This window comes from Erpetoichthys calabaricus, chromosome 8, assembly GCF_900747795.2.
Source record: "Erpetoichthys calabaricus chromosome 8, fErpCal1.3, whole genome shotgun sequence".
In the NCBI taxonomy this organism is placed as follows: Eukaryota; Metazoa; Chordata; class Cladistia; order Polypteriformes; family Polypteridae; genus Erpetoichthys; species Erpetoichthys calabaricus.
Window position 1 is genome coordinate 179698574 of NC_041401.2, and position 72089 is coordinate 179770662.

The 72089-nt window shown below is 39.2% G+C and overlaps 2 protein-coding genes across 2 annotated transcripts in view; both read left to right on the top strand.

Annotated features, from left to right (window-relative positions):
* The first annotated feature begins 12101 nt into the window (after positions 1-12101).
* sdhb (succinate dehydrogenase complex, subunit B, iron sulfur (Ip)) lies at positions 12102-34249 on the top strand. Its single transcript, XM_028807930.1, has 8 exons — positions 12102-12228; positions 18825-18967; positions 24988-25073; positions 25219-25355; positions 29296-29412; positions 29697-29798; positions 32295-32417; positions 34038-34249. Exons 1-8 carry the CDS (start codon positions 12160-12162, stop codon positions 34116-34118), a joined length of 858 nt encoding a protein of 285 aa, XP_028663763.1. The 5' UTR covers positions 12102-12159; the 3' UTR covers positions 34119-34249.
* Positions 34250-51444: 17195 nt separating this feature from the next.
* Positions 51445-72089, top strand: part of atp13a2 (ATPase cation transporting 13A2) — a 171000-nt gene continuing 150355 nt past the window's right edge. The window contains exon 1 of the mRNA XM_051931273.1: positions 51445-51548. Within this exon, the coding sequence (XP_051787233.1) occupies positions 51539-51548 (10 nt within the window). The 5' untranslated portion in view covers positions 51445-51538. The remainder of the gene's footprint in view (positions 51549-72089) is intronic.

A 72089-nucleotide genomic window follows, 5' to 3' on the forward strand; every position in this document is an offset into this window, starting at 1 on the left:
GACAATGCGTCAGACGCCAGATAAAAGTCCAAATAATTTTTTATTATAATAACAAATGTGCACAAAGCACACTCCGCTCCACAATACTCAATAATAATCCAATAAATTAATACAACAATCAATCCTCCACTCCCAGCAGCTCAGTCACCCTTCCTCCCAACTCGGCTCCATGCTGGGATCTCCCAGAGTCCTTTTATATATCTTAACCCGGAACTGCTTCTGATTCCCCAGTACATGTGATTCCCCAGCACTTCCAGGTCAGGTGAAACTCCTCTTTTTCTTCAGCCCGGAAGTACGTCATTTCCTCTGTCCCTGTGACTAGGATGTACTTCCGGGTTATAGTGCAAATATAAATCCTTATGCCTCCCTGCAGCGTCCTCTGGCAGCCCCCATGGTATCCAGCAGGGCTGCGAAGGAAAACTCCAAGGTCCATGATGCCCTGCTGGAATTCGGGGCCCCTCCATGTTGCAGGGAGGGCTCAATCTGGCAGCTTGGGGGTATTGGCTGGGATAAGCTGCCAGCCATATTCCACACTTGAAAATGCTAACAAATTATGAAGTAAAACTAAGTACATAATACATAAAGGGGCAGCACAGTAGCATGTTGGTAGCACTGCACCCTCACAATAATAAGGAAATCAGGGTAATCGTTCCCTGCCATGTCCATGTGAGTTTTGTCCTACAGTCCATAGACATGCAGGTTAGGTGAACTGGTATTGCTAAATCGGCCCTGGTGTGTGCATGTGAGAGTATTTGTGTTTGTGTTCACCCTGTGATTGGTAAGAGCCTGCAAGTGGTTGCTTTTGCCTACGTCTGTTGTTTGCTGTGATCGACTCCAGCTGCCTCATGACTCTACCCTAGGTAAGTGAGTTTAGAAAATGGATGGATGATAACCTAAAACACCTTTACATATGTTTTTGTATAGCTAACTTTGAAACTGCTAATTATTAAGTACATGGTAATTATAAATACTTTTTAATGTGAAGGAAAAGCTAATTCACCTTACTAATTCACATACGTTGAACCTACTTAATTTTAACAGAAGTTAACATAACTCAAAAAGCTAGTTGCAAACTGTTGTGTTAGGTTTTTGTTTTTTTACCTAAAGCATTTGTTTTCAGAGTGTACATGTCCTGCACTGTGTAATTACATACATACAGTGAAATATTAGGTTGGTGGGAAAATTCATGATGGAGAGATGTCTGAAGCTCTTTTGTTACCTTAATAAAGACGAGGAAGGGAGATCAGTCCACTCATTCCTTCTGGCTATCTAGAATAAAAAAGTCCGTGAGAATGCTTTGGATGTACCTGTGGCAGTTCTTGATCTTCTCTCTTCTATATACAGTATAAGGGAATTCTTTGCAAAATGTTTTTTTCATTATTTCCACAAAATATTACAAAGTTGTGATTTTTGCCAAAAAGCGGAGGACAAACTTACAACTTTACCACATGCAACACTAATAAATGTCATTTTTAAACTGTGAAATTCAGTACATAGCTTAGAAGTGTAAAATGTGCAGAAACATTGATGTTAAAGTTTGTATCCCAGAGAGGTTATACTAACATTGTCTTTCTTATAAACTTCAGGAAGGATCTCGAAGGCCCAGACTTTTGAATACTACTGAATGTTTACAGTATAGATTGAAAATGTATGGTTTTACTCGGGTTCACTTCCTGGCTGCTCCCTGTGTGGAGTTTGCATGTTCTCCCCATGTGGGTACATGTGTGCTGGCTCTCCAATGGACTGGAATTGATCCTGCCTTGTGCCCTATGTTTGCTGGGCCAGGATCCAGCTTTCCTGCAACACTAACCTGGATAAGTGGATCAAAAACATGGATAGATGGACAGATGATCATTTTCTATAGTATCTTTTTTACGATTACTCATAGTATACTCATTTTTTTTTTTACATGTGTAGCAATCATGCTGGTGGCTTATGCTAATTACTTCCTGAAACACTAGAGTCTCAATAAATGCCATGGCTTTCTCCATTGTATTTCATTTTTGCAACAATACACTCATATTTTGTGTTAATTCAAGTCAGTTTTTTTTTTTTGGAAAAAGTTAAAATACAGTGGTTTTTGTTAATTTTTTCCTCCAAAATATGGTAAGCCCCTTTGTTTGGTGTGAACCCTTAAAAAGAATGCCAACTAGCTAAAGCTATTGACTAACAGACACATAATTTGTATATACTGTAACTTGAGCTTTAGTACTCTTCTCGGGAATCATGTTTCTTGTTGCAACAAGAGAGAGAAAGGAAAATAAACTAGTTTTTTTTAAAAAGGTAGATGAATCATAGGCTGTTTTCTGTTTAGTTTTTAAAATCTATTAATGTGAAAGTTGTTTATATGATGCTTGATCTCATTACTGGACTGGGACTTGCTAAATATGGGTGTGTCTCTGCACACATAACTGGATGAAGTCTTTTCTCTTTAATGGCGAATGGCGCTCCCCTACTGTGTATGACCTGCAGAATCCAACAGAGTTTTATGCTGTTCAGTATCTAGGTTGCACCCACTGTTTTGCCTTATCAACCATTGTAGCCTAATGTTCCTCTTACTCTAATGATATCCAGCTCCACAAACAAACTGGAAGCAAACAAGCTGCAGGTAACAGGTAAGAACTACATTTTGTGGAATGCATAGTACTAATCAAAAACCTTGACTCCTTGAGTTTAAAATATTGCACCCTCTCCCATCATCCACAATGATGGAGCCTTAGCGTTGTGCTTAGCAGTAACTCAAAGTGACATGTCTCAGCTGTTCTTAAGACATCTTTCTTCTTCTTGTTACATTGTATCACTAGAGTTAACCCCTAAATTTTAGTTTCTGGTGCAGAATTATTTTATTACACCTTCAACACCCTATCTTTTATGTGTCTGTGTAAATGAAATGTGTATTGTTTATAACATTTGTAAAAAGGAGAACCAAAAGAGAATGTATACGTTTGGAGACCAGCTAGGTACCCAGCATTATGAAGCCAAATATAAGAAAAAAGGTTCAATGAAAAATTGCAGATGTCTCATATCAATGGCAGTCTAGGCTTACCAGTACTAAGTGTCATCAGTAAATATTGTTGGTCTGTTCTTCAGAGCTCTGTACCCTCCAGAAATTGGTACAATTATTCAAATGTTCCGCTTTAGTGACAGCCACAGTCCTGGAATATTTTTGAGTACACAGTAAAAGTGAAAACGAGAAGAAGGGGAATGTATGGAATCATAACATTTGTTTGGTAAATGCTTTAAATAACATGTCAGTAAGTTGATAAAAAAGGCACCTAGCACAACTGCCACAATCCAGGAGTCCCAAAGCACTTAAGCACCAAAAACAACTTCCAAGTATGCCCACTAGAGGGGGAAGTCATGTTAAAAACTCCAGCTGGACCCAAAAAGGCCTTGTAAAATCTTTATAAAGTAAAAGATTTATTCTTCAGAAAACATCCTGTTCCATGCCAATGAAGTTCCGTAGAGCACAAAGACGCAAAATGAGGTTGCCTAAAAACAATAAGTCGATCCCATGTAAGCAAAGTCTCAAAACAAGCATCCAAAGAGTAGTTGAAAAATGGGACGAACAGGTCAAAAATACAATAGTTTACAATAAGCACAGTAGAAACTCAAAAAACTCACCAAAACTCCCAAGTGCATTTAAAATGAACTTCCAGGAATTGTAGGGTGGAGGGTAGTTCCTGGTTGTGATTGGCAGGTGACCCCACCTCTTAGGGGACCACCTACAAAACACATAAAACATAACACAGGCTTAGTTTCATATATATAAAACATAAAGAACACTGTAAACCATAAACAAAAGAAAGAGAAACACATACAAATAAATGAAACTTGTAAAACAAAGACACAAAACAAATATTTGAACCATAACAATGCCCTGCTGGTGCAGTCTTATTTGCCTTTATGGGTTTGACATCTGACTAATGTCTTGTTTGAAGTCATCAAGCCATTCAGCATTTTGACCTTCTCTCTGAAGCCTACCATCTATGCATAGGTGAATAGCAAACAGCCCTCTGTCACAGACAATTAACTTGTCTGTGTTACTGTTGTACCAGAGACTCTTGTTCTAATTAATAATCTTAATTATATGCTCTCTGCTTGCATGTTCCAAGTTAAATAAACTACATTAAAAGAAAAGCTAACTAATACTTGTCCTTAATATTCAAGTGTTTTGTCCTCCACTACTTGTTCTAAGATGTGTGTTTGTTTTTGAGCCGGAATTATACGATAAGATAAGAGAACCTATTTTTCAGGGAGCAGGTGACTACTGCAGAATACAGTGACAAAGCTTTAGTTTGAAGAAAAGAGTTCCAGAGAGTGGGAGCCAAAAAGTTAAATGAATGTTTACTGAGTGTTGCACAATGAGCCTTTGGCAAAGTGAAAAAGCAAGAAAAGAGAAAAGGCAGACTGTGGTTTAGGTATGGTAATAAAATGAAACCCTCACAGCGTCTCTTCACACCCAGAATGATAACAAGGAACCCAGACACATACAAATTATAGATTTGTTTCCCTAAACACTAAAGAAAAATAACAGAATGAAAAGGAATGATTATGCTATACATTTAGTCATCTTAAACAGAGAAACAGCTACCTCAGTTATCTCTAAAACATTTATTTTAATTTTATTAGGACTTAAATGTTTTAGAATGTATACCTCATTCTAATGGTGTTGAGAACTTTAATCCCTCTTGAAATAATTTTTGTTTATCTATCCATAAGTTTTCTATTCTCAATTTTCCAGTGCAGGGTGGTAAAGTTTCTAGAGTAGTTTTAATTGAAACTGCCTTAAGTGTATACCAGCCTTAGATGGCCTAATGACAATCAAACGCATAAGAAACAATGTCAGGGTCAGACCCTTATTCTCCTCTTCTCAACTGATATAGAAATACTCTGTGAAACCTTCATCACCTCAGTGGATTATTGCAGTTCTCTTTTTAATGACCTCCTGCTTAAAGCATCAACTGACTGCAACAACCTTAAAATATCTCTTCAAGAAATTTGGCACTGACCAACCAAAACAAGCATATCTTTTCTCATTGGACTAACCCAATCCACCACCCTCACACTGACTACTCTTGGATAATTTCCAAAACTCTCATGCTGATATACAAAGCTGTTAATTTCGAAATCCCAGATGACCTGTAACTGTTACTTGTATCTTAGCAACACAACAGAACAATAAGACCCTCTGACACTGGGATTTACAAAATTCCAAAAACTCGCTTTTCAGTTCTTATACAGCTCCTTCAATCTGGAATTTAATCCCAAAATTTGTTCATGATGCTGCAGTGGTGGTCTCTTTCCAACGCCACTTAAAGACTCATCTCTTTTGTCTTACGTTTCAGTCGTTTGACTGTAACTGTAAACCGTATTCCATTCATCTATGACAATTATACTAACCTTCATTCTACAGTGCTATCTCGAGGTTGTGTCTCTACAGTCGTTCCTTTCTTATACGCTATTTAAATTATAACGCAGCATGTCATTACCAGCTCTTGTATATATTATTATTTTGAAACGTAAGCTTGTTTGCTTTGTCATGTAACTTGTGATGATCAATTCTATGAACGGCGCTGTAAAAGCTATGATTGTTTTTTTGACTGGTTCCGAAATGTTTTTTACTCGGACTGACAGCGACCTCTAACGTCTAAAATACGCAGCTCCTTTCTCACAGTTTGACTACCACTGAGCTAAATCCTAACGACGTTTTCTTTTATTTTTTTTACTTAAATTGAATCTATATACATCTATACATTAGCAAAAGCCTTCCATTTATTTCATTATTTAGCTTCAGCGTTGGTATGCGTAATTAAAATTTAAACACACACACATATACTTTTTATATGTGTGCGGGGATTGGCTCCAGCACACCCCCGTGACCCTGTGTTCGAATTCAGCGGGTTGGAAAATGGATGGATGGATGGATGGATGGATATATATATATATATATATATATATATATATATATATATATATATATATATATATATATATATATATACAGTATTTAGGAGACTGCGTTCCTTTCACGTGGGTAGAAACATTCTTTACATGTTGTATATTTCAGCGATTGCAAGTGTGATTTTCTACACTGAGTTGTTCTTAGCCGGTGTTCTAACGAAACATTCTACCCATCGAAATGATCTACTTACTGATACTACGCATGCGCAGACCAAAATTACGCAACTTTTCTCGACGCTTACCAACTGCTTGTCGATTTGTCCTACCTAGTGTTGAAGTTTGAGGTAAGTGTTACTGTATTTCAGTAATATGTATGCTTTTCTTAGCCTTACTACATTAATGCATTCATTACAGTTTACTGCATAGGTATTTTTAACTGATGACATGGTATAACGTTATAAGTTTAATGCTACGACTTTACAATAAACAGATGGGTGTAACATATACGGTGTATATACCATTCATGCCAAGTAATATGTTGCTTTTGTTGACATAGTGTGTAATAAATAAACTGTTTGCGCCACACTTTTTTCAATGAGGTCCAAAATTCACACTACAGCAAAGGACTCCCCATTTCTACTTATGTATGGGAGAGAAGCAGTGTTCCCCTCAGAGGTTCCAGTTGACTTGCCGGTGAGTGTTTACTTACAGCTCTGTGTGTACATTTATATTATTATATATTATGAATAATGAATTATTTTGTTGGAAGCCGCAAATATTAGCATACTAGCAATAAAATAATTGAAAGGAAATTAAATATTGAGTGAAGATTATTTTCTTATTTTGAATAACAGCAGTATATTACACCTAACACTACTATTGCTTTTTCAAAATACTGAAAATTAATCAAATGACTGATGTTAAAGCTTGTATACTAATGAGAACAACTGTGATTATAGGCAATGCAGAAGATTATTGCTTGGTTTGTTCCAAGCTGGAAGATGATCCCAACAAAAGCACAGTTGAAATGGTAACAATATTTCAACATGTACCATCCACAATAATATAATAAACTACTATGCTCATTTTCACTCTTCATAATTTTGTTCTTGGGGTCTAGTAATATAACTTAACAAGTAACATATTAACTGCTTCTACACCTGCTTGGCCGCATCGGAAGAAATAGTTAATTGAATCAGTCACTATTATTACTGTTTCCATGTTCAGACTAATCGTTATGTTTTATTTTTCAGGTGCAGTGTGATATGTGCAGTCGCTGGGCACATTTTGAATGTGCAAAATACAATGAAGAAATTGAAATAGCATATGTTTGCAAAAAATGTATAGATAAATAAGTATTGTTCTTTGGTCTTTGTTGTTGGAGTGTTTTATTGTTCACAAATGTATGTAAATTAAAGCCTTTCTATTCTTCCTATGATGTGCTATTGTTTTATTTGAAATGCCCTCAAATAAGGTGCTTTATGGACCTTAAAAGTTTCACTTAATATATTCAATAGAAAATATTACACATACTTTATAATGTTGTATGTAATACAGTTGTTGTTTATTTTGTTATACTATACTGTATATAATGTGTCAGCTTTGCAGTATATTTCAGTCCTTGGAAATGTGTTACTGATGTACCCATATGCATTATGAAGGTAGGATGTTTAGTTAGTGTTATTTACCCCATCGAGATGATCTACCCATGTGTATAATAAAGGTAGGATGTTTAGTTAGTGTTATTTACCCCATCGAGATGATCTACCCATGTGTATAATAAAGGTAGGATGTTTAGTTAGTGTTATTTACCCCATCGAGATGATCTACCCATGTGTATAATAAAGGTAGGATGTTTAGTTAGTGTTATTTACCCCATCGAGATGATCTACCCATGTGCATTATAAAGGTAGGATGTTTAGTTAGTGTTATTTACCCCATCGAGATGATCTACCCATGTGCATTATAAAGGTAGGATGTTTAGTTAGTGTTATTTACCCCATCGAGATGATCTACCCATATGCATTATAAAGGTAGGATGTTTCGATAAGGTAGCACCAATCGATAGATACATCTGTCGAAATAAACTATGGTAGGATACTTCGACAAAGTAGGACAAATCGTCAGAACACTGGCAACATCACTTCAAGAGAGGCCCACTGAATCAACAAGCTGATTAAGAAGGCAGGCTCGGTTATCGGATGCACTCTACCCTCTGGAGGTAGTAGCGAATGAGAGAATGAAGATAAAACTGTGTGCCATTATGAACAATGCTGCACATCCTCTCTCTGACACACTAACACTGAGGACCTTCAGCCAACGGATTATTCAGTAGAAGTGTGTCAGGAAACGCTAAGGGCATTTTTATACTAACGGTAATACGGCTTTATAGTGCCTCATTGCAACTTTTATCAGACATTTTCTTTAATTTGAGAAATTCTTGAGTGCATTTGTTTGTTAAAATATTTATTTAGCTTCTGTAAAATGGCAAATAATCCTTCGTGGTACAAATACAGTTCTAATCTAATACTGTATATGCATTTGTGCATATAGTAAGTTGTTATTAAGTTCTCCATCTGTGCCCAGAGGGGACTGGGCGGTCTCGTGGCCTGGAACCCCTACAGATTTTATTTTTTTCTCCAGCCTTCTGGAGTTTTTTTTTGTTTTTTCTGTCCACCCTGGCCATCGGACCTTACTCCTTTCTATGTTAACTAATGTTGTCTTATTTTAATTTCTTATTTTGTCTTTTATTTTTCTTCTCTTCATTATGTAAAGCACTTTGAGCTACTTTTTGTATGAAAATGTGCTATATAAATAAATGTTGTTGTTGTTGATCAGGAATACCTGTAGTATTTTTTTAGCGTGTTGCGATGCCTTACTTCCAAATGTCTTGTAGTAATTGGTTTTAAGCTGCCATGGCCGTGATACCGTAGACTAGGGAGACCATATTTTGATTTCCAAAAAAGAGGACGATCGGCACGGCCTCCAGACGAATTCAGACAAGCTTCTTGGTGGTTGATGAACATTATTTATTATACTTCAATGGTGCAGAATTAATCTCTGTAATAAAATAAAATGAAATCTGTAAAAACTTATAACAAAATAACAGCTCTCTTAGACTCTTCAAATAAATAATTAAATATTGTTCTAAATATGAACTATTCTGTTCCAGCTTCAACAATATATCTCTTAAATGTAATAAAATAAATAACAGAAGAGTCTCACAAAGACAAAAAAAACTTCATCTTTAGTTTTCTTCTTCATCCTGCTTCTCTTCTTCATCCTCCTTGTCAGCCCATCCATATTTTGCTGTAGAGCTGATCTTTCCTAGCAGTTTTCGATAGCTTAACAAATAAGCATGAAAGTCTTTGCAAGACATGTCTTTGAAGTTGTACTGAACTAGTAGAATCCCCTTTAGTGACTCTACGGAGAGCTGGTTCCTCTCCTTGGTCCACTGGCTTTGCATTAGTGAAAAAACCCTCTCAACATTTGCATTGTGAGAGGGAAGTGCAAAGACAAACTGTGCAATTGTCAGTAGCTCTGAGTAACATGCAATGCTTTTTGCCTTTTCAAAATATTTGGTCCACTTCTGGTGTACCTGCAGGCCACTGAACTCCTCATCATGGTTGCACGTTTCTGTGAATTTCCTCAGATTGGTGACCTGGTCAAAACACTTAACATCATCAACTGCCACCCCCCTTCTCTCCAAGGTAATTGATGCATGCCTCCACATCATTCCAGTTTGGTGGCTCACTCAGATCCATCCACATGAATGTTGAGAACTCTTCCATGGGAGTCATCCACTTCTCCAGATACTCCAGACATGCACTGTACATGCCATGCACATCTGCACAGAACTGGTCACAGCCTTTGTCAAGTCCATCTTTGCGCTTCTGTGCTAGTAATCCCTTAAGTTTAAGGGACATGAAGTTGTTGCTCTTGCATTGAAGAAGAATGGTATGTATATTGTTTAATATCTTCTTCACTTCCATAATGGACATGTTCTCCTGTTCCATTTCTTGAATGTGGGTGTGGAACACAGACATGAGTGTGTGCATGTGCCAAAGGTAGATTTAAGCAAAATCATTTTCAAAAACTTTTTTGCAATGTCAGAGTCAGGAAATGCCTTTTTAAGCAAAGTACTGGTGCAATCCATGGACCTGTAACTGTTGTGATGTTTCACTGTATGAAAAGCCATTGCACCTTCTGCTGCATTTACATCATCCTCTGTTTTTCCTGGTCTGACAAAAAACTCTTGTCAACTTTGCAGATGAACTAGTCTCACCTCGCACAGCTTTTTTATGTTTCTCAGTGTCCATGTGGCCTTTCAGATCCCCAGCACCTTTATTGGATACCGAGACATATGTACCGGCTTTGCACACGGTGCACTCCGCCTCCCACTTGTCCCGACCGGGACGGTATGTGGGAAATTTTCTTTGCAGTTCATCGGTGAAGCTGCACTTACGCTTCGGCATTTTCCCTGCTATACTGCTCCGCTCTCTGCTCTGATCCCTGTCTGTGTCTGTGTGTTTGCGCGCGCGGCGTAGACCTGCCCACAAGGCAGCCTCCCGGTAATTACGTCGCGCAAAAAAGTAGTACCCTAGTATTGTGTGCAAAACGCCAGTCAATTTACGTACACGCGTAATGGTCCTATGAAAAACCGGACATTTTCGTGAATTTATAAAACCCGCCAGGACGCCCCGGACAGGACGTAAAAAGTGGACATGTCCGGGCAAAAGAGGACGCTTGGTCACCCTACCGTAGACATAAAAATCTTGTCACCTTATTTTTTACGGTGAAATTCTGGCAACCACATCTATCAGTTTATTTACCGTAAATGTAACATTTTTTTAACATGTAGTTCTGAGAACATAACACCCTCCAGTGGATAACATATCAGCACACCTTCAGTTAGCAAGAATGTAAATCCATACTGCAGAATCTCAGTTTGATGTTTGCGCTTTTTACTTTCTTTTCTGATAAGTGCTTACTCTTTGTTTTACGTTTATTATCTTCTTGAGAAAACCAGTCCAATCGATCTATTAGATTTGCCACTTAAAGATCATTTTTCACTTTTGTTTTTTTGTTTAACTTGAGCCACTTTTCCTCTAGAGAAATATTTTGAATGAAGTTAAATAAATAAATAAATGTGAGATGTGTCAATAAATAAAAAGAACATGAAATGTATACGTAAATACATTAATATGTCAACTATTATGTTTTTGTTGCTTATTTATTTATTTAATTTTGCCCATAATATGCCTCCAAACGCAACATGGAATACGGCTGGAATATAAAATTACACTTACGCTCGTTAAAGATGAGAGGGCGAGTTAGTGCCGAATAGCCTTTGTCATTACACTATGTACAAAAAATTAGTGGCAGCTCGGAGTATAACGTAATTTAAACATGACAACATATAAACATTTGATGTAGTTCTAAATTCATTGAATGTTAAGAATTCTATTGATGTTTCAAAATCAAACATATGCAATCCATCTTGACTATATGAATTAGTTTATATGATGCTCAAGTAATGACATTTTTTCCAAATAAAATCATTCATTTTCCTGTTGACTTGCCTACATCCGGCGCCGCCGAGAGTGGCAGCCTTTTCAGCAGCTCCGTGTATTTTTTGCTGCTGGAGTATGTGAATTTCCCCCTGGGATTAATAAAGTATCTATCTATCTATCTATCTATCTATCTATCTATCTATCTATCTATCTATCTATCTATCTATCTATCTAATACATATACAGATAATTTACTATTTAAACTGACATTGACGTCAGTGGTGCTTCACTAATTCACATTCCATACCCTGGAGGCTGGAATATATTTTTTTCATAGGGTACATATGCTGTTTTTTTTATTGTGAAGCAGCAATGTTTAACAGTGTATAGTATATAGATTGCTCCAATCAATAGAAAAAAGAGTTTTAAGAAAATTAACTAAGTCATTCAGATATACTGTACAATATTTGAAATAAAGCTTTCTTGATTTTCAGTTAGCTAAGTCGTTAAATGCATTGTCGATTTTTTAATTTAAATAGAGAGTTTTAGATTAGAAGACTTAAAGAATTACATTTGGTTCTACAGTTAAAATATATATTCTATGTAACTTTTTTCTTGAAATTCTGTTTGTCATAATCCTCATATGGACTACAGCGCGTCCGTCTCTTACGTCACGAGGGGCGGGTTTAGGGCTGTGGGCTGCATTGCATTGTGGGATCGCTGCAGAGCAACAACTTCCAAGATGTCGTCGATGATGCTCTCCTTGAGGACCTGCTCTAATGTCATAAAACGTCAGTCTAGCAGTATTCAGGTAGGTGAAAGTCACGCGTTTTTGCAGTATGTCAGCGAGTACATTCTCCTTGCCGTCGGAGGATGGGTGTGTAGCAGATGGCAGACAGTGGTCGAAGGAAATCACTTACACAACCTGTCTCCTTGAGAAGAGAACGGGAAACTGCATCAGCTATCGATGTGGCGTTTTCAGTATTAAAGAGTTTGTTGCCTACGCGTGACATTGTGGAGGCGTTTGCAATGTTTTAAAAGCATATTATCCACGTATGGTATTAACTTGTTATGTTTAACATCTCTGGAAACGAGAATATCTCCCCAAATTATCTAGGACCGGATACAGACCAAACCCTGACGGGACGCAGAAGCGTTTTAGAGTAGGCGCAGTTTAGGTGGCAGTACTAAATGTATTTGGGCCGTTTCCTCACAGCTTCAGGCATAGTTTGAACCCAGCTCGCCTACCGTTTGCAGTTTACATGTTCTTGTCGTGTGCCTCTATAAGTACGCACATTCTTACAAAGATGTGTTATAGGTTAATCAATATCTCTCAATCTCAAATGACCTGGCATGAGAATGTGGATGGGTTTCCTTTGAGGTGCGCACCTGTTCATAGTTCCTGCCTTAAGTTCAATGCCGTTTAGATGGTTACAGTACCACTTGTGACATTTTTATCAAGTGGATTTAGAAAATAGGTTTCTATTGATATATCTGACTTTTAAGTATGGCCAACTTAACAGGATCATAGGCCCCCAGGCAAAGTAGTGCGCTGGAGCCCCTGTTTTGACAACAGAAACATTGTAGGCCCCTATCCTGCTGGGGCCCCCAGCAAGTGCCCGTATGTTAAGACAGCCCTGCTTTTAAGATATTATGATTTGTCAGCATTGTATAAAAAGATACTTTTAAATGTTTTGCTTTATTTCTTGTCTTATCCCTCTTGCATTTAACTTATTTTGAAATTGTCGACAAAAAACATTTTTCCACATGTTATATGTCACTTCCATAGTCACAAGGTAAATAACCATTAAATAAATGGGTTATAAAGGTGTGTAATTTGTTAAATCCCCCAACGAATACCATAACTAAGATACACACATTGTCCTTGTGATTAGATGCTTGAAGTGCCAAAATGGCAATGATAAGACTGGGGTTGTGGGTGGACTGTTTACCTAAGCCCGATCAGTCACCTGGAGTACTTAAGCTATAAATGTAGATGAGTTATGTAACTGCATTTGCTAATAATTATCAGTGGATAATAACTGATTAGTATTGGTCTCTGTCATTGATACTTTTTTCCAAATATGCAACAATTATCAGTTGATAATAATTGATTGCTTTTGATCTTTGTCATTGATACATTTTTTCAAAATATGTAAACCCTTGTTACATTTTTTAGAACATTGATCTCTGCACTGTCTTTTTTTTTGGATTCCTGGTAATCTATGCACCAACAGACATTTTAACATGGCAGAAATTTTTTTCAAACAATCATGGAATTAATTGCGTGAAAGAAGTACATAATAATGTGTTTATAAATTGAAATGTTTGTTCAAGCTGGTAAGGAACAGTTTGTACTTTTCCTGCAGTTGCCTTTGCTTGCTAAATACAGGGTCATAGTACATGATGGTGTTTCTGAACTTTGTTATGTAAGGATCTAAAAAAAGAACCTCAGCATCTTTTTGTAAATGTGTGTATATGTAATGCTGTAGTCTAATAGGCCTTGACATGACAATGGTTTGTCATCAACAATCACTATTGGTTGAAGATGAAAACATAGAGAGGGTTTGTATTTCATAATACAAACAGGGTTAGATGCCTCAAATATTTATATCTAGATATAAAAATATAAATATAAAGAGTACTACATTTTTTGATTTTTTTATTCTTTTCAAGGTCATTGGAGATAAGACTTCTGGTAGCATTGGGCACAAGGCAGAAGTCAATACCAGACAGGACACCTGTCCATCACAGGACACAGTTACTTTTACTCCCACACTCATTCTAATGGTGGGAGGTTAGAATATAGCTTATAGGCATGGCTTTGGTATGTGAGAGTAGCTAAAGAAAAACTCTCTTATAGCTGTAGCATTGGTAAGGTGGATAGTCCTTCATAGGACACAGTTACACACACCCTCACACTTATTTACAGTATACTGTTCTAATTAAGAGTCACCAATCAACATTCTATATATTTGAATTGTGGAGGGAAAATCAGTTTACCTGGACTAAAGCCCAGGCAAACAATGCATAGTTAGCTGCTCAACCGTGATTCATCCACAAGACTGGAGTTGTGAGGCAGAAATGCTAAGCAGAATCAGTGGGAGTTCTGGGGAACACAAAATATTATAGGCCCCCAGCACTTATGTCATGATATGATGAAAAAGGTTTTTATGCTAATATTTTAAGTTTTTTTTTCTTTGATGCTGTAATACATTTACACTTTTATTTGACTATAGGTACATTTTAAATAATACCCTTATATACCCCAATCTAATGGTAGAAACTCTTTACACAATCCATTCCACTTTTCTACTATACATATAAAAAAATATTTCAAGTATTTTGGTGTTCTCCACAGAAGTATTGGATTGGTAATAAAATTTTGACTTGGGTAGTGATACCATCTCTCAGTCTTCAGTAGCAGTGCTGAAAAGGTACAGAAGCTGATAACTGCCGCCCTATCTCATCGCTGCTTCAAGCTCCCTGGTCAGCGCACACTGGTGCTGCCCAGCTTTGCCACCCTTCAAGGTCATAGGCAGCCTGACTGCCATGTTATCTCATGATTCTGCCATGGTCTGTCTGAGGCTCAAGAATGTCTTGGAATTTTGAGCATTCTGATATATTTATATAATTACAAGGGGCAAGGGCAGGAATTAGTGGCGGGGCCCTCTTGGAGTCTCGAGCGCTGTAATGAACAAACTTTGCTTCGAAGAGCAGTGGTGAGGTCTGTAAATTTGGTTGCCAGATTGTCCTGTAACTATCCGGAATTGTTGAAGCAAAAATATTGCAGCAAAAATAAGTGCAGCACAAGGATATGATGATTTGTTTGGTTTTGTGTTGTGTGAGTAAGTATGGTAGGGGTATATATAGTATTGTGACAGTGCTTTATGCGGCTAAGTGCAGCTTTAGTGGCCATAGACTACTGTTCTAAATCTCAGTCTATTAATGGAGGTGCAAAAAGGGTTTTGTATTAAGTTTAATTTGACTTGGCAAGCAAGAAAGCCTTCTCATAACACTATTTTAAAGTTGTCAGATACATTGTAATCTACTTGTAGTGAAGAGCATTATGAATATTGGACCATTATGAATTGCAAGAACAACAGATTTTATGAAAAGCATGAGACAAGGTGTAGAACAGAGATCTTCTGTATTCAGCACAAAATATCAGTTTAAATCTAGTAGACCCCCGCGGAGTCGTGGTTCAGAGTTCGCAGCCCCAGTCATTTGCGGATTTTTCCTTAGAACCTCTCTAATAATTGTTATCGGAAACCGCAAATATCCTCCACAATTTTTATGTTTTTTATCGTGGCAATACTGCACTGTAGAGAGAACAGGAAGCAACTGTAGAGGAAAACACAGCTTGGGATGGTGAAAGTAGCCAATAGAATTTGAAACTGCAACTCCCAGCAGTCCCTGCAGTGGCTCTGATTGGTCTTCTGCTGAGGGTGCTGGGGCTGTTGGGGTCAAAGGATGTCAGCGCGGCTTTTAAAAAGGGGGCCAGTGACCAAAAGCAAAAAGTTTTTGTAATTTGTGTTTCAAGTTCCTGTCTGTCTGCCTTCTGTTGGGTTACCTGTACTTATTCATTTTGTCCTGGATCGTTTCGAAGGGAGCGCTCCTGAACCCGTCCACCTGTCTTCACCATTTCAGGAACTAGCCGGAGGACTATCTTTACATTCCCATTCAACGTGCAGATCTCTGGACTATCTATTTTCATCATTACATTTCACCCGTTGCCGTTTTTCATGAACGTTTTTCATAATATACTGTTTGTGCTTTGTTGTATTTAATGTGTAATCACCGTAAGGGGAACAGGATTGGTATCGTTGTTTTCATTTATTTCATTTGTTTTCATTACATTCTTTATTTGCTGTTTGATTACCGGTTTGCTTTGTTTTTGTCTCTGTTTGTGAGTGCGTGCGGGTCGGGCCAAGGCTGGGTGCGTCCCTGGAATCTCCACCATAAAAATAAATAAATTGCCGTCTTCTAAACGGTGTGAATCTTAGCGGCACCGGACCGCTACAGCGTTATTCATTTCTCCTTGACTGTGATGCATCCCTAGCTGAGTGTTCTTGTGTTTTCCATTTTGTTCCTCTTAACCCTTAAACCACCACAACTGGCTATAGTCGTTTCCCAGTGCCATTTGCGAGCACGCAGGAGTTGATCAGTCAGTGCCGTAAATTCGTTGAGCAGCCAGCTCATGACCACTGCCAGCCCCTTGTGAGCAGGGGGCTGAATTCACCCCTAGAAGACACGGACGCTCCTCAAAAAAACCCCTCTTAAAAAACATTGATAGACTATTTTCACATTGCTTCCTTACTTGCGGCTGCTGTGTCGCGTGATATGCTTCTTGTGCGATGCTACGCATACTTAAAAGCCTGAACAGCACCTGTCCTTTTTGGCTGATTGCTTTGTTTCTCTGTCCTCCCCCAGACATCCTCTGCTCCTGTTGGGGGTCTCACTCCCGTTGTGCTCCCCTATGATGTTTGTCTATTCTTTAATCGAGAACTAATTGCATACTGAGCTTGTTTTTACTTCTGAAAGAGACATGTTTGTTTGAAGTGTTCATCAATCTCCAATCTCCTGTGTTTCTGTGCAATTCTGTGACCCAACCGTGACACCCTGCTGCACTGCAGCCTGATTGTTTCTGGGATTGCCGCTGCACTAGACTAGCCTGCAAGTCAGTTCAAGCGCAGTTGGCGTGATGATTTACTGAGTTTAATCCATGGCGTCAGTTGCACTTTGTACATATTGTTCCAGTAGTTTTTTAAGTAGTTTTTACAGTTCATTAGCAGTGTGTAAAATGATTATTGTTGGAGTAATTGTTATGCTCTTTGCATGAAAAAAATGTGTTTTAAATTTTCACTTTTTCTTTGTGAATTGTGACGTTTACTTAAAGTGCAGAAAAAAAGTATTTGGCGTCAGGGATGCATTAACCCCCCAAGTATGTGGCAGTTTAATGGTTAAAGCCCCAAGATGCCGCCAAAACGCCCTGCACCTTCTAAGGCTTCTGGCAATGAAAACGCGCTTGCATGAATTACAATACATATAGCGGTAACATCTGTATTTTACATTCTAGCACTATGGGAGACATATCAGTACAGTACTGTACAGTATGCAGGTTTACCTTTACATTCTTTTTAGGTAATGTATTAAACTTTGTTTGAAATTAAATTAAAGTGTTCTAGGGCATATTTAGGGTTTAAACTATAAAAATAGGCATTTTTTTTTTTAATCACATCCAAATTCACATTTTTTCACAATTCACAGGTGCTCTAGGAACGCAACCTCCGTGAATTTTAGGGGTGTACTGTATTTCAAACTGGACTGTTTGGTGACTTCTTCATTAAGATGTATTCTATCACTTTTATAAAATACAAATAGTGCATACATTTTTTAGGAATAATTTTGCAAAGTGACTCCAACTTTTTTAATCGGTTTAATGAATTTTTAAACTAAAAACCTGAATATGGGGAACAGTTAGCATACTCCTTTAAAAGATGTATTGTTAATGCAGGAGCTTATTTGAAGGTATTATTTTAAAAAATAATGTTATTTTATTTAAGAAAAGGTAAATAAAATAAATTATTACTTTTTTGACTACTGTTTTCTTTATCTGGTGCCATGAGTCAAGTGACTAAGTTAAGTTGTTCTTTCAAAAATCATCATATCCTTGTGCTGCACTTGTGAGAAGGAATAATTGATTTCTCTCAGCTTTACTAAATCTCTCACTAAGTATTCATCATGGCAGTGAAATACTTTGGGAATCTTTTTTCTGTTTAAATGAGAGCAGTTTTATTTACTGTGTTTGCTTTCCATTTTTCTCTAGTAATATTCATGAGAAATATGCTTCAATTGAAACAAAAAGATGACTGTTTTTATTATATGGTCGTTGTTACTTGTCTGTGGATTGCTCTGTTATCATTAAGGTAGCACTCCTCTTCATAGTTCCTAATATGGTAGTGATTTTCTTATTTGGGTCCTCAGGTTAAAATGTTTAAGAACCCACTCTAATAGAAATGTGTAAAAAATCAGCAGAAAGTTGTTTATGTAAAACAGCCAACCAATCTGGTGCTGCTAAACTAGTTTTGTGAGGAACGATGGGATCAAATTCCTAAAGCACTTTGGTTAGAGAGTGAGAGTTCTTTAATTTTTTTGTGTTTTTTATGTTACTTTCAGTAACTATTATCTATATCACAGGTTTAACAGCCATTTTCTGGGTTTCCTAATTAGGAGACTGTGTTCCCAATTTTTCCTTTACTCTCCAAGATCCTTAGCATCCTTTGGGGTAGACCTTTTCTTTTCATATCATCCAGTGTGACTGAATCTTTGTGTGATACACAAAAAAATTACTGATTCGGACACTTTTAAACTCCAATATTATGAAATTTTTTCTTTCTATTATAGCAATGGGTCCGTCATGCACAGTCCTCTGCGGCCCCTGCCTCCAAGGAAAATGCTCGCATTAAGACATTTGCTATTTACAGATGGGATCCCGACAAGCTTGGTGACAAACCCCGTATTGAGACATATGAGGTGGACTTAAATACGTATGTATAACCTATACAAAGTTATTTTCAGATTCAGCAAGACCTGGTTGAAGAACTCTTGATCAGTGTTGCATCTACATACAACTTTGCTTTGTATCTAGTAACTGCCAAGTTCAAGGAGGCCAAGTGCAAAGAGGTTTCTTTTGAGAGGTTCCCACTTGACACTAGTAATACAAGTGTTTTTTTTATTTAATTTTTTTTAACCCCTTTCATGCATAAACACTTCTAGGTTTTTTTTTTTTTTTCAAATTTTGGTTAATTTGGTGTTTTACCAGATAAATGTTAATAATCTTGTTTGTATAGTTTATGTTAAAACTCTGAGCAAGTGTTTTTCATACTCAAATACATATGGTTTCTGTATATACTCATCCCCTCCAGCATTTGAGCAATGCAGTTTCTCTAGACCACAGGTTTGACAACAACTGCCAACTTTTGAATGAACATAATTTTAGTGGTTCTTCTCTGTGTCTTTTAATTTTTATAATTATTAAAGGTGGGGACTACATTAAAGTTTCACTTTTGAAGTAGATAATTAGGTTGTTAACCTACAGTTTTCAGAGTAATTTATCTTACGTTTCATATAGACTGAACACTTTTATTAGCAGTACAATTACATACAGTATTAGTTGTTAAAAACTGGAAGTTTCATTTTATCTTTTCATTTTCACATGGATCTTTCTTCAGGGCCAACGAGAGTGACAGCAAAGTACGAAATGGTTATAGTTTGAATGTATTGGTTTTATAAGTGGATGGGCTTGATTGTAGCAGCACCCCAAGACGGGCAGCTGTATGTAGTGTTTCTGACCATTTGTGGCTTTTTTGGGGGGGGGGGGGGGGGGCAGATTTACCAAAGCCCCCCAGTTTGTATACAGGTGTATAAAACGCAGTTTTTAGGATTTTAGGCATTAGAGACCCATGCACCACCAAACACTTCCAACTGAAAGTGAGATTCTCTAGTCCATCCAGTATTTGGTAAAGTAAAATGTTATTCTTTCCTACATGGCAGAAAGTTGTCAGTTTCTTCAATAATTGGAGCTACAAGGGGTGTTCAATAATGTATCTACCTGAGTATGAAAGAAAGTAGCAAGCATGTTGGAAAAAGTCTGGGCATGTTGTGACATGTCTCAAGGTTCTTCATGCACAGTTGTGGCTCAGTGTGAGCCTTAACATTCCAAGAGACAGGATGTCAGGAGGGTCCTCGTGCAAATCAAGTAAGAAAATGCTAGATTTAGAGCAATGTTTAATGATAAAATTTCTCACAAAAGAATGGAAAAAGCCAAAGGAGGTCCATGAACACATGACTGAAGTTTATGGTGAGTCTGCCCTATCATCCTACAAAGTAAAAATTTGGAGCAAGTAGTTTAAGTGAGGTAGAGAGTCCACTGACCCTCACACTGGACGGCCTGTGGAAGCAACTTTCACAGATATGTGCAAGAAAGTCGAGGATTTAATTTTGTCAGACAGATGAATTAGCTGAAGATATCGGCATCTCGGCAGGTACAGCTTGGAAAGTAATTCATAAAAAGCTGGGCATGTCAAAGGTCGGTGCAAGATGGGTTCTAAGAATACTGATTCCATGTCACAATATCACAAGGCTCCAGTGCTGTCAGGAGAACTACGAGATGTTCCGTGAAGACCAAGTGAATTTTTTTCATCCTTTGGTGACTGAAGATGAGACTTGGGTCTATCACAGAGATCCTGAGTCCAAAATGGAGTCAATGAAGTGTAAGCACAAGTCATCCTCCACCCCAAAAACGTTCAAGACAGAAAAATCTGCAGGCAAAGTCTTGGCAACTTTCTTTTGGGATATTGAAGGACTTTTGTTTCTGGAGTTCATGCTATACATGACAACCATAACGGTGGACAGTTACGCCAACACAATGATCAATTAGCTGTAGTCGATCAAGAAGAAAAGACAAGGAAAATTCACAGCAGGCGTGCTGCTTCTTCATGACATTGTGCTGATTCACATGTCACCTCAATCACAGGCTGCCAACTGAGAATGTGGGTTCCAGCAGCTGAACCATCCACCCAACAGTCCTGATCTGGCTTCTTCAGATTATTTACTGTCCCAAGTTTTGAAGAAATCTCTCTGTGGACAGCAGTTTTCAAGGGATGAAGATGTCAAGGCAGCTGCAACATCCTGGTTTGAAGGTCAAACAGAAGATTGTTTTTCAAAGGGGTTAAAGTCATTGCAGGAATAGTGGATGAAGTGTATGGAGCTATCAGAGGACTGTATTGAAAAAGAAAAGAAAAGAAAAGAATGGGCTGTTCTTGGAAATGATGTGCAAAATCAAGATTTTAATATGACAAATCATTCAATGTTATAGGGTGCTGTCCAGAGTAAAGTAGTAGTGATTGGAGGATTTCAAAATGATCAGTTTACTTTTCAAATGTAATCCATATACAGGTATATTTAAAGGTCTAATTTGAAAAAAACTAATGATCACATGGTCCAAAACAGCAAGTGACTTGCATACCCACTTGTTCACATTAATAAATTGCTACTCTCTTTCAAATGAATGGTGTCCAATCATTGATATTACTAGAGAAATGGTCAATGACCTTTCTGAGCTTTACTTAGTTGAATTGTGTAGGTACTCTTCAGCATGATAGTGAAAAGGAGCCATTTGAGTGAAGGAAGCCTTGCTGGCTTTTATTTCATATGCAGGTATCTTTAATTGCTTCCAGCTGTTCTCAAGTAAATGTTGCTGTTTAGCTGGCAGCATATTGCTCTGTCATCATTAGTCATGCATTCATGAATTTAAGAAGTTACATTTAGTATATTTTGCCACACTGGTGAAATTAAGACTACAAATGCCTTGCATAGAAACGTAAGTAGCAATTCTTATTGCAAATAGAAAGCTTAGTAAGATTATGCTCAGGTTCTCATGATGGAGAAAACAAGGGACAAAGGTAATACATGCTTCTTGGTGAATATCCATAATAACAAAAAGAAATGTTTAGGTAAATGTTTATATCCCAGTGTAAACCCTGTTTAGATATTTAGCTGTTAGAGTAACACATCACCTTGTTTTGTTTGAGAAGAAATTAATTAAAGGAACGGCATCACTTAATAATATCAACCTAAAAAAGAAATAACCAAATGAAGAATTGAAATAAGTTATGTCACAAAGAAACACTCATTTGATCAGTTACTATGGCATTTCCTTAATTATTGAAAACCTGTAATTTTTTCTTTCATATGATTTGATACCAGATATTATTTTATATAAGCATTTTATAGCAAGCATTCTTGCCAGCACAGACTCTGCAGTAGAATGCCCATGAGGGGATGGGCAGGCAGTTAGCCTTGGTCTTTAAGATGGTGTCTGATTTTGTTTGTTTTAACAGACCATTGATACCCCAAGATGTTTAATCTCTGTAGAGTTTTTGTTTTCCTCTCCTTCTTTATCAACTGGCCATAGCCCAGCAGTTAGTTAATGGACAGACATTGGTGGGCTTCATTAATGTTAGTCAGTTGTAAAGTAGCTTTATTTAAATCTGTCTTAATGTGTATTCCTTATGTAACTGGTAAAGTCTGAGTTTGTACTTGCATTTTACTTGAGAACTTCTCATAGCACTCTGTGCCTGCATTATGTTTAGAGTGCTATACAAAAATAAACTGAACTGAATTAATACAGTTCAGGTATTAAAGCATTGATATTAAATTATTTCAGCTAGTAAAGTATTCTGAAGCACAAAGTGTCAAAGTTTGTATGGAGTAGCAGTCCTCCTTATTTTGTTGTGTTAATTTTATTTGAATATGTATTCTTATGATCCTGAAAGCCGCTCTTACATTCACACTTTCTCACTTATAAAAGCAGTCAATCAATTTCCTTGTGATATGTGATAATCCCTGGTTCAGACAGTCGCTAAACCTCTGAAGAGTTTTCAGTTTGTTTATAACCTGAGCCCCTTTTTTCCTCACTATGCTGCTTATGTTCTGGTTTTAGTAATTTGGTGATATGCAACTGCATTATTTGCTCTACCTGAAAATGTAAGGAGTTTCTGTCTCAGTTCAGGTTGTGTTATTTCAGTGTTTGGAAATGTAAAATAAGACAAACCACCTTGTGAAACAAACTTACATTTTATAATTCATTGCTTATGAAATTGTTCAAGTACTAGTAGGGTGTTGAGCTGTGTTAGTCATTATGGATGGAGTGAGACATCAAGCAAAATGACACTTTTTATTGGCTAACCAACAAGATAGATAGATAGATAGATAGATACTTTATTAATCCCGATGGGAAATTCACTTACAACATGTAAGTTTTCAAAGCAACTAAGCCCCTTCTTCAGGCAAATTGTAATGTAAATTGTTCAAGCTAATTGTAGACTGATAATTGATTAATTAGCAAATATAACTGTGTCTTAGGTTAGGCTCTTTTGACATTTTGAATGCCTGGCCCCATAAGTTTACAGTTTTAATCACATATACACTGCAGTAGTTGATTGCTAGTTTCAGGTTTCTTGGGATCTCCAGCTTGTGTTTAGTTATTAGCTGGATTTGGTAATGCACTGATAAATTAAATACAGTAATCCCTCGCTATATCGCGCTTTGCCTTTCGCGGCTTCACTCCATCACGGATTTTATATGTAAGCATATTTAAATATATATCGCGGATTTTTTGCTGCTTCGCGGGTTTCTGCGGACAATGGGTCTTTTAATTTCTGGTACATGCTTCCTCAGTTGGTTTGCCTAGTTGATTTCATACAAGGACGCTATTGGCAGATGGCTGAGAAGCTACCCAGCTTACTTTTCTCTTTCTCTTGCACTGACTTTCTCTGATCCTGACGTAGGGGGATTGAGCAGGGGGGCTGTTCGCACACCTAGACGATACGGACGCTCGTCTAAAAATGCTGAAAGATTATCTTCACGTTGCTATCTTTTGTGCAGCTGCTTCCTGAAACGACATGCTGCACAGTGCTTCGCATACTTAAAAGCTCGATGATTTTTCACTGTTTTGTTTTTCTCTCTCTCTCTCTCTCTCTGTCTCTCTCTCTCTCTCTCTCTCTCTCTCTCTCTCTCCCTCTCCCTGCTCCTGACGGAGGGGGTGTGAGCTGCCGCCTTCAACAGCTTTGTGCCGCGGTGCTTCGCATACTTAAAAGCAAACAGCCCTATTGATTTGTTTGCTTTCCTGTGTCTTTCTGACAGACTCTGCTCCTGACGCGCACTCCTTTGAAGAGGAAAATATGTTTGCATTCTTTTAATTGTGAGACAGAACTGTCATCTCTGTCTTGTCATGGAGCACAGTTTAAACTTTTGAAAAAGAGACAAATGTTTGTTTGCAGTGTTTGAATAACGTTCCTGTCTCTCTACAACCTCCTGTGTTTCTGCGCAAATCTGTGACCCAAGCATGACAATATAAAAATAACCATATAAACATATGGTTTGTACTTCGCGGGTGGCTCTGGAACGCAACCCCCGCGATGGAGGAGGGATTACTGTAGTTCATTTTTGATTTTTATATAAATATTATGTGAGTGATTGGGAATATGATATATTTGGTAGGTATGAAATAGTTTATTTAGTGCATTAGTATTTTTTTATATTTTTATTGTAGTTTTTCAGTTTAACATAGTACAAACACTTCTCTTTTCCTACAATACCAGCAGTGTTAAGTTAAGAAACTGGCTTAGGGTCAAATAGTGAGTCTGGTGGGACTTAACTAGCGGTTTTGTGCTTTACATTACAGCTCTTTAGTTGTATAATTAGATTTAAATACCCAACCTTTTGACTAATTGATTAAAAAAAAACATTTGTTGGCTTTTTCTTAAGTACAATCTTTATTGTTGCTATTAATGAGTAAATCACAGCTTCAGAAGCTTAAAATGTTCCTAGTACAGCTTTTGTGTGTTGTCAGGGAACATTAGAGCAATTGTGTGATAAGGGGCAGTCTATTTTTTTAACAAATCAGTATATTTTCCTTGTATTTATTATAGAGTCAGATCAGAAATTCATAAAGGTTTTTTAATAAGTTGACATTTATTATAAATATTTTTCTTTGATATTGTAGCTGTGGCCCTATGGTGCTTGATGCTCTCATCAAAATCAAGAATGAAAAGGATTCTACCCTAACATTTCGACGGTCATGCAGAGAGGGTTAGTGTACAAATTGAAGTTTTCTTTTTTCCCCCAAGACAGATTTGGCTAAATGGAAGATGCAAGTCATGCATTTGAGATTCATTGTAATTTTCTGAAGTAAAGAATTTGGATTAAGAATTCAATTCTATTATGTCCTTTCCAGGAATCTGTGGCTCGTGTGCTATGAATATTAATGGTGGAAATACACTGGCCTGTACTAAGAAGATAGACACAAACACCAGCAAAGTGACCAAAATCTACCCCCTCCCCCACATGTATGTGGTGAAAGATCTTGTGCCTGTGAGTTTCAGTTTGAAAACAGTATTAAAAAGAATAGCAAATTGTTTTTTTATTCTTTGTAATTTTGATGTTGTAATTTAATGTATTATTTTGTGTATTTTTTTTTTTAATGTTAGCTTTGTAAATGGCGTATAGTTCAATTAAGACTGCCAACTAACCCTAATGCTGGATAGTGCAGTTAGAGTAGGGCCTGTTCTTTCAAATAGTGGGTCCCCCATTGCAGAGCGTTTATTTGTTTATTTTTTATGTAATTTTCAAAATGGGTATAGTGTTTTTTCTTTATAAATATGTCATGGTTTACCATCAGGGACAGTGTAATTAAGTCATTGTGGTTTAGTGCAACTCTGCTAACATTTCTGGAGTGAAAATAATAGTAGCATGTGTGTTACCTACCTAGCTGAAGTAAATTGACTATTAAATAATAATTACTGTCTCAGACAATAAACTAACCTATGTAACAGGGATGTTGTGATACCAAAATGTTTGTGTTCATTACTAAAATGAAATGAAATGTTTACAATACTCAATACTTAATTAATACCATAGCAAACACAGAAATCCTGTTCAACTGCTTTTTATGTAAAGTACCTCCATTATTCAAGTGAACAATTGTATGCTTTTTTCTGTAATAGAATATAAAATATGTAAATACTAACAGTAACAACAGCTTTACAATACTGCCATACCCATTACGTAGCTACCCAACTATCATTTAAGTAAACTCATATTGGTATTCATAAATGCAACACAAGCCTTGAAATTTAATATGTGATAATCATGGAGGTTGTAACAATGGGCAGGTGTTGGCGGTTATAAAGAATATGATCATGAAATACCAGATGTGCACATTGTAAATTTATTCTTTGCATTTTTCTCCTGAAAAATGTGGCTTAAAATCCAAAAGTAAAAATAAAAATGTGAACATTATATATATTGTTGATTTAGTGAATTACAAGATAATTCAGGATATTTTCATTAAAAAAAAAACTCTTAAATAGCTAATTTTGTAACAACATGCTTTTAAAATCTACTTTCTCCAAGAGTCACTCTGTTAGGTTTGTAACATGTTCCATTGTAAGATGTATATTTGCATCATTATCTTTAAAAAAAAAAAAAAAAAAAAAAGCACCTCACAGTCATTTTTAACAGATTTGTCAAATAAATTCAAATTTGAAATGTCACAGATTCATGATGCTTTAGTTGTCTAAATCTAATTTTTTTTTTTTTTTAAACATTTATCCAAACTTGAAACCAATTTTGTCAGTTTTGCATTAATCCATTACTTCAGAACTCAAAACAGTTTTGTTGTGCAGTTTTCATAATACCTTATGTGGACTGACATTATTGGTAGTCAATTAATCTTAATGATTCAAATATATGACATATGTGTTTTTACTGTGTTCATCACATTTTTTACTATGTTTTTCTACATATTTTTTTTTACTATGTCACATTTTAGTTCATCACTCATTAACATTAGTTTGCCTTAAAAAAATGAATGAATGCCAAAAATGTAGTGTTTGCATATTAGTATTCAGCAATGAAATATGCTGTCTTGCCTATCTCGGCTGTTATACATTTCTGTTAATGCAGTATATCATGTATTAATAGGGAGATGTGCTTTGTACTTCTAAGCATTGAATCAGTTAATTTTATATTGCTGTTATTAACAAATGGAGTAATTTATTTCATTACTGGTGTAGATGAGCCAAATTGTCACTTTAATTGAAACCTGCGTAAGTTATTACTTGTTACCACAGTTAACAACGCTACCAGTTTGTAGTTTCCTACCACATCCTACAGTGCCATATGCATAATTATGGATGTGTGGGAGATTTTCTCCATGACCCTGAACTGTATATGCTGGTTACAAAATGAATGGCTATTTGAATGGACATCTGTAGACTTTCCCACAGTTTTACTGATATTTTAGAAGAACCAGTACCTTTTATGTTTTGGAATAAATGTGGTACTAAATTATTGCCTCTTTTGACAACCCATCTACATAATAATAATAATAATTCATTACATTTATATAGAGCTTTTCTCAGTACTCAAAGCGCTATCCACACAGGGAGGAACCGGGAAGTGAACCTACAATCTTCCACAGTCTCCTTACTGCAAAGCAGGAGCACTACCACTGCGCCACCTGTGAACATAGGTTACATGTTGGCAATTGGATACTACTTGAGTAGCCATGGTCTTGTTACATAATGTTAACTCTGAATATTTTTTCAAAAAACAGTTTCTGAAAAGCAATGGTTTCACACAGAAATCATGATAAAACGTTTGTTGGTGCATGCTGTGGCTGCCAGTTTGACAAGAATTTGCAGCAAGCTTGCTGCCAAGCTGTCTTCATGTGGCTGAGGCAGCAACAGCAGCGATCACGGTCGCAGTGCATTGCAATCTAGTTTCTACCTCTTATCATTGTTAAGTGGCAGTCCTCCCCGGTGAACATTGCCGTAGGAGTATCAGCTACATGAACCCGTTCAGCACCATGATTAGCTGAGGACCAGTCAACTGATGCTGGAACCTCACATTCATTTTCGATCACTTGTATCAAAATCGGAGTCCGACAAGTAATAGTCCAGTTCAGAGATAATAGGCAAAACATTGTCCATGCAGTAGTTTGCTTTATGCAATCACTTTGATCTCTCAACAGATGTCAGTGCCATTTTTGCTGTTGTTTGCGCCTTGCTACTCACACGAGCACAGGAAATCTTGGTCAAACCAATGAAGCTAACTTTCCTTCTAGCAATGAGAGTCCAACTAAAACATAACAGTTGGTTTTTTCACAGTGTACAGTTGACTACCATGGTCAACTCCTCCTTTTGACAAAAGTCGACGTCAGCCCTGAAAGAGTTAATAAATACAGTAAAAGTGAAAGTGTTATTATATGTGGCTCTGACAAGGAAGATTCCTTTTGAATTCATCTCATTTAATTTTATTTTGTTTATAGTAATGGTTAAATAATAACTTTAGGTAACTTGTAGACCATGATTTGTGCTTGTATTCTGTTCTTTATAAACATAAACCTACGAGTTGACTTGGTTTAAAAAAATGTGCACACATAATTCAGATAATATGAAGCGGAATGTTGTGACCTTTTTCTTCAGTCTACATAAGCTGAACTGTTCAGCAACAGAAGGACACATATAAACAAGTATTTAAAACTTGCAGATAAAAATGATAATAAAAGAGAATTTAAATACTTGAAGTAGCACGGTAAGGATATGCAGCAGTTGAAAAGTGAAAACATAAAGGACCAGATTGTGTAAATAATTGCTTTGCTGCAAAACATTTATTGAAAGACAACTTGTATATGTGACCACCTTATTACAAAGAGTAGGAAGGCATCAGATTTCTATTGTCCACTTACAGAACAGTAGTTGCAATAATACATATTTTGAAGAGAAACCCTATTTTAAAAGAGGTTACTAAACAGTGAAGAGGTGACATTTTGTTATAGTAGTGTAAAGCAATTTATGTTCTAAAAAAAAGAAAAGTCTGATTTATCTTTATTAGAGAGAAATATACGCTCAGCTGCTCGGTGCCTGTTTATTAGGTACATCTTACCCAATCTTCACACATATTCTACAGTCTAATCTGCTGTATGCCACATGATAGCAGTTCGTAGAATGAAAAATTCAGGCAGACTATATTAAATGGGTTTGTTACGGTGTTTATTAGTATACTTACTTTTTATCTTAAAATGAACAAACATAGAAACATCCTGTGCAAAACAAGCAATATGGCAGCACAGACTCAGGTTTACTGGTTTACTCCATTTAGGAACATTTTGATAATGGAAAAATGATAATTATGTTTTGTTAGTTTCATTGTTTTCTATAGCTTTGCTAAACCTATGTTATTGGTTGTTGAAAGGTTAACTTAAATTAATGCATATAGTCATAATTCAAAACTTTTTTTCCACCCTCAGGATTTAAGTAATTTCTATGCACAGTATAAGTCAATTGAGCCTTATCTGAAGAAGAAAGATGAATCTAAACAAGGCAAGGCGCAGTACATTCAATCAGTGGAGGACAGGGAAAAACTGGTGAGTGTTAGAGCATCAGTATTATTATTTACGTTAATTATATGTAAATATAAATTAAGACTAAAAAAATTGATGCACCTTTCTCCATAAAGAGCAATACATGACAGTTTTCAGAAGTAAACAAGACTTGCATTCTGCCATTTGAAACTGTATATTTTTGTTGTCGTTTTGATCTGTAGTCTTAATATTTAATTTATAAATGTTTTACAGTTACTAATCTTTTCGTTTTTGATATTGTTGGATAATAATCAGTTGTTTAATATTGTTCTGCTCTCTGTTTGCAGGATGGTTTGTATGAATGCATTCTTTGTGCCTGTTGCAGCACCAGTTGCCCCAGTTACTGGTGGAATGGAGACAAATATTTGGGTCCAGCTGTTTTGATGCAGGTTTGAAATAGTCTTGATTTATTTAGATGACTGTTTATTTTTCATGCCTATGTTTAAATAATTGCTATCTGAAATGTATTTATTTTTTTAATTTTAATAATTTTATTTTCTGCTTTTACCTCCAAATGTATTGTTAGTTATTAATATGGAAGCACAGGGTGAGCTTCAACCTACTACTTTTACTGTGTTCCAACAGCACAGACTTTATTAAGATTATGTATCCATAAATGATATGGTTTACGCTTTAGATTTATACAATATACAGTTAGGTCCATAAATATTTGGACAGAGACACCTTTTTTCTAATTTTGGTTCTGTACGTTACCACAATGAATTTTAAATGAAACAACTCAGATGCAGTTGAAGTGCAGACTTTCAGCTTTAATTCAGTGGGGTGAACAAAACGATTACATAAAAATGTGAGGCAACTAAAGCATTTTTTGAACACAATCCCTTCATTTCAGGGGCTCAAAAGTAATTGGACAAATTAAATAACTGGAAATTAAATGTTCACTTCTAATACTTGGTTGAAAACCCTTTGCTGGCAAAGACAGCCTAAAGTCTTGAATTCATGGACATCACCAGATGCTGGGTTTCCTCCTTTTTAATGCTCTGCCAGGCCTTTACTGCAGCAGCTTTCAGTTGCTGTTTGTTTGTGGGCCTTACTGTCTGAAGTTTAGTCTTCAACAAGTGAAATGCCTGCTCAATTGGGTTAAGATCAGGTGACTGACTTGGCCATTCAAGAATTTTCCACTTCTTTGCTTTAATAAACTCCTGGGTTGCTTTGGCTGTATGTTTTGGGTCTGTATGTAGTGTGTAGAAAAGGTGCTATATAGGCGCTTGACCCGGCACAGAAGGACACAGAGGCACGTATAAAACAAGGACTTTTTTTATTTTCTTCTTCACCCGTGGGCGCACGTCTTCCCCGTAACCCACAGGCAATACACAATCCCAAAAGCACTCTTTTCCACACAACAACAATGTTGACTTTTTTTATTTTCTTCTTCACCCGTGGGCACACGTCTTCCCCGTGACCCACAGGCAATACACAATCCCAAAAGCAGTCTTTTCCACACATCAAAAATCTTTTCTCTTCTCCCACCTTGGCACCACCACTCCTCCCAGGCAACCTCGTCCTCTTCCTCCCGATTCTGGCTAATGAATGGTGGATGCTGGCCCTTTTTATAGCCCACCCGGCTAATGTGGCTAATTGCACTTCCGGGTGGGGCTGCAGAGATGTCCAGGCGGGTTCCTGGCTCCATGCAGCACCCCCTGGCGGCCACCCCAGCTCCCCACAGGGTTGTGGAGAACTCCATCTCCCAGGAAACCCTGCAGGAAACTGAGGCACCATCGTCAGCCAGGGAGGCTGCCACCAAGTGTCCCGGGGGAGGTAGTGAGATGTCCATAGCTGCTCCCCCGGAACATATACAGAAGGGGTGTCCCGGCCGCCTGTCACAAGTGTTTATAACTATGGTCATATTAGATAGGGATGTATATCTGCAACTCCTTAAAATGTTTGTGGATGAATAATAAAGGTTTAAATAGAGCTGTCTAAGCCTTAGTTCCCACAGAAAACAATTTCACTTATACTATTTAAAGCTTATTCTAACTACATTATAGGTAAAAGAAAATTTTTTTTTTTTTCAAGTTAATTGGCAGAACAGCCCAACGATTCTAAAATGTCACAGCAATTTCATAAGCATGGAAGGTTGTTTTTACAAGCAAGGCCTGGTTGTGATCTATAAAGAGTAACCTTTAGAGCAGGTGTGCCCAACTCCAGTCCTGGAGGACCGCAGTGGCTGCAGGTTTTCACTCTAACCATTTTCTTAATTAGTAATCTGTTTTTGCAGCTAATGAACTTCTTTTGAATTAATTTTAATTGACGTTGTTTTTAAGAAATGTTTCCCTGAATTTCTTCATCGTTCCTCAGAAATGAAATATGAAGTGAGTGAGCCAACAGAAGACCAACTAAGTTAGGCAGACATTTCCAAAATTGTGGATATTCTCTTGTCTAAGAGCAGATCAGCATTCCTGAGACCTTCGCCTTTCTTTATTTTCGGATATTGTATGATGGTCACAGTTTGCTTCTCATGTTTTGGCTCATTTTGTATCTTATTATTGTTTGGCTGCTAATTAAGGAAAAAGAAACAATTGAGCGGTCTGAGTCTTCAAGAGCAAGTCAAATAAAATGAATTCAAAAGAAGTTAATTAGCAGCAAAAACAGTTCACTAATTAAGAAAAGGGTTAGAATGAAAACCTGCAGCCACTGTGGCCCTCCGGGACTGGAGTTGGGCACCCTTGCTTTACGGGGAGGTTTTCAAAGAACAACAGCAAATATTCTAAACTTCAACATTTTTTTACAATGCATACAGTTATAAGAAGTTGGAATGTACTTTTGTATGTACAAGACTTTCAAGTTTAGTTCTTGCTGTTTATAACTTGTAAATGATGCTGGATGGAGACATCAAGTTTATTTATGTATTCTCTATGTCCTAGGCCTACAGGTGGATGATTGACTCTCGAGATGATTTCACAGAAGAACGGCTATCTAAACTTCAGGATCCATTCTCTCTCTATCGTTGCCACACTATCATGAACTGCACAAGAACGTGCCCCAAGGTGAGCATACAGTATATTAAAATAATTGTAGCCTGAAGTTTAAAAATAGTTTTTAATTCGGCTGTGTTCTAAACTTTATCCCAAATAATCAATTAGAATGCAAATGTAGTCTGGAACTTTGGAATTTCCAGGTATTTTCTTGTTCATGATGAATAATGGGTAAAATTCAGCCTCTTACCATTTCACTACAAATGCATATTGCTTTATGCACTTAGCATTGTACAGGTTGTATGCAGTGGTGAACTTTTATTAATTTGTGCACTTCCTTTCTTCTGCTGTACTACAACATATAATATACTTCCAATTCATGTGTATTATCATCACTGCAAATTAAATATTTTGTCTGGATATTTCTTTAGTAACAGAGAACAGTTACTCTTGCCATGTTTATGGAAATCCCAGCCAGTGCTATATTATAGAATTCTTTTATTAGCATCTGACACTGGGACACAGGAACTTGCATATCCATTTTGAAGTCTTAGGGAACCAGTGCCTATCCCAGCAGTACTAATATATGTGCACTGTAACATAGTATGTGCATTGGGTATCTTTGGTGCCCAAAGATCTTTTGGTGCCTGGGTTTGATTGTTTAGATAGATAGATAGATAGGTAGATAGATAGATACTTTATTAATCCCAATGGGAAATTCACATTCTTCAGCAGCGGCATACTGATACAATAAATAATATTAAATTAAAGAATGATAATAATGCAGGTGAAAAACAGACAATAACTATGTATAATGTTAAATGTTAACGCTTACCCCCCCCGGATGGAATTAAAGAGTCGCATAGTTTGGGGGAGGAACGATCTCCTCAATCTGTCAGTGGAGCAGGACAGTGACAGCAGTCTGTCGCTGAAGCTGCTCTTCTGTCTGGAGATGATACTATTAAGTGGATGCAGTGGATTCTCCATAATTCATAGGAGCCCGCTGAGCGCCCTTCGCTCTGCCACAGATGTTAAACTGTCCAGCTCCATGCCAACAATAGAGCTTGCCTTCCTCACCAGTTTGTCCAGACGTGAGGCGTCTTTCCTCTTAATGCTGCCTCCCCAGCACACCACTGCGTACAAGAGGGCGCTCGCCACAACCGTCTGATAGAACATCTGCAGCATCTTATTGCAGATGTTGAAGGACGCCAGCCTTCTAAGGTAGTATAACCGGCTTTGTCCTTTCTTGCACAGCGCATCAGTATTGGCAGTCCAGTCTAATTTATCATCCAGCTGCACTCCCAGATATTTATAGTTTATGTAAGCTTTGCAAGTTTTCCCTTTGTCTGAGGTTTTCTCCCTAAAGACTCTAGTTTTCTTTTTAAATTCCAACAAGCTATCCGTTTATAAAGTCACTCTAAATTGTTCCAGAATAAAAGAACATGAGTGTTTGATGTGATAGTGCCTTGCTGTGAACTGATGTCCTATCCAGCGTTTTGTGGTTTTTCGCATGCCTTTCACCTCATGTTATCTTTGTGCACTCTTGCTCCTTGTAGTCCTTACCTGGACTAAATAGATTAAGAAAGTACTGTTTCAATATTACTGTTTAAGTTTGTTGATAATATACACATTTAAGATTTATTTGTTGCAGTATAGGTACTGACTTGCTAACCACCTCTCTTTTCTTCTTAGGGTCTAAATCCAGGCAAAGCAATAGCAGAGATCAAGAAGATGATGGCAACATACAAAAATAAAAAAACAGCCACAGCTTAACCTGTAACTACTTCCTGTCATTTTAAGTTATTTTCAAACAAGATACTCTGTGTATTTTTGCAGTGAAGTGAGAATGGATACATTCTATTATGGAAGATTGAAATAAAATGCTGCTCACTATGTTTCTAAAATGTATCGCTTTTTTATTACCTGGGGTAAACAATCAATCAGCTGTCTTCGTAGAACTATTTTGGGCATTGGGGGTCAGTTGTGAATGAAAACATCTTATTCTTTATAACTCAGATATGTTCCTATTAAGTAGACTGCCATTACTATGTGTAGTAGTTTGTTAAATTTATTAATGATTTCATTATACATCCTCTTTTGGCTTTTTGTGTAGAATATTGGAGCCATCTGTGATAAGGTTTGAATCAAGCTAGGTCTTTTTAATTGTAAGCAACAGGAAGAAAGAAGTGAATTAACATGTTTAATGTTAGCATGATGTTACTAAACAGGGAAAGGGGAGAAATGCCCTTGGAGCCTTAAATTTGATACATCAGGTGGCAGACTTTATTCCATTAGGTTTCTAAGATACTTTTTGCCTCATATACAAAGTATGGTAAAAAATATTACTTGCGTTTGCATATTACACTATTCCCTTAGTGTCTGATAGGCCAGGATTTCAAGTACTGTCCTCAACTGATTTTTATTCAGTAGTTTGATTTAATAACCCAGACACCTTAGATTCCCAAAATCAATTTATTTTCTTTATATATTTAACTTTTGTTTTACTTTTTAAGAAACTTTCAAGGGAAACTTTGTGCGGCTATAAGCGCACATAACATGAATGTCTTGTGAGATTAGTGATTTATTGGCAGTTTTACACTGTATTGCCTACTTTTAATATATTTAACTATTTGTTTGTTTGTTCTACTTTTCTGTATTTTGGTCTTTACAATACAGTACATTACAATTTATTTTTGTATAGCCCAAAATCACACAAGTGCCGCAATGGGCTTTAACAGGCCCTGCCTCTTGACAGCCCCCCAGCCTTGACTCTCTAAGAAGACAAAGAAAAACTCCCAAAAAAAAACCCTTGTAGAGAAAAAAATGGAACAAGCTTTGGGAAAGGTAGTTTAAAGAGAGACCCCCTTTCCAGGTAGGTTGGGCGTGCAGTGGGTGTCAAAATGAAGGGGGTCAATACAATTCAATACACAGAAAAGAACACAAGTACTCCTCAATACAGTATAACAGTAAAATAAAAATATTACAAGTACAGAGCAGAACTCAACGGTAGATGATATCTCATAATATGATTTGGATTTTTTAGAGTCCTGGAGACCTCAGCCATCAAGCTGCCCCTGCCAATTGGCCATTCCACAGCTGAAACAGCGCTGGGCCAGCTAATCCGATGAAAGTACCCCTCTACCCGACGATTCCTCCAATTCTCCATCAGGGATGACTTTACCTTAGGCAGGCAAAACAACTTGGCAGGTGGGCCATGGCACCAAGTGCCACATTTGAGTACCAAGAAGAGAAACAGAATAGGGGAGGCTTAGTAACAAATTCTAACGATCATGTTACTTCTGTTTTAGTGCTAATGACTAACAACAGAGATGCAGTCTGTGCAGTTAATCAGCAGCTCTAGTCAGGGTGTGCTGAACTGAAGTAGCGAGTTTTCAGCCGGGATTTAAAAGCTGAGACCGAAGGGGCATCTCTTATAGTAGCAGGCAGACCATTCCACAGTTTAGGGGCCCTGTAACTAATAGCTCGACCTCCCACTGTTATTTTGTTAATCCTTGGGATCATAAGCAGACCGGCATCTTGAGATCTTAATGTGCGCTCTGCTTTGTAAGTCATGATAAGTTCAGACAAGTAAGCCGGACCTCCGCCATTTAATGCTTTATATGTTAAAAGGAGGATTTTGAAATCTGCCCTAAACTTAACCGGGAGCCAGTGTAAGGATTTAAGAACTGGAGTTATGTCTTCATATTTTCTTGTTCTTATAATAATTCTTGAAGCAGCATTTTGGATTAACTGGAGGCTGTATCACGAACAATTTGAACATCTAGTGAACACCGCATTGCAGTAGCCAATCCTACTAGAAGTAAATGCATGAATTAATTTCTCAAAATCCTGCTTATTTAGAAAGCACCTTATGTTCCCAACATTTTTAAGATGGAAGATAATAAAGATTGCTCCCAATCACCACCACTACCAGCATCTGTGAAGATTTAACAAAATATAGTTGTACCCTCAAGTTTAGCACAGAAACAAACAGTTTATAGAGTGAAGTGTTTGTAGCATTATCAATAAAATTTATAGGCTTTGGTTTCCTTGGCATTTTGGACTAAACCTTTATTGAGTATATTGTCTCCCTTAATGCTGTAGTACTTCTCCCCAGATAGATTGTACATTTTCTGTGAGTATGCATAGCTTACAGACTTGCATTGTAAAGCGTTTGGTTTGACTTTTGCACAATGGTACACATCATTGTTACGCAGTTTTTCTACATTTGATTTTCATATCCGGTGATAATCTTTTCACCTTTTAGTTTTTGTCTTGTAAGCATTTTTTGAAATCTTTCAGGATTCATATACTTGTGGTTTTAATCATGCTAGATGCACCTTTTTTGGTATATGCCAAAATAAGTAACATTAACACTACAGAACTGAGATTCAGGTAGGAGATTCATCCATGTGAGTTAAGAACATGATCACTCATGCACAAGGTTGATGCAGCATAATTTTCTCAGTGCATAGTGCGTCACTTGTTGCAGTATACTTGCATTAATATCTGGTATAGCCTGCACTCTGGCATGCGAGAAGACATAATGTATTTCCACCTGAATGTGTGTGGCCTTCTGACCTGGTTGATATTCATTGTTAGTGTCTGGGAGCTGGAGACATGCTAACCATTCCACTGCCAGCTGACTTTGATCACCATAATGTCTGTCTTTACCATTTTAAATAACAGTATTGCAAACAGGATTTCTTCTTGGTGTCCCAGTGTTGTCTCCTTTTTTGAGATATTTTAGAATTTGTGTATGTGGGGAGAAGATTTTAGATGTGAAACATCTATGCAGTGCAAAAGGCAACAGAAAAGTGACAGTAAAACTTGGTTTACTGATGACATTCCATAGAATCGTGGTTCCAAAAATATTTAGATTGGCATCTTATTTGATGGGCGGCATGGTGGCGCAGTGGTTGCTCTGCTGCCTCTCAGTAAGGAGACCCGGGTTCGCTTCCTGGGTTCTCCCTGCGTGGAGTTTGCATGTTCTCCCCGTGTCTGTAGGTTTCCTCCCACAGTCCAAAGACATGCAGGTTAGGTGCATTGGTGATCCTAAATTGTCCCTAGTGTGTGCTTGGTGTGTGTGTCCTGTGGTGGGCTGGTGACCTGCCCAGGATTTGTTCCTGCCTTGCACCCTGTGCTGGCTGGGATTGGCAGCAGCAGACCCCCGTGACCCTGTGTTAGGATATAGCAGGTTGGGTGATGACTGACTGATCTTATTTGACAGGCTTTGTGATGTCAATTGCCATTTGTGCTCATTTTTCCTACAGTATGTTCCTGTATGCTGCAAAAGGAAAAGCCACCTGAAATTGTATACCCAGTTCAATTGAAATTGTATCAATACTATTCATGTGATAAGGTCCTTTATAATAGTTGTAAGAAAGTATTACTATAGCAAAGTAGCCATTAGGAATGCGCTCAAATGGAATTATTACTCATATTTTAAAAATGCACTACTAGTCTAAACCATGATCTGTTTAAGGGTCTCTTTTATTGACACGTGTGTACTTGTACTATGTGATATCAGTTTTTGGGGCAGGGGGTCACAACCATGTTTAACACCTGGAGTGGGAAACATTCCTGATGTTAGTAGTGGGATTTTATCCCATTGTACACAATCGACAGTTCTTAATCTTAACTTTGGAGAGTTGCATTTTCTGTTAAAGTGGCAGCGTGTTCTGCAAATTCATCTCTTGATTTATACTATGTTTCTTTTCCCCATTCTGCTGAGCAGGTTAAGATGTTTATATGGCACCACCTGCCCAAGATAGTTGAACATATTAAGTATGCTTACTAGGCATCATCCTATCCATTTACCATTCCTTTATGAAGGATACTTTATTCTTCATAGTGTTCCAAAGTCTGAAAAGTAAGAAATGATGCCAACTTTAGTCAGAACTGCAACCAGACATCTAGCATATCCATGCACATACAAAAACTCAGTCCATTTATTCATTTTTCACAAAGTGCTTTATCCTATGTAGAGCTGTGAGAACCTGACGCCTACCGTGATGCAAAGCACCACTGTTCTGGAGGCCAGTCAAGCATTTTTAATATACAAAGTACTTGTGGTATAAGTGGGGTAGGTAAACATTTACTAAAGCAACTTTTCTGAACTTGTCTCACTTGTACTGTATTAATCAGAAACTCAGTTTGTTTAAACACCCTTGTGATGTTATTAGTCTGGTTATTCAACACGATTGGCCAGATAATGTCTTAAGAACGTGTACTTGAATTTGATAGTAATTTAAAGTAAATGATTAACACTGCTTACTGTATAGTTGACTACTTGATGACAGTTAAAGGAAGGATGAATTTGTGTTTTTTTGTTTTTGCATTTAAACTGCATCCAAAAATGCACCACTAATGGAGAAACAAGAATAAACACACACACAGACTTGTTTATTACTGTAAATGTGGAGATCACATAAATGCAACAGAGAAAGGTTACTGCATTTGAATGTTTAAGCAAAATAACTTTTACACTTATGTTGAAGTAGCAGGAGTACACATGTTATTAAAGGTGTTTTCCCTGGAGAACCTTTAAGATTCAGAATTTTTTAAATGAGGCTAATAGCACAATGTAGTCTGACTGGCTTGTAGTGCAGACTTTTATATTGCCTAAAGCATTAACAAATTAACCTATTCATGAGCTGAAATGTACGTATTTGAAGATCTGCCAGGTGCTTGTTCTGTTTAACGTTGTAGGTGGCCAAGGACAACCGTATGGTGGGGACTCACAGGGAGGCTTTAGCAGTATGGCCATGTTGCTTTGTCTAGTTTCATTATTTCCCCACCACAAAAGATGTTCTCTTATGTATGGTATGCACTCATTCTTCCATTCTAGCAACACTAGATGCAGGGCAGGACAATCTCTAGAGAAGGTGCCATCCAGTTTCAGGAAGTTCAAGTACACACACCCACTTGTATGGAGCTGAATTTGGGGTATCGGTTAATCTAACCTACACATCTTTAGCAAGTCAGTGAAAAACCCAAGCAGACAGGGACTAGGCAGGCAATGGAATCCAAAACTGGAGCTGAGAGATGGCATTGTGGTACAAACCTTAGTGCAACTTCCAATTTGAAAGTGCTTTAGCATTAATTTATATATATATATATATATATATATATATATATGCTCATCAGGCGTACACACTCTACTGCTCCCCTCTCGGGGAATCGAACCTCGGACGTCCGCGTCAGAGACGAAGGCCCTTTACGCTGCGCTCAAATGAGGGCAAAACACGTGTCGTGTACTCTCTGCATTATTTGACAGTACACTATGCAACATTCCATGATCTGCTTCTCGCAACTGAAAGAAGGCACCGTGGCGGATGTTTGCCGAATGGCAGACCAACCACAGGCGTTATCTGGTAGGTAACCACCCACACAATTCAGGTCGTCGAGACTCAGTCTACGAATGCAATGAATGTAATATATAGATATAAATATACTGTATATAGATAGATATAGAGATATATAGATATATACAGTATATAGATAGATACAGTGCATCCGGAAAGTATTCACAGCACATCACTTTTTCCACATTTTGTTATGTTACAGCCTTATTCCAAAATGGATTAAATTCATTTTTTTCCTCAGAATTCTACACACAACACCCCATAATGACAACGTGAAAAAAGTTTACTTGAGGTTTTTGCAAATTTATTAAAAATAAAAAAGAATTGAGAAAGCACATGTACATAAATATTCACAGCCTTTGCCGTGAAGCTCAAAATTGAGCTCAGGTGCATCCTGTTTCCCCTGATCATCCTTGAGATGTTTCTGCAGCTTAATTGGAGTCCACCTTGTGGTAAATTCAGTTGACTGGACATGATTTGGAAAGGCACACACCTGTCTATAGAAGGTCCCACAGTTGACAGTTCATGTCAGAGCACAAACCAAGCATGAAGTCAAAGGAATTGTCTGTAGACCTCCGAGACAGGATTGTCTTGAGGCACAAATCTGGGGAAGGTTACAGAACAATTTCTGCAGCTTTGAAGGTCCCAAAGAGCACAGTGACCTCCATCATCTGTAAGTAGAAGAAGTTCAAAACCACCAGATCTCTTCCTAGAGTTGGCCGGCCATGTAAACTGAGCGATCGAGGGAGAAGGGCCTTAGTCAGGGAGGTGACCTAGAACCCAATGGTCACTCTGTCAGAGCTCCAGAGGTCCTCTGTGGAGAGAGGAGAACCTTCCAGAAGGACAACCATCTCTGCAGCAATCCACCAATCAGGCCTGTATGGTAGAGTGGCCAGACGGAAGCCACATCTTAGTAAAAGGCACAAGGTGCCTGGAGTTTGCCAAAAGGCACCTAAAGGACTCTCAGACCATGAGAAAGAAAATTCTCTGGTCTGATGAGACAAAGATTGAACTCTTTGGTGTGAATGACAGGCGTCACGTTTGGAGGAAACCTGGCACTGCTCATCACCAGGCCAATACCATCCCTACAGTGAAGCATGGTGGTGGCAGCATCATGCTGTGGGGATGTTTTTCAGTGGCAGGAACTGGGAGACTAGTCAGGATAAAGGGAAAGATGACTGCAGCAATGTACAGAGACATCCTGGATGAAAACCTGCTCCAGAGTGCTCTTGACCTCAGACTGGGGTGACGGTTCATCTTTCAGCAGGACAACGACCCTAAGCACACAGCCAAGATATCAAAGGAGTGGCTTCAGGACAACTCTGTGAATGTCCTTGAGTGGCCCGGCCAGAGCCCAGACTTGAATCCGATTGAACATCTCTGGAGAGATCTTAAAATGGCTGTGCACCGACGCTTCCCATCCAACCTGATGGAGCTTGAGAGGTGCTGCAAAGAGGAATGGGCGAAACTGGCCAAGGATAGGTGTGCCAAGCTTGTGGCATCATATTCAACAAGACTTGAGGCTGGAATTGCTGCCAAAGGTACATCGACAAAGTATTGAGCAAAGGCTGTGAATACTTATGTACATGGGATTTCTCAGTTTTATTTTTAATAAATTTGCAAAAACCTCAAGTAAACTTTTTTCACGTTGTCATTATGGGGTGTTGTGTGTAGAATTCTGAGGAAAAAAAATGAATTTAATCCATTTTAGAATAAGGCTGTAACATAAGAAAATGTGGAAAAAGTGATGCGCTGTGAATACTTTCCGGATGCACTGTAGATTGAGATCAGTAGATGAGTGGCTTCATACAATGCCCTCCATAATGTTTGGGACAAAGACAGATGTTTTCTTGATTTCCCCCTCTGCTGCACAGTTTAAAATTACAATCAAACCATACCAACGTGATTTAAGTGCACATCGCAGACTTTCATTTCAGGGTATTTGCAAACATTTTGGTCACACTTTTTCTACACAGTCCCCCTATTTCAGGGCACCTTAATGTTTGTGACAATTAGCGTCACAGGTGTTTGTGATTCCTCAGGTGGGTTTTACTGCTTCATAAGATGCCTCAGTTTGCTTCTACCCTTTGGAATCTGTAGATGCTGCTGATCAACATGAGGACAAGAGAACAGTGCCAATGAAAGTCAAAGAAGCCACTATGAGGCTGAAAACAAGAATAAAACTATTAGATACATTGGTAAAACCTTAGGATGACTTAAATTAACTGTCTGGAATATCATGAAGAAGAAAGAACAGTTCAGAAACAGTCTTCAGTAGACCAATGTGTGTGGGTCAGAGACGACTATCAGCAGAAGACTTCATGAACAGAAAAACAGAGGCCACACTGCAAGATGCAGACCACTAGTCAGCCACAAGGACAGGATGGCCAGATTACAGTTTGTGAAAAAGGACTTTAAAGAGTCTGCAGAATTCTAGGAAAAAGGTCTTGTGGAGAGACGAAACAAATATGACAACAGCAAAGTGTGCAGACGAAAAGGAAATGCCTGAATTCCAAAGCAGACTGCCTCATCTGTTAAAGATGGCGGTTGGGGTGTTACGGCTTGTGCATTTATGGCTAGCACAGGTTTTGGCACACTTCTCTTCATTGATGATGGAACGGCTGACAGCAGGGGCACAGTGAATTCTGAGATGTTCCAGTAAACGTCTCCATACCAGGGTTCCTCAGTTGCAGTCCTGGAGGGCCACAGTGGCTACAGGTTTTCATTCCAGCCAGTTTCCCCAGTTAGAACTCAGACCTTGCTGATAATGAAACTTGCTATTTAACTCAATGCCTTGTTAGCGCTTTCATCTTTGCCTGAAGAAGGGCCTGAGTTGCCTTGAAAGTTTGCATATTGTCATCTTTTTAATTAGCCAATAAAAGGTGTCATTTTGCTTGACTTTTCACTACATTCATAATGGCTAACACGGTACAATACCCTAGTACTACATTCATCAAAGACAAATTTTAGTTACGTTGTTGATCAGAGGTCCTCAGTTACAGTTCTGGAGATCCGCAGTGGCTGCAGGTTTTCACTTCAACCATTTTCTTAATTAGAACCCATTTATTTACTACTAAAGCAATACAGTTCTTGGGATTTTAGTTAGTTGGCCTGTTACAATTCAGACGCCTTAATTGCCTGTTTTAGCTTTTAGCACACGGTGGCGCAGTGGTAGCGCTCCTGCCTCGCAGTAAGGTGCCTGGTTTCGCTTCCCTGTTCCACCCCGTGTCTGCGTGGGTTTCCTCCCACAGTCCAAAGACATGCAGGTTAGGTGCATTGGCGATCCTAAGTTGTCCCTAGTGTGTGCTTGGTGTGTGTGCGCGCCCTGCTGTGGGCTGGCGTCCTGCCTGGGGTTTGTTTGTTGGCTGGGATTGGCCCCAGCGGACCCCCGTGACCCTGTGTTAAGATATAGCGGGTTGGATAATGGATGGATGGATAGCTTTTAGCATCTGCATTTAAATTTTAATTGTTGCCTGTTTAATTAACCAGACATTACTTAATAATGAAATGCAGATAACCGATAAACCAGCAGCTCTCCAGATAAAGGGCTGCCTTTTAAACCTGTGCATGTGTTAAAAATGTTTAGAAACAAATGAGAGGGGAAAAGGAAGGACTGTTAAGTTTAAATCTATTCTGGTTTCACAAAACACATGGATAATGTTCTCAGAGAAAGAAACTCTACAGTGCAATTCAAATTTCCCTTGGATGAATGAATGCACTAACAAGCCAAGTAGTTAAATACCAAGTTTCATTATCAGCAAGGAATGTCTTCTAATTAGGAAACTGTCTGGAAGGAAAAGCTGTAGCCACTGCGGGCCTCCAGGACTGGATTGAGGACCCCTGCTCCAAACTCATTAGACGGCAATTCATCCTACAACAAGATAATGAGCCAAACACACTGCTGAGGCAACACAGGAATTCATCAAAACAAAAAAATGGAAGATTCTTGAATGGCCAAGCAAGTCACCTGATTTAAATCCAATTAAGCAGGCCTTCCATATGCAGAAGAGGAAAATGTAAGGGAAACAAGGCCTCAAAACAAGCAGGAGCTGAAGAAGGCTGCATTAGGGGCTTGGCAGAACATCACTAGAGAAGATTCCTCCGCACCTGGTGATGTCAGTGAATCACAGATTTCAAGCAGTAATTGCATTCAAGGGATATGCGACAAAGTCCTAAATAGACCTACCACTGCTGTGACCCAAACATTATGGTGCCCTGAAATGGGGGGACCATGTAGAAGAAGTTGTGTGACAGAAATGTCTGCAAATTCCCTTAAATGAAAGTCTACAATGTGCACTTTAATCACAATGTCTGAACTGTTTGATTTGTGGAGTAGAGGGGTAAATCAAGAACAAAGGTGTCTTTGTCCCAAACATTATGGAAGGCACTGTAGGTGCAGGAAGTGACCTCATCAGTCTTCCTGAGGTTTCTCGTCCTCCATTCTAGAGAAACTGACAGAACAAAAAGTAAGCAGTGGTGTCACACTCTTTTCTTTCCCCATATTAGTCAAGCATAAGGCAGTGTGCTCTCCACACTCAGGTCCCTGACATGAGGCATGATGTGAGATGTAACGTGAATATTGCACCCCAAGCTAGTAAGCCAACACGTAGAATGCGTATAGATAGATAGATATGAAAGTCACTATATAATAGATAGATAGATAGATAGATATGAAAGTCACTATATAATAGATGGATAGATAGATAGATATGAAAGTCACTATATAATAGATAGATATGAAAGGGGTGGCACGGTGGCGCAGTGGGTAGCGCTGCTGCCTCGCAGTTGGGAGACCTGGGGACCTGGGTTCACTTCCTGGGTCCTCCCTGCGTGGAGTTTGCATGTTCTCCCCGTGTCTGCGTGGGTTTCCTCCGGCGCTCCGGTTTCCTCCCACAGTCCAAAGACATTCTGGTTAGGTGGATTGGCTATTCTAAATTGGCCCTAGTGTGTGCTTGGTGTGTGGGTGTGTTTGTGTGTGTCCTGCGGTGGGTTGGGATTGATTCCTGCCTTGTGCCCTGTGTTGGCTGGGATTGGCTCCAGCAGACCCCCGTGACCCTGTGTTCGGATTCAGCGGGTTGGAAAATGGATGGATGGATGGATAGATATGAAAGTCACTATATAATAGATAGATAGATATGAAAGTCACGATATAATAGATAGATAGATAGATAGATATAAAAGTCACTATATAATAGATAGATAGATAGATAGATATGAAAGTCACTATATAATAGACAGATAGATAGAATTCTTTATTGTCATTATGCATATAAATAACAAAATGTTTTGTTGGTAGGACTCGGCTTCAAGGCAGAATACTTAAATACACAATACACAATAATTAATAAAATAAACATAATAAGTATAAAAGACAGCAGCAATAAAACATCATCAACTCCAGACTTTTCCTGAGGTAGTACGCCTCCTGAGATCAGTGATCTGTGTGCGTGGGTCTGCAGGGGAGGAATACAAGTGTGTGTGTTTGATTACGAGGGAAAGTGTGTGTGCTTGTCTACAGCGGGGCAGGTTAGGGGTAGATGTATTTGTGTGTATCAACAGGGGCAGATGGACTTCACAGCTCTGGGGAAGAAGCTGTCTTTCAGTCTGCTGGTGCGTGTTTTTATGTTTCTGTAACGCTTTCCCAAAGGCTGTGTTACAAACAGTCCATTTCCCGGATGGGTGAGATCTGCAGCTATACATTTGGCCCTCTTCTGCACCCTTCCAGCATATACAGAGTTCAGGTCTAGGAGAGGACTTCCCACGATCCCCTGTGCTGTTCTCACCACCCATGCCAAGTCCTTCCTGTCCTGTGCTGTGCAGCTGCCGTACCACACTGTCATACTGTGACAGAGAATGCTTTCTATAACGGATCTGTAGATGTTTGCGAGCAGCCGAGAGGAGAATTCAGCATGTCTCATCTTCCTGAGGATGAAGAGTCTTTGTTGGACCTTCTATACCAGGTGAGATGTGTTCAAAGACCAGGTCAGTCCGATGTGATGTGGATACCCAAGAACTTGATATTGTCCACACACATTACAGCCTCCTCATGTATGAATATTGGGGCATGTTCTGTTCTTCTGGACCTCCTATAGTCCACAATGACTTCTTTGCTCCTGCTGGTGTTCAAGATGAGGTTGTTGGCTGAGCACCATAGTGCCAGGTGTTGTATCTCCTCTCTGTACCCAACTGATACAGAAGCACCAGACATACACACTGTATCTACCTACTGACCTACCCAGTAAAACTCTCAAGAAGACACACAGTATTCGATGAGAGTTACGACATACGGCTTCATACATACTGCTTCATTCTCAGAACAGTGCCCGATCTGGTCACAAGGCCATCACAGGATGCAGCCACACGTACAATTACACTAATATGGAATGAAGATCCATAATTTACAAGTCAGCCAGTGGGGATCTCTCTTTAAATTTCAGACTAAACAGGAGCTGCGTTGTCTTGTAGTGTTCTGATGATCATTAACTGCAGACGAACAAATGCATTTCTATGTTTGCAGCATCTGCATAATGCCCAGTCATTGTGATAAACTTTGACATCTGTCAGGAATTTCCTCCATGACGGTGTGTTCATATTCAGTGGCCTTGTACTGTAAGCTTGGGACTGAACGTATTCCTCCAAATGTTAATCCATCTGTAAGCAGCTCCTGGGTCTCCTCACTGCCTGGGCATTCAAAAACAGCAACATTTGAGCTTCGGTGTTACATATTTCCTGCACCCACTTCAATTTTTTTTTTATCATTTACTACTCATTTTTGCATTGCAGCTTTTATAAATTTGGTTTCAGTTTCATCCATAAAGAATCGCTTCTACTGCACAAAAATATATTTCCCATAACTGCTCACTTTGGGTGAGTGTGGTGGTTGTTAGTTTTGTCGTGTAAAAGAGAAGTGAAGAAAGTCTTGTGATGGTCAGCTGGCTGCAACTCTAAAAATAAGAAAGAGATGCTGCGGCCCCCTTGGCTAATCTGTCAACCCATTTACTGAATGCGCTTCTTTCATTTTCAGGGACGTCGGAGCTCAAGTTTATTGTAGATCAAAATAGTCCTGGGGATACCATTCACATTACAGAACTCAAATGGATACAACCGTCTTTGTTCATATTGGGAAGAAAACTTGCTTTTCTCTTAAGTAGAAAGAGCAAACTCCACAAGGACATGGAGCCTGGACATTAAAGTAGTAGTTTTAAGTGCTTAGGCCCCTTGTGGACCCCCAGATTTCTTATGAAGCGTTCAAAAGGCTTTACTTTAGACGCTCACGTGTCACTTTTTCTAATCCATTTATTCCAGTACTAGCTGTGCTACCTGTTTAAGACGGGTTGAAATCTAAGTGATCAAAGCAGACCTCATTGATAGCATTTGATGTGTATCATCTACTGTATGGGAATGTATCGTGTAATATATTGTAGCGACCTCCGCATCAGGTTCGAAAAGAAGAAGAAAAAAAACAGACGAGTGAAGTAAAGCTCACAAAACAGTTTACTTGAACAGTAAAGAAGAAAAACAATCACAGGGTTGTAACAGCAAAAAAGAAATCAATGTCTTTGACTTGGGTGGGACGGTGGCACAGTGGGTAGTGCTGCTGCCTCACAGTTAGGAGACCTGGGTTGCTTCCCGGGTCCTCCCTACGTGGAGTTTGCATGTTCTCCCCGTGTCTGCGTGGGTTTCCTCCCACAGTCCAAAGACATGTAGGTTAGGTGGATTGGCGATTCTAAATTGGCCCTAGTGTGTGCTTGGTGTGTGGGTGTGTTTGTGTGTGTCCTGCGGTGGGTTGGCACCCTGCCCGGGATTGGTTCCTCCCTTGTGCCCTGTGTTGGCTGGGATTGGCTCCATCAGACCCCCGTGACCCTGTGTTCGGATTCAGCGGGTTGGAAAATGGATGGATGGATGGATGTCTTTGACTTTGAACTATTTACAATCTCCTATATTTCTCTCATATCTGTGGTCTTGAGAGACACTGTTAAAGAAGAGCAAAAAAAACAGGAAAAGAAGAACGCCAGCTTCGCAAAAACCCCACCACACACCCTGCTCCCCCTTCTTCACGAACCTTTGCGCCCTCCTCCTGTCCCTGGTACCGCCATTTCCACATCAATCATACCTCCACTGTCAGTCCTCCGCGCTGTACGCCACCCTCCCTCAATCAGACCCAACAGTCACTCCAAAAGGCCTTCAACTTGGCTGGGACATTACAATATGTAGCAATAAAATGCTTTGCAATTACCATTCCAACGGATGGCGCATTGCAAACATTTGTAGTAATAAAATGCATCACGTCTGTCATTCCAACTGATGACGCATCACAAACATTTGTAGTAATGCATTTTACTATTACAAATGTTTATAATGCGCCATCCGTTGGAATGACAGGACACACAGATACACAGACACTTGTCCTCAGATACGCTAGCCATGGTACCTGGCGAAAGCAGGTAACTACATGTGAATAATTAAAAAAAATATTTGCTATCTCTTATTCTATGTGTACCTTCAGCACCTTGTTCCTGTATTTACACCTGCACTCCCTGTCCTGTCGAGGGCTAGCTTCTTACACTCTGTTATTATTTTCAAGGCGCCTTTCTCATCTCCTATCCGCTTTAATACTTGCCTATGTTTGAAAGTGATGCCCTCAGCGTGCCTCTTATGCCTGTATTCCTCCTCATCCAATCTCCTATCCAATTTTATACTTTCAGTCTGTGAAGGCGACTCTCTCAGCTGGCGTCTTACATCTTTACTACCGTCTCTTCACCGTTACTCCCTCTATGACTCAAGCGTGTTCCTGTAAAGTCTGCTTCTCAGACTGTGTCTTTATTTTCAAGGCACCTTTCTCATTTCCTATCCAGTTTTATACTTTCGGTCTTTGAAGGCGACTCTCTCGGCTTGCTGGCGTCTTACATCTTTACTACCGTCTCTTCACCGTTACTCCCTCTATGACTCAAGCGTGTTCCTGTAAAGCCTGCTTCTCAGACTGTGTCTTTATTTTCAAGGCACCTTTCTCATCTCCTATCCGCTTTTATACTTGCCTATGTTTGAAAGTGATGTCCTCAACGTGACTCTTACGGCTGTATTCCTCCTCATGCGTCTCACGCTCGCGCTTCATTTTTTTGATTACGTCACCAAAGCCCTGACCAATCAGCTTGCTCGGAGGAACTGGACACACGGACCTTAGTGTTTCATCATCATATAGTAGATTAAGGTGGATAGGATCGCACAGAGCTGGACATAAATATTGAACCTCTGAGCAAGAGGAGCAGATATTAATCACGTAAATGTCTATCCATCTGTTTAATCCAGCATCCATTGCAAAAACAGAAACCAAATGTAAATGAAGCAACAGTCCATTAGAGGCAAAATGTACACATGTCCGCCATTTCTTGGTAAGTATTTATGTTTAAGGTTAAGAGATTAAGATTAATTGCTGCGTTCAGCGCATTACAGGATAAAGTGGAAAGCTTATTTTTAAGCACCTGCCTGAACTCGAGACAACTTTTGTGATTTCCAGAAGAGTTAAATCTGGGCCAGAATTGGGCTGATTATAGCATTAAACAACTTCCATCTGTACCCTTTTGTGTTTTTGTGGAAAAACTTGTTTTAAAGTAACTTCATGCACCTTTCGAACTAATCCCCTTCACTATTTTAAACACTTCTGTCATGTCACCTTCTGAACTTTGATTGCATAAACTGAGAATATTAAACTCCACTCAGTCTTTCCTTGTAGATCATACCGTGCTATTCAGCAATCAGTCTAGTAACTTCTCCTCGGTGCCAATACGTAAAACGGAGATGAAAACTAAACACAATATATAATAAATTAATGGGTTACTGAGTGTAGATTAATGGGAAAAATAGCAAATGTACCCATTTAAAAATAAATCTGCAGCACAATAAGATGTGCAGAAAAAAAGGGTCTGAATACTTTTTGAATGTACTGTAAGTTAAACAAATTGACTTGTAGTTACCAAGACCTGCCTGATCGCCTTATAATTTGAAAATGTTAGCCAGTCCGAGTCTTTCAAAATCACCTAAAATTAGATTATTAGATGAGATTAGATAAACTTTATTAATCCCTGTAATGGATAGCCGAGACTCTTATTTGGCCGGGACATCTTCTTAAGGGAAGGACCGGGGGAAGGAGCTTGCCCCCCCCCCCCCCCCTAGAATGACACAGGGCAGTCCCCCTGGCTTGCTACAGTGCCACGGGTTTTAGAGCATGGAAGCTCAACCCTTTTGGTGGACTGCCAGGGGGCGCATGGCGAATGGCTGAGCCCACCTCTGCAAAGCTGTAGAAGATTACGGGTCACCTGGAACCCTTATGGGTGCACTTTAAAAAGAGCCACCTCACTCCGTTCGAGGAGCCAGAGTTGGGAGATGGAGGGCAAAGTTTACCAGAGGAGGAGTGAAGGCAGAAGGAAAGAAAGAAGAGAAGAAGTGCTGTGTGCGATACTCTTGTGTTTTATACTGTGCTGGGTCTTGTGTTTGGGTGTCTGGGGGAGCTGAGCACCCCGTGGTGGTCACATCCCAAGGCGAAATTCAGATGCATACAGCAGCAGAAATATAAAAAAAATGGATAAAGACAATTATTTGTCACAAGACAGATAATAGCCAATCCAATAATCAATCAATCAATAAATCAATCATCAATCAATATATAAATAAATAAATAAATAAATATTGTTCAGCTGTATCAAAGTGGTATTTCAAAAGAAATTTATTGAGTGCCCTGGGAGGAAGCACTGAATTGCCTGATAGCAGTGGGCAGAATAGACTCCCAGAGGTGCTTCTTAGCACACCATGCTGGAATGAGCCTGTGGCTAGAACTGTTCCAAGAGGGCGCCTACTGAAGGTGATGGAGGGTATTTTTCATGATGGCATCCAATTTTTCCAACAACCACGTTTCTACCACAGCTTCCACTATGTCCAGGTGTTGGCCCTGTGATGGTGCAGGCTTTCCTGATGCGTTTATTCAGGGGTTGTGCTTCTTTTGAGCTCCGAATTGCTTCTCCAGGAGACCACAGCATTGAATGCCACACTGGCTACTATGGACTTGTAGAGCATTTCCAGCAGCTTGCTGCACACATCAAAAGACCTGAGTCTCCTCAACAAGTCCAGTCTGCTCTGACCCTTCTTATACAGAGCCACTGTGTTGTCAGTGTTGAAAAATGAAGGGTTTATATACGTAATCTCTAGTTTTTTTTGAACACCCTTAAGTAAATTTAATCTGGTCCTAACCATTTATTTGATTTTACTTTTTTTTTATTTGAGATTCGCAGCCCTTTTCGGGAGGACTAAGCGGGTTAGATATCGACTGACTGACAATTTTTAATTTAGCAGTGCTTCTTTGCTTTTCCCACTACTGTACATCATTATTACAAACTACTTACAGTTTCAGTTTGTTCTGCAAACTTTACAAGTGTACTTACAGGGAGTGGATCAGAGCCCTTAGTGAATGGACGCTAATTATAACCTCAGCCATGCATTCTCGTATTGTCTCCTGTTACTTTCCTTATTACCAGCTTGAGATCCACTTTCATAAATTAACACCGATACCAAATGTCTAATGTGCTGAACCGTGCCCAAAGCTGTTAAAGTGTCTAGAGAAACCAGCTTGCACGCAGAGACTGTATTGAAATGTTCTTTAAGTTTATCTGAAGGGGCGTCGGCGAGAGGCGCAGTTAAGACCACATTTCCCAGAAGTCCGTCCTGCCCGGAGGGCTGGAGCGTGCGCGTTGAGATCTCCCTGTCACGTTAGCTCGATGTGGACGGCCGCGCTCTAGGACTTCGTGTAAGGAGCCGGTATGAGACTTGAACCGCACGATGAGTTCAGGTAAGGCTGAGATGCTTCGAGTTTTGCCGCTGAGGAGCCATGGAAGTGGCCAACGGTGGGCCGTGGCACGCAGGTTCGTTTTAACGAAAGGGCAAAGCTGCGAGGATCACGGCTTCGCGGTGTTGACACTTAGGGGCACTGCGGTAAGCGGGCAGTGTTGCCGTGCTTATATCTACCTGTCTGGCAGGTGGGAGATGGAGACTTTTATATTTATTTATGTCGCGCTTGGCTTGCATCTTTTTTTTTTTAGTCCTTTATTCGACCCTGAGGCCGAAAGTGAGACATTGTGCTGCCGCCCAGAGTCGCTTCACGACTACTGTACATATTCTAATTACGGTGCTTTTATTCTTGACATTAAGCATGCTCGTAAGTGAATGGGATGCTATTGGTATATGAAAGACACTTTATAATGTAGTTGGCGCGTCTAATTCGCTCTCCGTCTTCTGGATTAGAATACAAAATTACTCGCAGAAAAATAATAATCTTGTTGGTTTTACGGCTTTTCCATTCTGCGTACATTTTAAACTGGCTGCACGGTGGCGCAGTGGTTAGCGCTGTCGCTTCACGGATCCAGCGGCTTTCTTTATATGTGTGCCGTTTGCATATTCTCCCTTTAATTTTGTGGATTTTTCCTCGGGTATTCAAATTGTTCCCAGACATTGCTAAAAATGTTCAGGCTAAATTAATTGGAGATTTTAGGCCTGAGTGGACACTGTGATTAGCCGGTGCCCTCGCCAGAGCTGTTTCCTGGCTTGTGCCCAGTACTGCCAGGAAAGGCTATGACCTAATGATTTGATTAAGCAGGTTTCAGAATGTCATATTAGTTTATATTTTATATTTAAAAACCTTTCTTCCAAACAGCTTTATTTCACTCAGTCAGGCATGCATGCTTTTGAAAAATCTTCTGTGCGTTCCATTTACACTGTGCACACTTTTACACAAACATATTCACAATTTTTCTTCTGTTGAATCAATTGTTGCAATGGACTGGTTCTCCATGTATAGAGTAGGCTTAGGGCAGCTATGTCCTTATACAGAAGTTGGATTAAGCAGGGGTTAAAAATGGATGGATGTATCTGACATTATGTTTAGTAGGTGTGGTAGAGCCACTAATGGATAAATGTAGGATTAAAGATTTACTTAAAGCTGATGTGGTGGAATATTGGTGTAGTGGTTAGAATAGATGAAATGTAACTCCACCAGAAGGGTTTTATATTCATGCCTGATGGTGTTTCCGATCCATGGAATATTTTTTCCAGTCCACAAAAATCAGTGAATTCCTAGGTCATGTTTGTAGCCAATGTGAACACTTTTCAGATAACATTTGAAAAGAGAAAAAATATGTCACAATTTGTCTTATATATCAGTTGTTCACATAATCTGGGTGCTTGAAACTCCAAAAGGGACCCCTCTGCAATCCAACCATACCAAATTTGGAACCTTAAAACTCCAAAGGAAACCCAAGACCTTCAATGTAATGTTAGTAAATCTGGATGCTAAAAATTTGAAGAGGGACCCACACCTCTGATACTAATCGTAGTACATCTAGATGCTTGAAACTGGAAATCCCCCTCTGCTTCAATTTTTTAATAGGTCCAGACTCTTGAAATACCCTGGGCGACCCCCCCTGTCTAAGCTAATGTAAGTCTGGATAGCAACATCTCCGCTCTGTTAAGAAGTCTGTTTTTAAAAGACAGAACCAGCACTTATGTACTTCCCCTTCAGACACTGGATGGACTAATTATGACACAAAGTAAATACGTTTTCTTATATTAGCCACCTCACCAGTCCGTGAAGGTTTCTTCAGTCTTCTGCCAGTCCTCAAGTCAAAAAGCCTGACAACTGCTGATCTAAGCATTACGTACTATGCTAACTAACTACTAACTAACTAACTGTACTAACTAGTTATAAGTTATTTACAGGGTTCCCACGCGTCCTGGAAAACCTGAAAAATTTGAGGGTTATTTTCAAGTCATTGAAATGACCTGGAAACTGATCGAAATGGCCAAATGTCCTGGAAATAATCTTTCTTGTCCTGGAATTTTATTTCTGTTTTCGCTTTTTAATTTTTCTGTTTGAAACAGCTTGCTGTTCGTAAGTCTAGATATGATGACAGCTGAGCTAGGTCGTGGCCTCTGCTGCGCAATGTCTCCACCTACTGAGACATGTATAGGCAATTATATATATAAATGATTCTTTGACTGGTGGCTCATTTGATGGAGTATTGCCAAAGCCCCTCTTACAGCATTGCAGAAATGCCAGGATGCGATATGTCCAATACCTTGATGATGAAAAAAAGAAGAAAAAGGAAACTGAAAATGACAAGCAAAGAGAAGAGCTCCGCTCTGAAATCACAAAAGTGGCAGCAAAGAGACAGAAAATAATCACTAGCATTGAGGCAATGCAAGAAGAAGCAGATGCAATGGCAGAGAAGGCTGAGAGAAAACAGGACTTTACACTGCTCACAAAATCTAATGCCTATCGTAAAAGTGTTGCTGAAAAAAAGAAAGAGGTCATCGGTCAAGGAGCAACACCAGCATTGTTTCTAAACCTAGGCCTACACCAGATGCCTTTTTCATAGGTTACACTACAGTGACTTATAGATTGTTTTTTTTTCCAATATACTGGAGTTCAGGCTCTTATCCTTTGTTCCTAGTATTCTTTCTAGTTTAACCAAGTTTTCAACTCAAGAATTGATGGCAAGGCTATTATGATTTAAAATGGATGTATTTTGCTTCTTTTTCCACAAAGATAAGTTCTTTATTATAATCTTTGTCGTTGACTTATGCAAATTCTACAGCTGCTGTATTCCCAGTAAAGCTACCAGTTGAAAGTTAACTCTGACTTTGTTTTGTCGCGTGCCAATTGTTGCATATATTAGTGTTATAGGCATCATACACATGATATAGGCAATAAATTGGCTTTATGCAGTTTTGTTTAATACAAACATTGTACATAAATTTATTTGATACTTGCATATTACATATTATGTCATTGTTTGTAACTTTTACTGAAATTAGGTCACTATGGTAGCCTATTTCATGGTGTCATCAACAGCTCTATACTGAACATAATGGAATTGCTCAGTATATGTCAGTGTTTGGATAGTTTTCCACAATCCAAGAGGCATTTATTTCTTTAAAAGAGTTTTGCAGTTTAAAACAGTGTGTAACAAAAAGAGGTCAAACAACTCCATTATACATCAGTGCATTAATTGGTGTTGCCTTTATGTAATTTAGCATATCGGTGACACTAAGTCCCTGCATAATCAAAGAGAAATTAAAATGGCGTTAAGCCTGCGACATGACTGTATGACCAGATCCTGTCATGAATTTCTGGAAAAAGCTCCTGGAAATGTCCTGGAAAATGATTCCTTAAAAAGAGTGGGAACCCTGATTTATAACTTAATGGCGGACAATCCAAATTGTCCTGGAAATGCATTCCCGTTAAACATCTCCTGTAATATTATTAGACAGCAAAAAAAGTGTCAGTTTGAGGTCTCCACAATTCACATTTCGTATCAAAAAATTAAAAATTGTGTCTGCATATTGTAGTGGCTAAAGTTGCATAGTCTGAATGAATCTCCATCACAGACTTAATTATAGTAGCCTTGCATCTGATGCTTTGGCTGTTGTATTGTTAACATTTTAGTTTTATAAAGTAATTAAAGTAACCAATGTAAAACACAAGCATGATAGACACCTTTAATAATAATAATAATAATAATAATATTCCCATAGTGAAGGCACTTCCAGATTATACCTCAATAAATATAGAGAAAAGCCAATCAAAATGACACCTTTTATTGGCTAACTAAAAAGATTACAATATGCAAGCTTTCAAGGCAACTCAGGCCCCTTCTTCAGGCAAGAAGAAGGGGCCTGAGTTGCCTCGAAAGCTTGCATATTGTAATCTTTTTCGTTAGCCAATAAAAGGTGTCATTTTGCTTGGCTTTTCTCTACATTCATAATGGCTAACACGGTACAACACCCTAGTACCTCAATAAATGCAAACTGATCAATCATGTGTAAAGTTACACTTCATGTCATATGCTATGTGAACACGTATGTATCAATTGAAGAACATAAATCCACCCATCTCTTAATTTAGTGATTCCACTTAACGCAGTTGTAAGGCTGGAGACACTGGGGGTTGCGCATCATGGTGGCGCAGTGGTAGCGCTGCTACCTTGCAATAAGGAGACCTGGGTTCACTTTCCGGTTTCCTCCCACAGTCCAAAGACATGCAGGTTAGGTGCATTGGCGTTCCTAAATTGTCCTCTAGTGTGTGCTTGGTGTGTGTGTGTGGGTGTGCCCTGGCACCCTGCCCATGGTTTGTTCCTGCCTTGCACCCTGTACTGGCTGGGATTGGCTCCAGCAGACCCCTGTGACCCTGTGTTAGGATATAGCGGGTTGGACAATGACTGACTGACTGACACTGGGGGGTATTCTGGCAGCAATAGGCAGCTCATAACAACCCCATTAACACTTGCCAGCTTACTTAACATTAGAATTACCAAAGCCTATGAAAAAACTCATAATTCCGGCCCACCTTAAATTCCTTCGGACCTCTCCATCAGCGTGTTTTGTCTTGTAAATGTGTCGATAAGCAGCAAGCGGCCTGCTATACTGTCCCACCCCTCTGTCGCAGAAAGGGCAAAAAGTTCTCCCAGCTGAAGCCTTGATTATCTTGGAGTGAAGTGCTGGAATTTTAGAGGGTAAATAATAGAGTGTTATTTGGAACACATGCATTTCATGTGTGTTTCGTGTCTACAACAACCTATGTAAAGTCATCGGTAAAAAAGAAACATTTTTCATGTTTTAGTAATAAATGACAAAATGTGGACATGTACTGTATAATGTGTGAAGGCTGAAGTCCAAATATCAAGTAAACACTTTCACAAAAGGTGCAAGTATAATACAACAGCTACCATAGTGCAGCGGTAAGAACTGCTGACTTGTAATCAAGAGGCCGCTAGTTCGATTCTCGGGTACCTTGCAAATTTACCGTTTTGAGTAGTGAGCTGCTCTTATTGTTAATATTATACAATGAAAACATACATTTGATTTGCATCTGTAACAGCCGGTTTACAGTTGTAGCACTTGTAAAAGCGTTTTTTTTTTTCACTTTTATTCTCTCAGTCACGATCACGATAAGCCCCACCACCACCACCCCAGATCTGATGCTGTTAGTTTTTATTTGAAATTGGGAATAACTGTAGATGTGAGTGGTGTTTTGAGTCAATGGAACTGGAAATTCTCTGATCTGGATGGATAAAAGCTGACACACAAACACTGGTGAATCTGCCTTCTTGGTATCTTAACTTCACTTGAATTTTTTTTTTAATTCAGTTTTATTGAGTGCTCCTGTTCACGCTGAATTAGTGTCCATGATGTCAAAGCCACACTGACAAAAAAACAGAGGCATAGGCATATATGATATTTGGAATTATTCATTTTATGACCTGTATAGTACTTTTCGGAAAACATTGTGGCACTGATGCAACATTATTCATATTCATTCGCATACCTTCTTGCCAACTTTCTGATGCAGAAGGTAACTGGAGTAAAACACACAAGTTTTGTGAGAACAAGCAGTCCTCACCCTGACATTAACCTGGCGAGAATTTGAAAACTCTGAGGCCATGACGTAGCACCGTGACCCATTGGGTCACTGTGACACCCACAGAGAATTGATTGTTCTGACAGACAGACAGATAAAGAGATAGATAGATGTATGAAGTGCAGGTCTTAAGCTGTTTTCCTATACATGAAGAGTGTTGGGCATTAGAGTTTTTATGAATAAAATACAAATAAAATAAAAATGCATTTTTAAAAGTTGCAGCCCTCTAACATCTACCGTCTTTTTCTGAAAATAAGACATCCCCCGAAAATAAGCCCTATCGAGATTTTCGGAACTTTTTGTAATATAAGCCCTCCCCCGAAAATAAGCCCTAGTTAAAATAATGTGAAAAAAAGAATTCGTTAAAAAATGCTGTTGATTTATTAAGTATGTTTAGCTTCCCTAATACTCGTATTTCAGAGAAATGTTTGAAATAAAATATTCCGAGAAATTCATTGTTTACCTCTACAGTTCGTTTCAAATTAATTCTTGGAATTTATCTTAAAAATACAACATAAGGCAGCATGAATACATAAATATTGTGTCCGCTCTGCTCTGCTGTGTTGTACTGCGTCGCCCGTATCACAGAGTATGGTCGAATGAGGTGGGGAGGGGGTGGAGGGGGCATGCATATGCGGAATGCGACGGAACGCGTCGTTGGCGCACACTATAAATAATTGTTCGTTAAGGCAGCAGTCTACATTGAGCGACAGTGCAGATACAATGTTTGTTCATTTCAGTCTTGTAAGTCTGATTATTTCCTCATACGTAATTTTATTTTTTATAAAGTGAATAATTTTTAACCGCAGTTAAAATGAGTACAAAACGAAAGAGCTATTCCGTCGAGTACAAAAAGGGAATTGTGGAAGACTCCAGGGGTGTAAATCTTGATTTATGACGATGTTCCAGAAGAAGATGACATGACTGTAATTGAATAAATTTTAATTTCTGTATTCTGTGTAAAATAAATAAATATTAAATAAAAATATATAAATATACTTTTATTTTTGTCCTCCCCCGAAAATAAGCCCTAGTGCGTATTTTGGACCAAAAAAGAAAGTAAGACAGTGTCTTATTTTCGGAAAAAGACGGTACTTGTCCCAAAGACAGTGTATTGTGAGGCGCAGAACTGCAATTATCATTGTCCGTGTACTGTAAACAGATAGCTGTGAGACGTCTCCCACTGGGGTGTAAGAACAGTTTTTGGTTTTCCCAGTCTCTGATTTAAAGCTGACTTGCACTGAGCCAGACTGTGGGGCCGAGAGCAATTTATTTCTAATGTTTGGTAGAATATTGTCATTTGGCACCAGCTTGATACAGTGTAGCTAGATCTCTGCAGCTGATGGTGACTGAACTGACAGTGCAGTTTTAGATGACCTTTTTTGCTGCCATCCTACAAGCTGATGGCAGAACGTTAGGATGCTTGTGAGTCTTTTTTTAGGAACTGGGAAAGAAGATAACATTAAATAAACTGAATAAGTCACAAAGTACGACACAACAGTGGTGGGTCTCATTCGAGGTGACGGGGAAGGGAATTACAGAGAGGAGGTGAAGTCATTTGTGGAATGGTGTGATAAAAACAATCTGATACTGAATGTCGAAAAAACAAAAGAACTGATGATCGACTTCAGGAAGAAACAGCTGATACACATCCCGGTCTACATTAAGAGCACTGCTGTGGAAATTGTGCAGTCTACTAAGTTCCTGGGAGTTAATGTGACGAACAACCTCACCTGGTCCCTGCACACCTCCTCCGTCATCAAGAAAGCTCACCAGCGCTTGATCTTTCTGCGGAGGCTAAAGAGGGCCCATCTCAGTAAGTCAGTCCTCACCACTTTTTACAGAGGGACCATAGAGAGCGTGCTAACCAGCAGCAGCTCTCTGTGGCAGGAGAGCTGCAGCGCTTCGGACTGGAAAGCACTGAGGAAAGTGGTGAGGGCTGCGGAGAGGATCATTGGAGCCCCGTTGCCAAATGTACAAGATTTGGCAAAACAACGCTGTCTGGCCAGAGCTGTGCGGATTTCTAGAGACCCAACTTATCCTGCCTCTGAACTCTTTTCCCTCATGCCCTCAAGCAGAAGGTACCGCAGCCTGAAATGTAGAACTACCAGGTTTAAAAACTGTTTTTTTCCTACTGCCGTTCGTCTTTTAAATGAAGCATTTTAGTATTTTATTGTAGGCTGATTTTAACTGTGTGTTTTTATTAATGTCTTGTGCATCGTATTTTCGTTCTGCAGCACATCTTGGATGTTCTGCTGAATGACAAATAAAACTGAATTGAATTGAATTCAAATTGAATTGAAGTAGTCTTAATTCAAAAGACTGAAATGAAGGCCTGCTCCCACTTTAGCCTTCCACCAAGTAGAGTTGACTTGGAATTGGGGTCCTGCTGATCCCACTAATTAGTGTCATCTGCAAATTAAATTTTTTTTTATTTAATTCATGTATATATACATATATTTAAAAAGGCAACAAGCCCAGAACGATCATTGTGAGACCCCATGTCTGACACCTAGTTCAGAATACATCCATCCATCCATTATCCAACCCGCTAAATCCTAACTACAGGGTCATGAGGGTCTGCTGAAGCCAATCCCAGCCAACACAGGGCGCAAGGCAGGAAACAAACCCCAGGCAGGGTGCCAGCAGGGCACACACCAAGCACACACTAGGGACAATTTAGGATCGCCAATGCACCTAACCTGCATGTCTTTGGACTGTAGGAGGAAACCCACGCAGACACGGGGAGAACATGCAAACTCCACGCAGGGAGGACCCGGGAAGCGAACCCAGGTCTCCTAATTGCGAGGCAGCAGCGCTACCACTGTGCCACCGTGCCGCCCGTTCAGAATACTTTCACATTCTACTCATTCTTATATTCTTAAACCTATTTAATGCAATTCATGGTTGTGTGGTCCATTCAGTTCAATACAACTTATTCTTATTAAGTATTACAACTTATTCTTATTATTTTGGCCAGTGGGGCCTGGGTGGTCTCATGGCTTTGGAACCCCTGCAGATTTTGTTTTTTTTTTTCTCCAGCCCTCTGGAGTTTTTCTCTGTTTTTTTCCATCCTCCTGGCCATCGGACCTTACTTTATTCTTGGTTGCTTAGTATTGCCTAACCTTATTTTTTATACTTTTGTTTTTTCTTTCTTCATCTTGTAAAGCACTTTGAGTTACATACACTGGCATAGCAATGGATTGTGCAGATTGTGCAAAGCGCAAGGACCTATGAGCTTGGGGGGGGGCCCACTTGGCGCCATATAGATTTAAACATTTTTTTTGATAACTTAACTAAAACAGCGGTTTCACAGTCTTGATGCAGTGGCTTCAACGTTCAATGTCTGACCTCGATGGCTGACAACGAATTGTATGCTGATGCTGATATTCTCGTTGAATGCTATAGCACCGGCATTTCACCGGCATTTTATGTTTAATTGTTGTCATTTCTTGCATATTTTCAATCTATCCTGTCAAGCAAGTCGACTGTTTTTGGAGTAGCTGAACTGTTGCTGACAGATCACTATGCACTGTCGTCTACTTTCAGTGACGTTTGCACCGCTTACATGTTACTGCTGACTATACCAGTGACTGTTGCTGCCAGTGAACAATCGTCCTCCAAGTCCAAACCCATCAAAAATTACCTCAGAAGCACCACGTTGCAAGACAGACTTAGTAGCTTGGCTGTACTCTCAAATCGAAAATAAGCACGCCAGACAACTTGACGTGCCAAACATCGTTGAGACGTTTGTGCAAAAGAAGGCACACAAGCGTATTTTAAGGTACTAGTGATATTAGAAGTAATATATTTTGTGACTTGTCTGTCAGTTCCATTTTTGTAAGCCTTAACGGTTTAACAAATCTGTAATTTGTTTTATTGTGTACCTTAGTATGGCTTATTGTGCAATAGTGTCACTGCCGTGAGGATTTGTGAGCGTGAACACTTTATGATGTCCATTTTCTTAGAACTTGTGTAAAACAGGTCGATTGTGTAGTAATATCCTGTCAGCTGGTATTGTTGTTTTAATTTGTCACAAATCAAAATTGCTTCATTTTATAGCACAGAACAGTTTCTACTTTGTAGCTTACATTATATTTTAATCATCTTCTTTCTTAAAGTTGTCTTGGAAAAGTAAGCGGGTCAACATTTTACATAGATATGTACTACTATTACTACCCACACCTCCCACATTCCATTCCCACAATTTATTTTATGTTTGCTAACTTACAGCGGCTGAAATAAAGCAATTTATAAAGTTATTACAAATTTCATTTAGAGAGCTGGATTGTTTGTCACCAGTGTGTGATAGTGATGCGGTCGCGGACGTCACTGCCCAGCCGGCCCCTAGGATCTAGTGCTGAATAAATTACTAAGAGTTATGCTAGACAGGAGGGGCCCACCTCATGGCGCTGAACAGGGGCCTTCAGAAAGTTGGCTACACCACTGGTTACATAATTTGTATGAAAACGTGCTATAGAAATGTCATTGTTGTTGTTGTTGTAAGTATATTTTATTACTGAACCGTGCATTCTATGTAATATCCAAAAATGAATGAAAAAATCTAAATACCAAGCATATTACTAAAACATAATCGGAGAAACATCATGCAATATACAGAAAAATACATATCTAGAGGGGGGTTTCTAAATCAAAATAACTACACAAGGTTCATCCATATATACTGTATTGTAATGGATCATTCTGTGGGCAGATGAATAGAATACATCTGAAAACATGTCTGTCATATGTGACGATGCATCCACTCCAGCACAGATCAAGTGCTACCATGGAAAATGAGAAAATAAAGAAAACAGACTAGGCCTAGAAAAGACAAAATGAAAACAATTACTAGAATTTGAAAAGTAATATGTTACAACTCCAGCGGCAACCTTAGCAAGAGTATGCTGTATTACAGCCTCTCATTTAAATGCTAAAACTGATTCTTGTTTCCTTGAAATTTCAACCCATGTGCAAACCATATCCTGAATTCCGCCCCTTGTAATTAGATGTTTGCTTCTCATGGGGTAGCACGGTGAAAGATTTTTGAAAGTCAAAGTAAAAATATTGTACGCCTTTCTAGTATCATGTTTCTATTGTTTCTTGTGCTAGCATATTATTCAAATGGAGAGGCTAATGATTAACATGTCCTTCAGTAAACTCATACTGGACATCTTGCTTTTCTACCTTTTTTGTTACAACTGTATCCATGGATTTATCTCAAATACAATCACAATTTTTATATGATGGGACAATATTTGCTAATTTATAGTTGATAAGACTTTTGCAATGATGTTAAGCATAAAAATGGTTAAAGATTTACATTTGTAATTCATAGTTTCCAGGTAAGTGTTGATTAAACCAGGGCAACTAAACTGTTTTAATCTGAATAGCACAATGGCCATAGTACTATACAAACCATCTTATAGGATGTCTCAGAATCTATCTATCTATCTATCTATCTATCTATCTATCTATCTATCTATCTATCTATCTATCTATCTATCTATCTATCTATCTATCTATCTATCTACTTAATTACTTAATTACTTAATTTAGGGACTCAGGGTCATTTTTAATTGGTATATGGCAGGAACTACCCCTGGATGGGTCACCAGTCCATCACAGGGCACACTTACGCACACATCCCTACTTGCCCACATTAGCCCAATACAGAGTCATCAATCAACCAACTGTGCATTCTGAAAATGTCTTTAGGATATGAGGGAAAAATCCATGGAAGCCTAAAAATTTTTAGAAAGTTCTCAAAGATAATGCTTTCTCCGACAACAACAACAACAGCGTTTATTTATATAGCTTATTTTTACACAGCAATGTAGCTCAAAGTGCTTTAAAAGATTGCCCCTGCTCACCTCGCTCAACCCGCCCCCCGCTTCCCCAGGGCGCGTTGTCTCTGCCGCTTGCGTTGTGAAGGGGGCGGGGGGGTTGAACGCATGCTAAAGAGAGGCGGTCGGATCAGCTGCTGTCTTGCTGTTGCTGCTGCCGAGCTGCGTGTTCTGCATGTCGCGCTGCATGTCGATCATTTAAATGCCTGTGCAGCAGCTGTCCTTTTGTTTCACTGCCTTGTCTAGCAGGACATTAAAGTGTCTCCGAGAAAATTATGTATCGTCTCCTTCCAAGCCTTCCAAGATTTTTTTTATAATAGATAGATAAGTAACAGCAAAACAACGTAAGGTCAAATGGCCGGGAGGACAGAAAAATCAAAAAATAACTCCAGTTAGACTAGAGAAAATAAACAAAATCTGCAGGGGTTCCAAAGCCAAAAGACCAGACCACCCAGACCCCACTGGGAATTCTACCTAACATAAATGTTCCTAAATCAGTCCTCTTTGTTTTTATGCTTCACATGATTGGATTTGATGAAGTTGGTCTTGTGGACAGATGAGACACCTGCCTTCATTCCATTGTCTCAGGGGGCTGCATGGTGCCTTTATCAGGTGGTGGTGGCACAGATCGCCATCACAAAAGACAACAGAGTAGTGGGGATTAGTACAGATTGCGGATCCCTGAAGAATATGATAATTCTATACCCATATAGTCTATTAGGAATACCACTGAAATGTAGCTATGAAAAGGCCATCTATATATATAAAATCCCTGTGTGCGTCCAGGTGTTCGTGTGTGGGTGTCTTCTGGTGAAGTGCGCATGCGCGGGGCACGGTGCGATGCGCGATATTACTGTCAGAGAAAGTTAGAGGCGTTTTACGGAAATACAAACCAGTATTACTGCGAGAGGAAATTAAAGGTACACAATACAGTGACGCATATTACAGCCACATACAAGCCAGTATTACTGTCAGAGGAGATTAAAGGCATATTACCGACGCGCACGCCTGTATTACCGCCAGAGAAAATTAAAGGTATATTACGGACGTACAAGCCAGCGGACGTACAAGACGGTATCCTTCAATAAGGGCGCGCACAAAAAGGCGAGCCTCAAAAGGGCGACCTCAATTGGGCGCAGCGAATAAAGGCGCGTGTAAATAAAGATCTGCACCTTTGTTGCTCTTCACATATTCCACAGCCATTTGAACTAAATTATCTACGAATGCCTTTATTCGCCGCGCTCAATTGAGGTCGCCCTTTTGAAGCTCGCCTTTTTGTGCGCACCCTTATTGAATAGAGCCGTACAAGACAGTATTACTGTCACAGAAAATTAAAGACACACAATACACGGAGGCAGCCCACGAAGAACGGTCAGCTCAGCAAGTAAACATCAACAAAAGAAAGGCTGAAAGAAAGAAAAATACGACCAACAAAAAGAATGAGGTTAAAGTCCCTTGCCATTTAATATAGACTGTTCCTACTAATGTTTATGCACTACTGTTCTAGCGCCCGTTATTGTAATGGGCTAAATGACTAGTGTTAAAATAATTGGTTTGTAGCAGTTTTTTTATTTCATTCTCCAGAGTATTAGCTTGGTGAATTTCTATTGGTAAAGTTTTCCAGATTTTAGGTGCATAACAGCAAAAAGGCCTGCTTCACCACTTCTGTTAAGCTTGGCTCTGGGAATTACAGTATAAGCAGACCACCAGTCGAACATCTAAGGTTATGACTTGGAGTGTAGGGAGACAGGTGTTCCAAAATGTAGAACGGAGCAAGATTAGTTAAAGCTTTATAAACCATTAGTACCAATGTAACGCTAAAACTGGTGAGATGTTCTCAAATTCTCTTTTGAATCCTGCATTGTGATGTATAGTGAAGAGTGCCACAGATTTGTATGTAGGAAGTAACAATATTACATATATACACCGCCCTTAAAATGTATTCACTCTCTTGGAAGTTTCCATATTTTATTATTATGCAACATTGTCTTTTTTGACACTGATCAATAGAAAAAAGACTCTTTAATATCAAAGTGAAAAAAAGATCTAAATTAATTACAGCTATAAAACACAAAGTAATTACTGTAATGGCCTATGTTTTCACCCCTTTCAAGTCAGTATTTAGGGAGTGCACCTTTGGGATATGCAGTGCATTTGTAATTGCAGTTCCTGTCTTATTGATTTGTTTTTTTACTTCCCTTTATGGGACTCTTTATCAGGAGCATAGTAAATGTTATGTTAGATCTGCACCTATATGAAGTTAATTTTTAATTTGCATAATCATCACTTCAGCTCAGGTTTTTTTTAGTTCAGAGGCCAAGAAAAATATTGTGCTTACTTCTGTGTTTGTCTATCAGGTGTTAATAGGTAACTAGACCCTTGCCCAGATGTTTTCAGTTTTGATGAAGTGTGAATAGAAAAGAAGAAATGCCTCCATAAAATGGAATATAAAAGACATTTTTTTGTTCTTGCCGTTTTTACTTACTGTACAGTATGTGAAACTGATCCTTCTGCAGGTCTACAAAATTGGATTCCTTCAGTAACCATGTTCTTGTGGAACTAGAATGCTTAGCAGGAATTAACCAAAAAAAAAGCTGGCACTTTGCTGCTGCTAAGTATAAGATATAGCGGGTTAGATAATGGATGGATTGATGGATGTTTGGAACATTTGTTATGATTGTCAAAAATGAAATTATAACTCAAAAGAATACAAAACTAAGAATATAATCTTATTACTGAATTAAATGTTTGCTTTCTGTGTCTGTAACTAAACTACATTTTTTTATCTCTGCTTTGTCTACTTTATGTTGTTTAGCCTTGTATCTGAATCATATTTTACGCTTAAAACCTGAACTGTGATGAAGCTTTAATTTTGCTTATATTTTAGCTATCATGTCCTGGATGAGTTGGTTAGAAAGATGGATGGATGGATGGATTTTAACGGTGCATCATTAAACTATTTAGCAATCCTTTACCATCCATCCATCCATCCATCCATTTTCCAACCCGCTGAATCCGAACACAGGGTCACGGGGGTCTGCTGGAGCCAATCCCAGTCAACACAGGGCACAAGGCAGGAACCAATCCCGGGCAGGGTGCCAACCCACTGCAGGACACACACAAACACACCCACACACCAAGCACACACATTAGGGCCAATTTAGAATCGCCAATCCACCTAACCTGCATGTCTTTGGACTGTGGGAGGAAACCGGAGCGCCGGAGGAAACCCACACAGACACGGGGAGAACATGCAAACTCCACGCAGGAAGGACCCGGGAAGCGAACCCAGGTCCCCAGGTCTCCCAACTGCGAGGCAGCAGCGCTACCCACTGTGCCACCATGCCGCCCGCATCCTTTACCATATCCATTAATATTTCTGGTGGTGTGTTACCAACCACTATACCATCATAGCTGTTATTTCAAATACGTTGTAGGATCGTTTGGATGTCATTTTATTCTTTCACTGTAGATGTTGCCAAAACTTAAATCAAAATCTAACACTGGGTAAAAGGTGCCCACAGTGAACAAATAATACAGAATGTGAATACTAATTTCATTTATTCATCAGTGGCTGTTGGCTATTACCCTAGGCAGAGGTGGCCTTAGGGGTGTGCGAGGCCTAGGGCTGACCAACGCCATGAGAGGCCAGTTACATCAAACGCTGTTACCGGTATGTGTGGACTATAGAAACTTGTGCGCGAATTTAATAACAAATCATGTTAACATACACTGGATTTTCTCATTACAGTATTCAGCTGAATATCTGCAAGATAGCACGCAGACTTTATCAAAGTATAACTGGAGAATATAACTTGTCAAATCTGCTCGAATGGGACACACTGACCTCCAAAGCGGGACCCCTTTAGATGCAGGGCCTGGGGCGGTTGCCCTACTTTCCACCCTCATATGCCGCTTTTGACCCTAGGCTTGTATAAAAAAACAAATTGCTCCTTTTGGTTCTGACATTTTGCAGCAGTAACTGTTTGCCATGGAGGAATTTGGATGAACACTCCCATGTGGAATTGGTTCAGCTCATTACAAAAGGGTTAGTTTTTTTTCCTAGGTTTCTTTGTGACTTCATGAAATATTCTTGTAGCCTCTGTCAGCAAAACCACCTTTTGGATTACTGACTCTCAGACTTTCTCTGTTTGTTCAAAATGTTTTGAAAAGTCATTTACAACCCTATCCAGACTTATGCTATGAGATACATCTTATAGATGTGCTGGTCAGTGATGTGACCTGGGGTCATCAGGTGTTTCAGGTCCTTCAGCATTAGACACCCTTGCCCTTGGGACCCAGCCGGGGTTGATCAGGCCCTGACTTCCATCCCAGCAGCAACTGATCATGAATCTTACCTTTTAATCCAAAAACCACCTGGTGCCTCTCATGCAGATTCAGTAATTGATCTGAAGTCCTTCCTCTTCGCCTCCCCTGTGATGCCCAACCTCGATTGACTCGCCTTTCCTCCAACATTGTTTCACAACCCCCTGGGTCTTTGAATGTTTCCACTTGTTGGCTTGCTGCAGGTGGTCTTCTTATGGCACTGTGAGCTCCAACGTGACAATTTACTTGGTGAGCTCTGAAAAAATAATGATGTCTGGTCAGAGAATTGTATGTGCAATGTATTCTGGGAATCTCAGCTGCCAGTCTGTGTGCAGGTTTGGTCTCCAAGCTATGAAAAGGACATATCAGTGTTAGAAAAAGTCCATGGAAGAGCAACTAGGCTGATTCCAGGACTACAGGGGATGAATTATGAGGAAAGATTAAAAGAGCTGAGCCTTTACAGTTTAAGCAAAAAAAGATTAACAGGTGACATGACTGAAGTGTTTAAAATTCTGAAGGAAATTAGTCCAGTGGATCGAGACTGTGACTTTAAAATGAGTTCATCAAAAACACGAGGGACACAGCTGGAAACTTGGTAAGGGTAAATTTCGCACAAACATTAGGAAGTTTATCTTCACACAGAGATCCATAGACACTTGGAATAAACTACAGAATAGCGTGGTAGACAGTAGGACTTTAGGGACTTTCAAAACTAGACTTCATGTTTCTTTAGAAGAATTAAGTGGATAGGACTGGCGCACTTTATTGGGCTGAATGGCCTGATCTTGTCTATATTGTTCTAATGTTCAAAGAAAGCTGTCTGAGTAAACTATGGCAGGCATTTTGGCCAACCTTGACAAAATGGATAGTATTCCTTGCAGGTTCTTTTTGCTTACTTGCATTGATGGCTGTAACAACATGGCCCACAATTGCCTTTAGTACCTGGTTATGCTGCCAGCAGAAGTGGGAGTGGGGCAGGAGGGGAATTCACTCTTCTCCCAGACATGAAGGTTAGCTGGACTTGCTAAGGTGTCATTTACAGCTTGGACCAGGATAGATGGTTTAGTGAGGTCCTCTGATCAGACGCTTGTGAACTCTGGCAGAGTGCCTAGAAGATGACTGAACTTGATTAAAGAAGAAATAAAAATCATAACAAGGTTTCTACCCAGCATTCCGCTGGGACCCAACCCCATTTTCCCCACAGGATCAGTACTTCACTATTCATATTTTCTTCATCTGTGGGAATTTTTCAGGAACATAACCACCATGGATAATGAGAATTGACTATAACAAAGGCTCCTAAAAAGTATTTATAAGCTATTTATCAGCTTTAAACCAGCAAAATCAAGGTGTCTTTTTCTGAAAAATGGAAAAGTGATGGATGTGTTCTGTTTCTCTGAGTCATGTTTAACCATCATATCCATCTCTGAGCAACCAGTCTTGCAGAGTGTTTTGACAGTAGCCTCAGAGATACCCTGACCATTCAGAAAGCCACTGGAGACCTTCAGACCTGACTTGGCAAAGCAGGCAAGTCAAGTTTGGTTAATAGGTTCAAAGCTTGGATTTATCAGCGTGCCATCTTGCCTAAGCTCCTATGACCCCTGTTAATATACACAGTTTTTTATAACAACAGTTGAGTCAATGGAAAGGAAGGTAAGAAGCTACCTCCATATGTGGCTTTGCTTTACTTGGAGCCATGAGCAGCATGGCTCTGTAAGGAAAAAGTGTTGCTTTTCAAGTCCCATTCTGAGGTCTTCAGGAGGAATTCAAGGATGTATGCACAAGAGAAGCATTCCAGTACAGAGACCCTATAGAATCCAAGGTGGCAGCAGCTGGAATTGAAGTTCTACAGGCTGGAGATGGAGGGTAGGAAAAGAGCCGGTGATAGAGGAGTTGTGCCTCAGACTGAAGATGTTGGTGGGCATGTTGGTAATTGGGAGATCAAGCCTCTTCCCAAGGACCCAGGTGGGCAAGGCCTGAGGCATAGAAAGAAACAAGATGATTCAGGAAGAAGTATGTTCAGGTGTGGAGGGAGAAAGGGTCAGCAGGATGGTTGGCCTCATTTAGCAAAGAGCGTGGATAAAGTGGGAGTGTGCAACAGAAAGTCACCTGGTTGAACATCTGGCCCCCATCACAAATGTGGTTGAACAGGTTACTCACACCTGTTGACGTCATGTAGATAAACACATTGATTCATTCAAAGTAGTACGCACACAGCCACAGACATCTAAGGGCATCACTTACCTGTTATTGCTTAATTTCACGTGTCATTCATGCATGACAGTCATCTCGAAGCTGTTGTTTCTACTGTGCATGGTTTCAAATACTACTCCCTAATTTCAATCCCTGCACTATTCTGCGGCCCGCAGCTTGGACCTTATCTGCAAATAGGTGCAATTAGACTGGGGATGGGGGCGGGGTGTGGGTGGCGAAGGAAGTTACACTTTTTTTATAATGGCAGATAATCAAATAGACCCTTCTCTTCGCGGAGAAGGGTGGGTGTGGGTGGCGAAGCAATTTACACTTTTATAATGGCAGATAAGTAAATCCACAAGAACAGAATCCGCAGATAGAGGGGATTTATTGTATTTCCTTTGATGCAAGTCAAGAATCTGTGTGCTGATACCTTCACTCTGGAGACATGAGTCAAAGTTAGATTTATCTAAAGTAGGGTTGCTATGTTCATTTGCAAACTGTGTCATTTTGTTTTTCTTTTCTGCTTTACTAGGGGGCTTCACTCGCCAACCCCTGGTGTTGGGAAATGACAAAGAGCGTGATGTATGAATGAGATATAGAATAGTGTGAAGGTGTAGATGATGCAAATAGAAAGCAAACAATAAAGTGTGTGGCACAGTGTAAAGGGTTATTGGAAAATTTCTTTGTACACGCCTTTTAAGTGTAAAAGGTAATTTCAGGTCAGAACTTGTAAGGTCAATGAAGATGGTCATCGTCGTGATCAGAGTCAACTTTGTCAGAGCTTAGAAAGAGTTGTGTCTCTCCAGGAAGTAATGCAATGACTTGGGTATTTATGTTATCTACATTAATATTGTTTGGACATAATATAGCGCATTGTGTTAAAAGGGGCATTTGGTCTAATGAGATTGCTGTTCCAAATCTCTCTGTAACTAAGTCGTCGCAGATAAAGGCTTGAGGAATTGTACTAATATCTGGGTGAGGTCTATCTGTATTGGTGAGTGTACCATCTCCCAGATGTAATAACCAATTGTTATGATCTGGATCTAGACATCGCATGTTTTGTACTAAGTGTATCTTTTGAAAGCAATGTTAATTGTCTGCGTATTTTAAGGTGCACTGAACAATAGCTGAGCGCATGGCATATGGAACAATAGCTAAGCACTGTCTAAAATCTCCTCCTAATAAAAGTACCTTTCCTCCAAAGAGAATATTATTATTCATCAATGTTTGTAGAAGTTTATGAATGGTGTTGAGTAAGTGACTGGATGCCATTGCACATTCATCAATAATTAACAGTTTTGCAAGACGGATGTCATGTGCAGTGCCACTGTTCATGTTCATAGTGGATACCGATTTGTAGGATCTAATGTAGTTCATAAAGTTTTCACTTTCAGGTACATCGTCAGCTAGAAGGTTCTGTAGATATTCAGGATATGAATGTAAAGGAGGCAGTCTAATTTGACCCTTTTGACAACAACGTGTAAATTCATTATTTGTATTGTCAGTTGTTTCTTCAGGGAAGTTATGTGAATGACAATGATTGCAAATGACATTCATTAATCCCAATGAATTTTCCTGAATAGTGGACTCATTATTGAACACGTTGTCAGCTAACTGGCGCAAGTGTTTAGCAGGTGTCTGTCATTGATGTCCGTGACGTGTATCTTTTGCTTGTGCCGTTTGAGAGGCGCGTTGTTGTATGTGTAGTATTTGGGACGTGTTGTTTTGGAGCTGTAATCGATTTGCCTGTGCTGTGTGAGAAGCCCGCTGTAGTCTACTGCGTGCATTGTTTGTATTGAGCCTTGCTCGTTTTTGTATGTCGGTCAGTTGAGCTTTCTCTTTTTGGAGCCTTGCCTGCTTGTTTGTCTGCATTCCAGATGCACGGTGTAGACGTCTGCGTTTATTTATTTTGTCCCTTCGCTGCCGTTTACGTATGTCTGAGACGGGAGGTGTTTCGTTTTGAATCCGTGCCTGTTTCGATGCAGCACTTTGAGACGCGTGCTGTATGCGTGTGCGTTCATTGTGTCTGTCCATATGCGCTGGTTTCTGTTAATGTGTTAGTTGAGCTTTGCGTTTTTGGAGCCGAGACATTTTTTCTTCCGGAGGTTCAGAAGCGCGTTGTATGTGCCGCCGTGTATTTTGTTTTTTCATGCGGGTTCATGTGTTTGGTCCCGTTATTCGAGCCGTATTGTTTTGTACCTGTGATCGTGTATTCATGACTTGTTTGTTCTTCAGCGTGAGAAATATGGATAAGTAATAAGGAGGATCACACTCACTGTTAATATGGAGCCTTTTCTGCAGTTGAACGGTTAATAGTGCTTCAGTGTAAGGAGATCCACCTATGCTGCATAGTGTGAAGGTGTTGAGATGACGTATGTTTAATACGGACGGTTCCTTCAGAAATGGGGCTTTGGGTGTCACTTCTTATTGATGTTAGTGTGTTTGTGGGTCTGAATCGTCGTCTTTGTGAACGTTTCGTGTGCCATGTCCGTAGTCTGTCCCGTTTCGTGTCTAATGGGCTTTGTGTGGCGGTCACGGCTTCTTTTTTTTG

Excerpts from the sequence above, each read along its gene's own strand:
- sdhb (XM_028807930.1), top strand. The coding sequence starts at position 12,160 with ATGTCGTCGATGATGCTCTCCTTGAGGACCTGCTCTAATGTCATAAAA. Across the intron at positions 29,799-32,294 it reads GTCCAGCTGTTTTGATGCAG|GCCTACAGGTGGATGATTGA; the intron begins GTTTGAAATAGT and ends TCTATGTCCTAG. Across the intron at positions 32,418-34,037 it reads GCACAAGAACGTGCCCCAAG|GGTCTAAATCCAGGCAAAGC; the intron begins GTGAGCATACAG and ends TTTTCTTCTTAG.